Source organism: Hylobates moloch, unplaced genomic scaffold (genome assembly GCF_009828535.3).
Source record: "Hylobates moloch isolate HMO894 unplaced genomic scaffold, HMol_V3 SCAFFOLD_10, whole genome shotgun sequence".
Lineage (NCBI taxonomy): Eukaryota > Metazoa > Chordata > Mammalia > Primates > Hylobatidae > Hylobates > Hylobates moloch.
The window spans coordinates 17,377,677-17,441,352 of NW_026652285.1; the positions used below are offsets into that span (position 1 = coordinate 17,377,677).

Here is a 63,676-nt window from a genome sequence, read left to right on the forward strand (position 1 = left end):
TATGACATGTGGTTATCACAACAGACCGAATGCAAAAACATATGAGAACACAGCTGTATTCTGTTAGGGCAGACATTAAACCGTTGTACTAAAAAACAAAAAATGTCATTCTTACTTAATTTACTTATTTTGAGACAAAGTCTTGCTCTCTCACCCAGGATGAAGTGCAATGGCACGATCCTGGCTCGCTGCAACCTCCGCCTCCTGGGTTCAAGCAATTCTCTTGCCTCAGCCTCCCGAGTAGGTGGGACTACAGGCGCTCGCCACCACGTCGGGCTAATTTTTGTATTTTTAGTAGAGATGGGGTTTGGCCATATTGGCCAGGCTGGTCTCGAACTCCTGACCTCAAGTGATCCACCTGCCTTGGCCTCCCAAAGTGCTGGGACTATAGGCGTGAGCCACCACGCCTGGCCTATTCATTTATTTTTTAAGATGAAGTTTCACCATGTTAGCCAGGCTGGTTTCGAACTCCTGAGCTCAAGTGATCCACCTGCCTCGACCTCCCAAAGTTCTGGGATTACAGGAGTGAGCCACCACACCCAGTCCATTCTTACTAAAATGTTTTGTTTTAAAAACTATTATTATTTGGCTGGGTGCTGTGGCTCATGCCTGTAACCCCAGCACTTTGGAAGGCCGAGGCGGGCCGATCACCTGAGGTCAGGAGTTTGAGACCAGCCTGGCCAACATGGTGAAACTCTGCCTCTACTAAAAATGAAAAATTAGCTGGGTATGGTGGCAGGCGCCTGTAGTCCCAGCTATTCAGGAGGCTGAGGCAAGATAATTGCTTGAACCCGGAAGGCAGAGGTTGCAGTGAGCCAAGATGGTGCTACTGCACTCTAGCCTGGGCGACAGAATGAGACTCCGTCTCAAAACAAACAAACAAACAAAAAAACCCAAAAAAACTACTGTTATTCATAAAAAGTATTATTGTTTACTACTTTAAAATAAATCAATAAGGCCGGACGCGGTGGCTCACGCCTGTAATCCCAGCACTTTGGGAGGCCGAGGCAGGCGGATCACGAGGTCAGGAGATTGAGACCACCCTGGCTAACACAGTGAAACCCCGTCTCTACTAAAAATACAAAAAAAAAAAAAAAAAAAATAGCCGGGCGTGATGGCGGGCACCTGTAGTCCCAGCTACTCGGGAGGCTGAGGGAAGAGAATGGCATGAACCCCAGGGGGCGGACCCTGCAGTGAGCTGAGATCGCGCCACTGCACTCCAGCCTGGGCGACAGCGAGACTCCGTCTCAAAAAAAAAAAAAAAAAAAAAAATCAATAAATATTTTTAAATGTCTGAGTTTTAACTTCGAATCTGGTAAATATCAAAGGATATAACTCAATAAACAAAATGCCTTTGGAGTCCTAAATAAGTTTTAAGAGTATAAAGGGGTCCTGAGCCCAAAAAGCTGAGGAATGACTGTAAAGACCCTAAAGAGCTGTGGTACACTAAGTCTAGGGGTTAGCGTGATGCTCCCCCATGCCTGCAAGATCTCTATCCTTAAGGTCCTTTAGCTTGAGCACTGCCAAAAGTGAAAGTCTTAAACTTCTGCCAATTAAATCTGGAGCTCTAATTTTAATTTTGACATTGCTCCCCCTCAGCCCTGAACTGAACCATTAAAAATAGATTTGAGTACGGCAGCCCCCACACATAGCTTGTTTAATTAAGCTATCAGACCCACAAGTTCAATCTTTTAAGGCCTCAACATCTTCAAATTAAATGCCAGCTCCTGCAGACCAGATGCCCCTCAGCCTACTTAACAGAGAAATACACAGCCTACCTGATGAAAACAACAGCTATCTTCTGTCTCAAGGGCAGCTGGTGCTCCATGCTGCACACAGCTTGGAAAGACAGCTGTGTTCTCTTTCTTCCCATCGCCTAGGTTAGCAATAAAGCACACACTATGCTATAGCTGGGGAATGCCTCCAATCTAGCTCAATACCAAGACTTCCAGTTATAAGAGGTGTGCCAGAAGCAATTCTCACTTGCTGCAACTTGCAGGAGCTAGATGTGCAGACTGCAGTAGCACTGCAGTCTGAGACTGACAAGCGGGAACTACTCTAGAATAAAGACACTAATGTATTTATTTGTATATGATTATTATTAATATATGGTATCTATGATGAGCCTGATATGAGCCTGGATGTTGTATTTAGCACTTATGCTCTTAAAATTTTCTCCATACTCACACTGTAAGTTAAATTTGCAACTGGAATAGGTCTAGAAGGGCAGTGGGGAGATGGAGGGAGAGGTTTCTCTAGGCAGAAGCACAGCTGCAGAACAAGATGTGGCTCAAAGGGAGAGGCTGGTGGTTACCATGACATTCGCTGGAAGAGGAATGGAACTGGGATCAGATTGCCACAAGGGAGGCCCTCTGCAGTCCCTGCCTTTGAACAAGAAGTTGTAGGAGGCAATTAAGAGGAGACCAGAGTGAAAAGAGATCTAGTCTGTTAATTCCTTCCACTTTGCAGCTTCAATTAACATTTGCCAGGTTTTTTTTTTTAGAGTGAAGCTCTGTGCTGGGACTTAGGTATATAAAAACGAGTAAAATATGCTTCCGACCCTGGTAGAGTTCACAATCTATCTCAAAAAACTTGTTAATAACGTTATGACAAAGCACAATAGGGTTAAGTTTAAGTTATATAACTGGACTATGAGAGCAATGGGAAGGTTGGGGAATATCTGAGAAAAGGTGATGCCTGAATAAAAGAGGATTTAAGAAAACAGTCTGGAAGAAGGCAACATGAGCAAACATTTAGGCATGGTGTTCTGGAGAACAGCCCCAGAAGTCTAACATTCTATTTTTTTGTATCATATATTATATATTTTTTTTTTTTTTGAGTGAGTCTCGCCAGCAACCAGGTGAGTCATGCAAGCTCCGCCTCCTGGGTTCACGCCATTCTCCTGCCTCAGCCTCCCAAGTAGCTGGGACTACAGGCGCCCACCACCACACCGAGCTATTTTTTTTTTTTTTTGTATTTTTAGTAGAGACAGGGTTTCACCGTGTTAGCCAGGATGGTCTCAATCTCCTGACCTTGTGATCCGCCCGTCTCGGCCTCCCATAGTGCTGGGATTACACTTGTATCCTATATTTTATGGGCAAGGGACTAGGACTATTCCAAAGGTATCTATAAGTGAATATCCAATTTGGAATTTCAAAACCTAAAAGTTTAATAAATAAAAGTATTTAGAGTCTACTTAAGTCCTTTTAAATCTGGAATTCAGAACTCTTTGTAATTAAAAAAACCCTGAAAACCTAATTACATGAAGTCAAGATGTTAAAATACAGAAAAAGTTAATTTTGTTCATTTAAAAATATTATTTATTTGGCTGAGCGCAGTGGCTCATGCCTAGAATGCCAGCACTTTGGGAGGCTGAGGCAGGCTGATCACTTGAGGTCAGACGCTGGAGACCAGCCTGGCCAGCATGATGAAACCCTGTCTCCACTAAAAATACAAAAATTAGCTGGGCGTGGTGGTGCACGCCTGTAATCCCAGCTACTCAGGAGGCTGAGGCAGGAGAATCGCTTGAACCTGGGAGTCGGAGCTTGCAGTGAGCCGAGATCATGCCATTGCACTCCAGCCAAGGTGACAGTGCGAGACTCCATCCCCCCCAAAAAAAAAAAAAAGTATTCCTTTTCTTTCCACATTTCTTTAGAGAAACAGGGTAAGGGCTAAAGAGAAGAGCACAACTGAAATACGTAACCAGATTCAGAACCCCTGCAAAACAAAGAGAGATTAACAGTTACTGAACCTCGTGGTACACACATTGGGGAACGCATAGTTCCTGCTCTAGCACAGGGGTTGGCAAACCTTTCCTTTTCTCTATAGGGCCAGATCTGCCACTGTAGCACAGCATACATAACATGTAAATGAATGGGGGCGACCTTATTTGGCCTTAGTTTGTGACCCCTGATTTAGAGAACTGATGATAAGGATAGCATGGGATCCTGTAATAAGACACCCTAACCTGGTTTTGAGGAAGTGACTTTAAACAAAGACCTTAAGAGTAAGGAGGAATTAGTTCAGCAGAGGAGCTGGCTTCTTTGGAGACGGTTTGGGGAGTGATGTCGGAGATGTGTGCTTCTAGCACAACACGTGTACTGTGGCAGGTACAGAGAAGGCCCAGGAGAGGAAGAATGGTTCATAAGGGTTGGAGGAGAAGTCATAAGGATCTAGGCACTGGGAAGCCATTGCAGGGTTTTAAATGCAGAACTGAACTTAATTTACTTGCTAATCCAACAAAAACTTATTTATTATTTTCTGAGATGGGGTCCTGCTCTGTCACCCAGACTGCAGTGCAGTGGTGTGATTACATCTCACTGCAGCCTCCACCTCCTGGGCTCAAACCATAATCTCACCTCAGCCTCCCAGGTAGCTAGGACAAATACATATATACATATATATATATTTTTGAGACAGAGTCTCGCTCCATTGCCCAGGCTGGAGTGTAGTGGCACGATCTTGGCTCACTGCAACCTCCGCCTCCCGGGTTCAAGCAATTCTCCTGCCTCAGCCTCCCAAGTAGCTGGGATTACGGGCACCCACCACCACGTCCAGCTAATTTTTTCTTTGTATCTTTAACAGAAATGGGGTTTCACCATGTTGGCCAGCCTGGTCTCGAGCTCCTGACCTCAGGTGAGCCGCCCGCCTCAGCCTCCCAAAGTGTTGGGATTATAGGCGTGAACCACCATGCCTGGCATAAATATGTATTGAATGAGTGCCTACCACATGCCAGGCACACACAAGACTAGGTCCATGCCCCTAGGATGCCCGTATTCTGGTGCAGGAGACATATTGGCAACAAATAAAATAAACCTTGCTCTAAGAGTGAAGAAGGAAATGCATATTCTCATCTCACCCAAAGTGAGTTTACTTAGGCTGAGATGTCAAAAGGTAGGATATGACCTGTAGAATTAGGAGGAGAGGTTCCAGTAGAGAAAGTGGGCAAGAACATGGTATATAATAGGTGATGTCCTGAAGCTGATGGCACTAGAGCATGGTGAAGGCTGCAGTCTATGAGGGAGAGGTATGCTCAAGCAGGGTGTAAAGGCCACGGAAAGTCACTGGAGAGTTTTAAGTAGGGAAATGACATGATCTGCTCTGATCAAATTCTGTTACATGGAAAATGAACTGGAGGAAGATCTGAGTGGAAACCAGGGAAAACTGAAGATACTGTTGTGGTAGCCCAGGCAAAAGATGGTGGGGGTTTGGAATAAGGTGGTAGCAGTGAAGATGGAGAATAGAAGACAGATTACAAAAACATTCTGGAAGTGGAAGTTACAAGACTTACTCAAAGACTGGGGAAGAGGAGTAGTAAAGGAGAAGAACAAAGATGATTCTCAGAGGTCTATCTTTGGTAACCCTGCAGATAGGAGCACCACAGTGAAACAGGAGGATAAGGTTTGGAATGATGAGAAAACCAAAACTTTCTTTTGGTTATGTTAGCTTTGGGTGCCTAAGAAATATCCAAATGGAGATAATTAAACAGGCATTTTTGACGTGTGATTCTGCAACACAGAGGAGAGGGCTGGACTAGAGATGTAAACTTCGAAGTTGCCAACTTTCAGGTGGTAATTAAAGCCATGGGGCTGGGTTACCTAAAGGGAAGCATGTAGAGGGCTCAGGATTCCTGTGAGAATTCCAACATATGTAGATATACATATATTTTGAGATGGAGTTTTGTTCTGTTGCCCATGCTGGAGTGCAGTGGCACGATCTCTGCCCACTGCACCTCTGCCTCCTGGGTTCAAGTGATTCTCCTGCCTCAGCCTCCCAAGTAGCTGGGATTACAGGCGTGTCGCCACGCCCGGCTAGTTTTTGTATTTTTAGTAGAGACCTGAAGTAATCCGCCTACCTCGACCTCCCAAAGTGCTGGGATTATAGGCGTGAGCCACCGCGACCAGCCCCAACATTTAGACATTAGATAGAGGGCAAAAGTGGCTAGTAAATGAGACTCAGAAGGAACAGCCAGAGAAATGGACAAAATCCAAGAGTGAAATGTCAATAAAGCCAAGATGAAAGTTTGGAGACAGGAGTAACTATGTTGAATATTGCAGAGACAGAGGAAGACGAGAACAAAGTATCCATTGGATTTGGCAACACAGAAGTCACTGGTGACCTTAATAAGAGCAACTTCAATGGAGTGGGCAAAGTAGATGCGGTGGCACTTGATTACTAGAAGCTGCCTCAGGAGGACTGCTTGGGCTCAGGAGTTCCAGGTGGCAGTGAGCTACGATGGGGCCACTGCACTCCAACCTGGGCAACAGAGCAAGACCCTGTCTCCAAAAAAAAAAAAAAAAAAAAATGGAGCGGGCAGAAGAGAAGCCAGATTGGTATAAAATGAAGAGTGAATAAAAGGTGAGAAAGCTGAGTTGGTACAGGTAGAAAGCTATGAATGGAAATTTTAAAAACTGGCATGTAGTTGGAGAGGGATGTGAAGGATATCAGAACATAATTTGTATGCTGATGGGAACAGTTTCAGGGAGAGACAGGATTTGGTGACTGATTTTATTGGGAAATAGTGGACAGGAAGGAAGACAAGGATTACAGGCAGGACTGATGGTAGTGCCAGTTATTAAGGTCAAGAATATAGAAGCAGGGCAAACGTACTTGCCTACAAAGATCATATGTTTCCACCACACTAGGTAGGCTTTCAGAGGAAGAACTGTAAAATTTGACTAAGCCTCTCCAGACTGTACCACTTTCTGATGTAATTAATCTCCCGATGAAGTTAAAACCTCTTAGAGTCGCAAGGCTATGCTAATCCAATCTAGCAGCCACACAAGCCAAGTGAATAAAAATGTACTTGTACTGGTGAAAGGGACATTACTCGTGAAAAAGGGCTCTAAATTCACAGCTGATGGAAGAGCAGTCATGTTTTTGTAATCAAAACACCGACGACTTACAAACTGGTAACTTCCAGATAAACAGTGGAACCAGACATTTTTCCGAAGAAATTAATCAAATTCAATATTGTTTACACTCCCTAATGCTCATTAATGATGTAGCTTCATCCACCCTTGTTACTTTTGATATTACGGTGAATTTCCATGGAATTATTTTCAGAAATCTTAGGCCTCTGAAATAAGTATCAGCTCTTGCAACAACCCAGGAAAATTAACTTCACCAGCTGGTTCAAAGGAGTGCCTGAGGAGAAAGGTAGAAACCAGAAGATGGAGTTTTGACTTAATAACTAATTTTGACGTTCATGATAGGCCTCTGGCAAACGTTTGAGGAAATGAATCTATAGAGAATGGACAGGCTTTAGGGCTTCTCCAAGACCTTCGATCTTCAGAAAGGGATGAAGGATGCAACCATCTACAAAAAGTTCTATTTGTATTATTCAGCAATATGTAAAGAGCTGGAATTTGGCATCGCCCTCTAGCCTGATGGCCGAGCTGCTGAAAGCTCCATAGGATTCATATCCCCAGAACAAACAACTCGATCACCTGATCCCGGCTCAGAAGCCCCAGGTCCCTTCCATCCCCAATCCTTTCGCGTGGCCCAGTTTTAAAAACCTGCGGAGAGAAGGACGGGATGCCAGGAAGCCTGTTGATTCAACGTGCCACCCAATTCACGGGTTCCGGGTGTCACTGGGCTGGGAAAAGCTTTCAGACTCTGAGTAACTACAGCGCTTTCCTCCCCCTTCTCCCCATAGAACAGGGAAGGCCAGGCCCCCCCTTCTTCCCGCATACGGCTCCCCATTGCCTCTTCCCTTACGGGACCAGGCCCTAGGAGCCCGGTTCCCCACCTGACTCCTGCGAGAAACACGCTCTCCAGTCAGAACTTTACCTGTCTGAAGCCCGCCGCTCCTCCAGTGCGCTAAGCCCCCACCGAGGAAAATGGAGTCGTCGAACCGAGACTGGGAAAAGATAGTACGAACCCACCGCACGGCCCCTCCGCCGCCACCGCCGCCGCTGATGCGTCAACGTGCTACGTCATTTCCGGCTCCCTGTCACCGGGAGTGGGCGGGCCATTTCTTGTTCTCGCTCCTGCTCTCGGGAGCTTTTGTGCCGTGGGTGCGAAAGGTAACCGAAGCGACTCAGGAAGGCAGCTGTCACTGAGCCCCGGGAACAGAGCGAGAGTATCGTAAGTAAGCAGGCTCAGCCGGTTTCTCAGGCCTCTCTAGCCAAATAAACCATAAAGATCAGACTCGGGCTTCTTCACTTCCTTCTTTCCGTGGTTTCGCCATCAGCTTCCGGTTCCGGGGAGGGGCCGAGTTTTCTTCGAAGATTTGGGGCTCCGCGATACAGCTAGGATGGCTGTAGTACCTCTGCTGTTGTTGGGGGGTTTGTGGAGCTCTGTGGGAGCGTCCAGCCTGGCTGTCGTTACTTGCGGCTCCGTGGTGAAGCTACTCAATACGCGCCACAACGTCCGACTGCACTCACACGACGTGCGCTATGGGTCAGGTAATGCTGGGGACCGGGCTCGGGTGGGCTAGGGAGGCCTGGGAGGCTCTGGAGGGGCGGGGCCTATAGAAAATCTGAGGGTGTGGTCTGGGAAAGTTAGGGGTTCCCTGGGAAGGTTTCTCAGGTCTAGAGAGACGGAGAACTGAGTTCTAAGGCATCTTAATCGCAACACCACCAAATATTTGGTGAGCTACAGGCCAGGCACGTTACTTATGTACTTTTTCCGATTATTAACATTCTTGTAAGGTGATACTATTGTTATCCTCATTTCACAGATGAGGAAACAGACGCAGAGAAATTAAATCGTTTATTCAAAACCTTGCAGCTAGCAAATGACAAAGCCGGGGTTCTATCCAAATCTATCCAGGTTCAAAGCCTGCTTTAGAGACAAACAAGAAAATTACAGTAAGTGCTGTGTCTGAAATTTTAAAGTTACAGTAAGTACTGTATCTGAAACTTTAAACTCCAAGAGCTCACTCGTTGACTACAACCCTTTGTCTTCCAGCTCTTCTGCATCTTATACTTGCTCCTCAATTTCTATCTTTGGCCCCCTTCTACCCAAACCTTAACCTCCTTCTTGTAAGGAACTTGGAGCAGTGACAGGAATTGCAGAGAAAACTGCTTTTTTTTTAGCGTTTGAAATTAAAATGTTTAGTAATAAATTATTTGTGGATTCATTCATTCAGCATAGGTTCCTACATGGCTGGAATTGTACTACATACAGGAGATTCGGTGGTGATAATGAGTCAAGAAAATTACAATATAATAAAAACAGATCAAAAAAAGAAAGTCTTATCTGCCTGAAATAAGAAAAAAGAATGAAGGTCAGCTAGTGAGATGTGAGAGGCATCTAAGATAGCTGGTAGATTTCTGTCTTGGATAACTGATGATGCTGTTTGCTGAGGGAGGAAAGAATTCTGTCAGGTGGGCTAGTCTGGTTCGTGATTCCCAAAACCCATCTGATAAGTTAGACTAGGCAAGGACGTGAGTTATCATCACTGCGATGTCTTAATAATCCTAGCACCCATTCAGTGAACACCTACCATGTTGTCAGGCTTATTTTTTAGTTTGTTTTGGTTTCCTACTTTGGATCTACTGAATTAGAGTGGAGGTGGACAGAGGCTTGGCAGTAGCAATCTGTAGGTTTAAAAAGCTCTTCAGTTGGTTCTGATGGGCAGCCAGATTTGGGAACCAGGTTCAGTCTGGAGCTCAGAAAAGGGATCTGTGCTGAGCCTGAGATACAACATTAAATACAACATCTTGTACAGACTGTGGTTGAAGATGTCAGGGTTGTAGATGAAATTGCCCAGGATGAACTGTGGTTCTCTATCTGGGATCAATTTGAATGACTTGAGAAACTTGTTAAAAATACAAATGCTTTTGTCCTGACCCTCAACAATTGTTTAAGAACTACAAGTAGAAACAGATGAAGGCCAGGCATAGAACTTTGGATAATCCCAAGGTATGAGGATTTGGAGGAGGAAGTGAAAGGTTGAATAGAAAGCAGAAAATGTGACACAGCACGCTGCCACGCCGACGCAGACCCCTCTGCACGCCAGCCTGCCCGCACCCACCATGGCCACAGTTCAGCAGCTGGAAGGAAGATGGCACCTGGTGGACAGCAAAGGCTTTGATGAATACATGAAGGAGCTATGAGTGGGAATAGCTTTGCGAAAAATGGGCGCAATGGCCAAGCCAGATTGTATCATCACTTGTGATGGCAAAAACCTCACCATAAAAACTGAGAGCACTTTGAAAACAACACAGTTTTCTTGTACCCTGGGAGAGAAGTTTGAAGAAACAACAGCTGATGGCAGAAAAACTCAGGCTGTCTGCAACTTTACAGATGGTGTATTGGTTCAGCATCAGGAGTGGGATGGGAAGGAAAGCACAATAACAAGAAAATTGAAAGATGGGAAATTAGTGGTGGAGTGTGTCATGAACAATGTTGCCTGTACTCGGATCTATGAAAAAGTAGAATAAAAATTCCATCATCACTTTGGACAGGAGTTAACTAAGAGAATGACCAAGCTCAGTTCAATGAGCAAATCTCCATACTGTTTCTTTTTTTTTTCTTCATTAGTGTGTTCAATTATCTTTATCACAAACATTTTACATGCAGCTATTTCAAAGTGTGTTGGATTAATTAGGATCATCCCTTTGGTTAATAAATAAATGTGTTTGTGCTAATAAAAAAAAAAAAAAAAGAAAGCAGAAAATGTAGGAGACAAAATGTAGACCATGGTTTAGTGAAGCGTGGCTGTGAGGACCCAGAGAGCTGTGAGGCAGTAACCAGAAGTAGGAAGGGAGACTTGGTTTGCCTTTTCTGAAAAAAGATATAGTAAAGTTATGAGCTGAGTGGAAGGAGACAGTAGAAAGGAGCTGATAGTTGGCTACATTTACCCGTGTAACTGGCAGTGGACACAATTACGACTCATTGCAGCCTTGACCTCCTGGGCTCAAGCAGTCCTCACATCTCAGCCTCCTGAGTAGCTGGGACTACAAGTGCACCCCACCACACCTGATTAATTTTTTGCGTCTTTTGTAGAGATGGAGTTTTGTCAGTTGCCTAGGCTTGGTCTTGAATTCCTGGGCTCAAGCGATCTGCCCACCTTGACCTCCCAAAGTGCTGGGATTGACGGTGAGCCACTGTGTCCAGCCTCTTTTTTTCTTTTAAATATAAGAATTTTTTTTTAGGCTGGGTGTGGTGGCTCATGCCTGTAATGCTAGCACTTTGGGAGGCTGAGGCAGTTGGATTGCTTGAGCCCAGGAATTCGAGACCAGCCTGGGCAACATGGCAAAAACCCATCTCTACAAAAAATAGAAAAATTAGCCAGGTGTGGTGGCAGGCACCTGAAATCCCAGCTACTTGGGCGGCTGAGGTAGGAGGATCACCTGACCCTGGGAGGTCAAGGCTGTGGCGAGCTGTGATCGTGCCACTGCACTCCAGCCTGAGTGACAAGAGGGACCCTGTCTCAAAAAAAAAAAAAAAAACCATATATATATATATATATATATATATATATGTATGTTTAGAGACCGCATTTTGCTATGTTGCTGAGGCTGGTCTCAAACTCCTGGACTCAAGGGATCCTCCCACCTCACCTTCCCAAAGTGCTTGGATTACAGGCATGAGCCACTGTGCCAGACCTCCAAGGATACTTTTTTTTTTTTTTTTTGAGACAGAGTCTTGCCCTGCCACCCAGGCTGGAGTGCAGTGGTATGATCTCGGCTCACTGCAACCTCCGCCTCCCAGATGCAAGCAATTCTTCTGCCTCAGCCTCCCAAGTAGCTGGGATTACAGGCGCATGCGACCACGCCCAGCTAATTTTTATATTTTTAGTAGAGACAGGGTTTCACCATGTTGGCCAGGCTGGTCTCAAACTCCTGACCTCGTGTTCTGCCCGCCTCAGCCTCTCAAAGTGCTGGGATTACAGGCGTGAGCCACCGTGCCCTGCTCAAAGAATACGTTTATAATGACCACTCATGGGAGTTGGGAGCTGTAATGGCTGCTTAAAGTTGGCAACATAAAGTAGTCTCATTTTAATTGTGAAATACAAAAATTTTTATTGTAATAGTTAATGAACATGAGTAATATTACAAACATGTTAAAATTATATGATTAGACACATCAGGGGCTATCCAGGCTAGTGTGTATAGGTTAGCATTGCCTGTGCCTCAAAAAACTCACATAGATTTGTGCCTTGGATATCCTTTGATGCAAATTCTTAGAATTTTCTGATATGACATACCCTTAAGTATACTTTATCATATACTAACTAGTATTATGTGGACACAGTTTGTATTTTTTTTTTTTTTTTTGGGACGGAGTCTGGCTCTGTCATCCAGGCTGGAGGGCAGTGGCACGATCTCGGCTCTCTGCAACCTCCACCTCCTGGGTTCAAGCGATTCTCCTGCCTCAGCCTCCCAAATAGCTGGGATTACAGGCTGCCACCACCACGCCCAGCTAATTTTTGTATTTTTAGTAGAGATGGGTTTTTGCCATGTTGCCCAGGCTGGTCTTGAATTCCTGGGCTCAAGCAATCCAACTGCCTCAGCCTCCCAAAGTGCTAGGATTACAGGTGTGAGCCACCACACCCAGCCTAAGAAAATTTTTTTTTATTTAAAAGAAAAAAAGGCTGGGCACAGTGGCTCACCATCAATCCCAGCACTTTGGGAGGTCAAGTTTCACTCCCAAAGTGCTGGGATTACAAGCGTGAGCCACCACGCCCAGCACATTTTGTATTTTTTATAAATAATGTTGTAGAAGAAAAAATATTGCCAAACATAGCATTTTTCTCCCCACCCCTTCTTAACCTGTTTTATGACAGGGCACAATATTGGCCATAGGCAAGAAGGGTGAGGCTGAGCTCACTTGCCATTTTTTTTTTTTGGAGGAATGGGTACCAAATTTATTTGTTAATTTCTTGCATTTGAAGTACACAGTCACATCCTTGGCCTGAAATTCTTTGCCATAGCCCTTCACTGTGACACAACTGCAACCAACCACTTTACAAAGTTTTCCTTGTCTATCAGTTTTACAAAGCCTTAGCCATTTCTCTGGTTTCTTAAGGTCATCAACCTTAATTGGGTTGATTTGATGTTCAGCACAAAGGGCCACCCCTAGCTTGACATACATAGGCTCTTCACATTTGGATGCAAGCACACAAAGATGGGCTTGGCCCTTGTCTAAGGCTTTGGCAGCTTTGCAGGTTCCACCTGCTAGGCCATCATGGCTGAGGGCGGTCTTCAGCCTCTTGTAAAGCAGTATTAATATCCATTACACCTCCAGCAGCGTGTCTTCCTTGGTCATGGTGGTGGGTTACAGGAGAAGGTGAATCTTGAGTGCACTCAAGCTTCTGTCTCTGAGCATGTTGTCCATGGCAGAGAAAGAGAGTTGCCTTTCTTTTCTTAACTGCAGGTAGTGGGCAGCAGTCAGTGACAGGTGTAACCTCTGTGGATGACAGCAACAGTTACTGGAGGATACGGGGGAAGACCGCCACAGTGTGTGAGAGGGGAACCCCCATCAAGTGTGGCCAGCCCATCCGGCTGACACATGTCAACACTGGCCGAAATCTCCATAGTCACCACTTCACTTCACCTCTTTCTGGAAACCAGGTGAGGTGGCTTTTGATGGATCGTTGCTGCTCTGCATTACTCAGTGGGTGCTTGTTTGATCTCTTGGTTCTTAACTGTTTCTTTTCTAGGTGTAGATGTTCTCTTTTGTGCAGACCTGGGGAAATGGCTCTGTTTTTGTGTGGGTTTTTTTTTGTTTTTGAGACAAAGTCTCACTCTGTCACCCAGGCTGCAGTGCAGTGGCATGATCTTGGCTCACTGCAACCTCCGCTTCTGGATTCAAGCAAGTCTCCTGCCTCAGTCTCCCAACTAGCTGGGATTACAGGCGCACGTCACCATGCCCGGCTAATTTTTGTTTTTGTTTTTATTGTTATTTTTTTGAGATGGAGTCTCACTCTGTCACCCAGGCTGGAGTGCAATGGCATGGTCTCAGCTCACTGCAACCTCTGCCTCCCGGGTTCAAGTGGTTCTCCCACCTCAGCTCCCGAGTGGCTGGGACTACAGGTGTGTGCCACCATACCCGGCTAATTTTTTTTTTGTATTTTTAGTAGAGATGGGGTTTCACTATGTTGGCCAGGCTGGTCTTGAACTCCTGACCTGGTGATCTGCCCGCTTCGGCCTCCCAAAGTGCTGGGATTACAAGTGCGAGTCACCGCGCCTGGCCTGATTTTTGTATTTTTAGTAGAGATGGGTTTTCACCATATTGGTCAGGCTGGTCTTGAACTCCTGACCTCAGGTGATCCACCTGCCTCTGCCTCCCGGAAGTGTTGGGGTTATAGGCATGAGCCACTGCGCCCAGCTGGCTTTGTTTTATAAGTGTGAAGAAAATTGTTTCTGGTCAAAGTGGAGACAACAACTAAACCAAATCAAGAAATGGGAAGGACAGACAGACTGGGTGTACATTAGCATATCATAAGTTCTGATATCCTGCAATAAAGAAACCCAATGTTTTCCAACTTGTAGTGTTTTTTTTTTTTTAATGATGCTAACTAGTTACATTAGGAAAATAGATTTGCTTTTGTGTCACTATGCTTTTTGTTTTTAAACACGGTGTCGCTCTGTCACCCAGGTTGTAGTGCAGTGATGTGTGATCTTGCTCACTGCAGCCTCAGCCTCCTGGGCTCAAGCAGTTCTCACACCTCAGCCCCCACTACAGGCTCACGCCACCATGCCTGGCTAAGTTTTGTATTTTTTTTTTTTTTGTAGATAACGGGGGTTTGCCATGTTGCCCAGGCTGGTCTCAAACTCCTGAGCTCAAGCTGTCTGCCTGCCTCAGCCTCCCAAAGTGCTGGGATTACAAGCATAAGCCACTGCACCCGGCCTTGTGCCACTGTTTTAAGCCTTGAGTTGTCAGGGGATGTGGACCCTTCAATGACTTCTTCCCTATCCCCAGCCCCTGTATGCAATTTTCCCTATTAACATCTTAACCTTTGAAAGGTAAATTTGCTATATTTAATGAAGCAATATTGATACAGTTTTATTAACTAAAGACCATAGTTTTTTTCTGATTCCCTTTGTTTCTTTTTTTTTGTTTTGTTTTGTTTTGTTTTTTGAGACTGAGTCTCGCTCTGTCCCAGGCTGGAGTGCAATGGCGCGATCTCAGCTCACTGCAACCTCTGCCTCCCAAGCTGAAGCTATTCTCCTGCTACAGCCTCCTGAGTAGCTGGGATTACAGGCGCCTGCCACCATGCCCAGCTGATTTTTGTATTTTCAGTAGAGACAGGGTTTCACCATGTTGTCCAGGCTGGTGTCGAGCTCCTGACCTCGTGATCCACCCACCTTGGCCTCCCAAAGTGCTGGGATTACAGGCATGAGGCCTCCATGCCCGGTCCCTTAGTTTTTACCTAATGTTCTTTTTCCATTCCAAAATATCACATTACATATACTTGCCATGTCTCAGTAGGCTGTTCTTGGCTGTGACAGTTTTTCAGGCTTCCCTAGTTTTTGATGACCTTGACAACTTTGAGGAGTGCTGGTCAGGTGTACAGTAGATTGCCCCTCTGTTGGAATTTGTTTTTCTTGTGATTAGACTGGACTTATAAACGTTTGGGAGGAAGATCACGGAGGTAAAGTGCCATTTGTATCCCATCATATCGGGTACATACTATCTTTATGATATATGACTGTTGATGTTGACCTTGATTACCTGGCTGAAGTAGTGTTTGTTCGTTAGGTTTCTCCTGTAAAGTTATTCTTTTCATTTTCCCCCTTTCCATACACTTTTTGGAAGGAAGTCACTATGTGCATTTCACTCTTACAGACTGGAGAGTTATACTCTGTCTACCTTAGGGTGGAATATCTACATATTTTATTTGGGATTTTTCCATATTGGGGATTTGTCTCTTTTCCTCAAGTTATTTATTTATTCAGTTATTTACATTAGTATAAACTTATGGATAGTTTATACTTTGTTATAATCTAATGCTACTATACTTTGTTGCTCAAATTGTTCCAACTTTGGCCATTGGGAATTCTTTCAGCTGGCTTTGTGTCCATTGGCAGTATCCCATTGTGTTTTTGTGTTTACGTGTGTGCACTTTAAAGCACTTCTTTCCTTTCTGGCACCAAAAGATGCTCCAGGCTCATCTTGTTTATTTCTTGCTCCAGTACTAGAATCAGCTATTTCTCCAAGGAGCTCTGCTTCCTTTTATTGGAGAATGATATTAAAACCAAGTTCTAGGCCTTATGTAAGCTTGTTGCTACTGGAGTGTTTCTTTTAGGCCCTGTCACTTGACAGAATAAATAACTGTAGGCCAGGCGCAGTGGCCCACGCCAATAATCCCAGCACTTTGTGAGGCCAAGGCGGGCGGGTCACGAGGTCAGGAGTTCGATACCAGCCTGGCTAACGTGGTGAAACCCCGTATCTACTAAAGTACAAAAATTAGCTGGGCATGGTGGCGGGAGTCTGTAATCCCAGCTATTCGGGAGGCTGAGGTAGGAGAATCGTTTGAACCTGGGAGGCAGAGGTTACAGTGAGCCGAGATGGCACCATTGCACTCCAGCCTGGGTGACAGGGCGAGATTCCGTCTCAAAAAAAAAAAAAAAGAACTGTTACCTGTGTATGCTTACTCATGTATATATACATATCTATAAATTTTCATTTGCATAGCCATCTGTATCTATATATATTAAGTTAAATGAGGTTTCTTTTTCTTTTTCTTTTTTTTTTAAGATGGGTTCTTGCTATGTTATCCAGGCTGGAGTGCAGTGGCTACTTACAGGCGTGATCATAGTGCACTAGAGCCTCAAACTCCTTGGCTCAAGCAGTCCTCTTGCCTCAACCTTCCAAGTAGCTGGGAATATAGGCATGCCCCACTGTGCCTGGCTAGGGTTCTTATTGATGTCTTTAGCTGTAATCCATTACCACATAAATCGTCTTAGCCTCCTCCCTGTGCTAATTTGTAAATTCCCACTCCAGCAGTAAGATACCTTGTTCATACCATCTGCCATCCATGTATTGAACTTCAGTTCAGTTCCAGTATACAAATATAGCAGTATGAGAATTACATACTGGTACCCTCCTGGGAAACAATTTTATCAAGTAGAGTGTATACACACACACACACACACACACACACACACACACACACACTTCTGAAATAATCAGTAATTTTTCAATTGCCATTGTATAGAAACTGAATATTTGGCCTTAAGGAGGATGGGATTTAGATGAGGAGTAGAATATAGAGAACTTGCTCTCTCTCTCACTGCCTTATTAGAAAGAAAGAAAAGAATGTAGAGGACTTGCTATGTTTTGCTCAGTTAATATTTGCTATCTCATTTAATTCTCACAGTTGCTCTGTAAGGTGATATTGTGATCATTTTATAGAGGAGAAAACAAAGGCTCAAAGGATTTACAGAAGAAGGGATCAAGTTGAGATTCAAGGTCAGCCTGACTCCCAGAGTCCATTCCCTTTTGAACTTGTCATCAGGTCATTTAAAATCTAGTTAAGAGAATGAAGCAGTAATATTTAAAGTCAAATAACAAGAGATATAAAGTATTTTAAGGGCCGAATGTGGTAGCTCATGCCTGTACTCCTAGCACTTTAGTACACTGAGGTAGGTGGATCACTTGAGGCTGGGAGTTTGAGACCAGCCTGGTCAACATGGTGAAACCCCCATCTCTATTAAAAAATACCAAAATTAGCTGGGTGTGGTAGCACATGCCTGTAATCCCAGCTATTTTGGAGGCTGAGGCATGAGAATCGCTAGAACTCAAGAGGTGGAGGTTGCAGAGAGCCGAGATTGTGCCACTGCACTCCAGCCTGGGCGACAGAGCAAGATGCTATCTCAAAAAAGTAAAATATTTTAAAGCCAGCACGGTGGCTCACACCTGTAATCCCAGCACCCTGAAAGACCAAGTGGAGAATAACTTAAGACCAAGAGTTTGAGGCCAGCCAAGGCAACAGAGTTGCCTACAAAAAAACTTTTAATTACCTGGGTGTGGTGGTATATGCCTGTAGTCTTAGCTACTCAGGAGGTGAGGCCATAAGACCACTTGAGGCACTGCACTCCAGCCTGGGCAAAAAAGCAAGATCCTAACTGTTTTTTTTTGAGACAAAGTCTCACTCTTGTCACCCAGGCTGGAGTGCAGTGGTGCAATCTCGGCTCACTGCAACCTTCTGCTCATGGCAACCTCCGCCTCCCGGGTTCATGTGATTCTCCTGCTTCAGCCTCCCGAATAGCTGGGATTACAGGCGCCTGCCACCACACCTGGCTAATTTTTGTATTTTTAGTAGAGATGGGGTTTTACCATGTTGGCCAGGCTGGTCTTGAACTCCTGACCTCAGGCGATCTGCCTGCCTTGCCCTCCCAAATTGCTGGGATTACAGGCATGAGCTACCGTGCCTGGCCACGATCCCAACTCTTAAAAAAAAAAAAAAAAAAAAATTCTGTTTTAACACTGTAATAGAAAATATAAGGCAACTATAGTATTAATTGCAAAATAAGTGTTTGGACCATAATCTTTTTTTTTTTTTTCCTTTCTTTTTGATGCCATGACTCAGATAGGAACCGTGGACCATAATCTTACAGCAACGAATTTTTTTCCCCCTGCGTCCTTTGTGTCTTTCGTCTTTTTCCGTGGTTCATGGTTTATTTTAAACAACACTGGAATGGCCGGGCGCGGTAGCTAATGCCTGTAATCCCAGCACTTTGGGAGGCCGAGGCAGGCGGATCACCTGAGGTTGGGGATTCGAGACCAGCCTGACCAACACGGAGAAACTCTGTCTCTACTAAAAATACAAAATTAGCCGGGCATGGTGGCACATGCCTGTAATCCCAGCTACTAGGGAGGCTGAGGCAGGAAAATCACTTGAACCTGGGAGGCAGAGGTTGTGGTGAGCTGAGATCGCGCCATTGCACTCCAGCCTGGGCAACAAGAGTGATACTCTGTCTCAAAATAAATAAATAAAATAACAACATCGGAAAGCAGCTGAATTTTTTTTTTTTTTTTTTTTGAGATGGGGTCTTGCTCTGTTATCCAAGCTGGAGTGCAGTGGTATGATCACAGCTCATTGCAGCCTTGATCCCCTGGACTCAGGTGATAGCTGTAGTAGCTGGGTACCATAGGCATGTGCCACCATGCCCAGCTAATTTCTCTTTTTTTCTAGGGATAGGGTTTCACCATGTTGCCCAGGCTGGTCTCAAACTCCTGGGCTCAAGTGGTCTGCCCCGCTCAGCCTCCCAAAGTGCTAGGATTACAGGCATGAGCCTGGCCCCTCTGATTTTTTACTTCAAGGTGGCCTTCTTTTTCTTCCCATTGCCTCCCACTCCTTTTCAAGCCCTTGTCAGCCATGCTAATGTTACTACCTTCTGTATTTTCTAGGAAGTGAGTGCTTTTGGTGAGGAAGGTGAAGGTGATTATCTGGATGACTGGACAGTACTCTGTAATGGACCCTACTGGGTGAGAGATGGTGAGGTGCGGTTCAAACACTCTTCCACTGAGGTATTGCTGTCTGTCACAGGAGAACAATATGGTCGACCTATCAGTGGGCAAAAAGAGGTGCATGGCATGGCCCAGCCAAGTCAGAACAACTACTGGAAAGCCATGGAAGGCATCTTCATGAAGCCTAGTGAGTTGTTGAAGGCAGAAGCCCACCATGCAGAGCTATGAATCTAGAGGCTCTGAGCCACGGTTAACGCACAATGTTCACAGACGTCTGTTGCTGCCTCACCTTGGGATCCCTGCTACAAGTTCCTTGGGCAGTGGCCATGTCACCATTGAGATGAAGATATACAACAGAAAATAGTGGCTGTGTTTGGAAGCTTCAGCCCTGCACACTTGAACTAGTCACTCTCCCAGACTTGCGTGGGTCAGTTCTTTCTGAGTAGAGGACTTGCTGGTAAAGGGGCAGATGCTTTTTATTCGTACTGATAAAACAAACTGAGGGGAACATCCCTCTTAGCTGGGAAACTTTTACTCTTCAGGAGCTTGGCATCATGGACTGTTAATGTATGTGATTTTTCCCCTATTTTCTCTCTCCAAAATGATAAAAATAATAATTTTATTATGTGTCACTGTGTTGTTATTTATTAGGTGTGCTATTAGCTGCTTCATCCCTGAGTCCTAAGGCTCTTTGGAGATGCTATGAAGCTCCAATGTGGGCCCTTTTAAGAGCTTTACTTGCATAGAAACCTTTTCTCTCTCTACTTTGACCTCTCCAGGCATCTCATCTTTAATAGATCTTTGACTAATTATAGCTAAAAACTCTCAGAGAATACAGCATAATAAATAGCCAGTGAAATGTTTGCTTTGTATCTGTTACTGCAAATGAGAAAAAGGGGTAGGGGTAGAAAGAACGAACCAGTATTTATTCACTGCTAAATCCTAGGTACCATATTATAGATCTTTTTATTTATTTATTTTTTTTGAGACAGAGTCTCGGTCTGTCACCCAGGCTGGAGTGCAGTGGCGTGATCTCGGCTCACTGCAAGCTCCACCTCCTGGGTTCACACCATTCTCCTGCCTCAGCCTCCCAAGTAGCCGGTACTACAGGCACCCGCCACCATGCCCGGCTAATTTTTTTGTATTTTTAGTAGAGACAGGGTTTCACTGTATTAACCAGGATGGTCTCAATCTCCTGACCTCATGATCTGCCCGCCTTGGCCTCCCAAAGTGCTGAGATTACAGGGGTGAGCCACCACGCCCGGCCTATAGATCTTACCTCATTTAATCTTCAGAGAATTCATATAGGGTAATACTGCATTTTTATCAGTGCAGCAGAAAAGCTGAGTAACTGCCTGAATTCTTTTTTTTTTTTATTTATTTGAGACAAGGTCTTTGCTCTGTCACCCAGGCGGGAGGGGCACAATCATGGCTTATTACAGCCTTGACCTCCCAGGCTCAAGTGATCCTCCTGTGTGAGTTTTTGATTTATCGTAGAGATGAGGTCTCACTATGTTACCCAGGCTGGTCTGGAACTCCTGGGCTCAAGGGATCCTTATGCTGTGGCTTGCTAAAGTGCTGGGGATTACAGGGGTGAGCCACCATGCCTGGCCTACTGCCTGAATTATTATTATTTTTTTTAAGATGGAGTCTCACTCTGTCACCCAGACTGGAGTGCAGTGGCGCAATCTCGGCTCACTGCAACCTCCGCCTCCCAGGTTCCAGTGATTCCCCTGCCTCAGCCTCCTGAGTAGCTGGGACTACAGGCGCCCGCCACCACACCTGACTAATTTTTGTATTTTTAGTAGAGATGGGGTTTCACCATATTGGCCAGGCTGGTCTTGAACTCCTGACCTCGTGTGATCCGCCCACCTTGGCCTCCCAAAGTGCTGGGATAACAGGTGTGAGCCACCGCGCCTGGCCTGAATTCTTAAAACTAATAAATCATTTTGGAATAGGAATCCAGCTGTTTCTGACTTTTTTTAAGTGCACTACGATTGTGTTTAGCTTTTGGAAAATAAATCCTGTTTTTTGGACAAACGTAGATATATCTCTCTCTAAAAAGGTGGATAGAAAATACTTTTGTCCTCTGCCTACCTGATTTCCTCCGTTCCTGTGTCAATTGCAGAAAATTTGTTCCTGTAGCTTTCAATCATGGTATTGGTGAACGGAGATGGCTGCCATCTGCTGGAATTTCAGTGACTAGCAGGCTTTTTTATTTTTAGAAACTTCCGGGTTTTGTTCTTTTTTTTTCTATTTGTTTTCTTAATGTTGAACATTTAGAGACACCATTTCTGTGCCAAACATGGCCCGTGACGTTAAAAGACTTGGTCTCTTTTACAAGGATTTGTGGTCTCAATAAATGGAGACCATGAATTAGTTGAGCTCCACTGTTGCCTCAACCACCCCCCACCCCCGACTCCCTGCCTTTATTCCACTTCACTTGTGTTGATCCCTTAAGATCTCTCCAGAAAGAAATAGACAAATGATAAAATCAACATTTTAGGCTATGAGATAGCTGGGAGTAGGGCTGGTAACAGTCAAGGGAGAAGGAAGGAAGTGATAGGAATCTTGGCTCAATAAACAGATTGGATAAGATGAACCAGAGTAGGGATATGTGTTGCACGGCACCCCTCCTTGCCTTGGACAGAGGTTTTCAGTGAATTGGGCCTTCCCAGAGCATTCTGAGGACATACCCTGGGGGAAGGCTGCAGATGACGAGGAAGATGACGCAAATACAGTGCTGGAGAGGTAAGTATGACCTTGAAACAGCGTTGGAGCTCTTGGGGAGATGTGAAATCACTGAAGAGAGGAATAGATAAGGGAGGAAACAATCAGAGGAGTGAAAGCAACTTCGGGCAACACACAGGTGAAAGATGAAATGGTGTTTTATCTGAGGGAGCCAAAAAGAGAGGCTCTGAGTAAAATCTTGGAGGATATATATGGAGATTAGGACGTGGGAGCAAAGGGGTATGAAAAAAGACATGACCCACTCCATAATACTTATTTTGAAACCCTCAGGATTTCCTTAGCTTGTGCTGTATCAGTAGATCATCATTCAGATACTGATCCTTAGCAGCACAGTAACGCTGAGGGACCTTTGTCCTGTTCTCTCATTTTACAGAGAAGGAAGCAGGCAAAACTATGTATTGTCTATTTTATGTAATTATGTTTGCTTCCCAGATAAACTATTTTACAGAGAAGCAGGCAAAACTAGGTATTGTCTATTTTACGTAATTATGTTTGTTTCCCAGATAAACTACAGAGAAGGAAGCAGGCAAAACTGACTATGTATTGTCCATTTTATGTAATTATGTTTGCTTCCCAGATAAACTATTTTTTGCTAAAGGGCAAGAACAATATTCACTACTTCTGCAGTATCTCCCCTTCTCCTCCATCAGGGCCCAGTTCGTGCCATAAGTAGATTGACCAGAACAGTGTTCAAACAGTAAATGAAGTAAAAACTCATTGGCCAGGAACCGTGACAGGCGTCTTTAGTCCAAGCTACTCAGGAGGCTGAGGCAGGAGGATCCCTTGAGCCTGCAGGAGTTCGAGACCAGACTGGGCAATGTAGCGAGTCCTTGTCTCAAAGAAAAAAAAAAAAAACCTCATTAGTTTCCTCTGTAGATGGAATGAGCGGGATTTTTGAGGCCTTTTAATTACCTCCTAGTTTCTGCCTCAGTAATTTTCAAACAGGATCTTGAATAAGATGGGAGTGCTACCACGTCTTACCAGGGGTATAACTTCCGCAGAACCCTGAGTCCAGGCCTAAGTGGCTAGGCGGACCCCAACTTCCCTCAAAGTGAGCTCCCCGGACCGAAATGAGTCAACCAGGTCCACCGCCAGCCAGGGAGTGGGCCCGGACTCCGACCCCCGCGGGTCCCCGAGCCCCGCGGTTCCGGGTACTGTGGGGTGCGCCTGGGGCGTGTCTCAGCTCTCGGTCCGCTCCCCCACGCCCTCCTCCCGGAACCACGCCCGCTCCTCGCGCACGCAGCCCGTCGGCCCTGCCGGGTCGTGGGACAGGGCGGGACTGGGGTGGGAGGCCGTTGGTTGGCTGACGGGCTGCGGAAGGCGGGGCTCGCGTGCGCACCAACGCGTCCTCGCTCAGCGTTGCTCCTGCGCGCGCGGCTGGTCGGCCCGCGGCGGCGCTGCGCGGATCCGGCGTCGGGGCCCGGCATGGCGGGGGCCGGGGCCAAGCCGGGCCGGACCCGGACCTAAATGCCTCTGTTCTTCTCCGCGCTGTTGGTCTTGCTGCTAGTTGCGCTTAGCGCCCTCTTTCTAGGCCGGTGAGGGTTTCCGGCCGCGGCGGCGGCGGCGGGAGGGAGGGAGGGAGGGAGGGAGGAGGCGGAGAGGAGGAAGAAAGACTGAGGAGGGGGCGCACGCCTTACTGAGGCGCGTGAGGCAGAGTGGGTAGGGTGGAGGGAGGGGGCGCGCGGCGAGGGGAGGGATCGTGAGGAGGCGCGCGGCCCGAGCTGCCGGGGATGGGCTGCGAGTCGGGGAGACTAGGGAAGCGGGCGGGGTCTGAGGAAATGCTGAGGCCAGGAACTGAATAGGAGTGTGAGGAAGGGGCCTGGTTCAGTGGCCTCCCTTTCCCCCTCCACCCGCCCCTGCCTGTCTCCTTCGCCAAGCGCGAAGGGCACCTGCAGCATCGGTCTGGGGAGAACAGCATTCGAGCTGCCGGGTCTGACCTCAAAGTGCCTTCTCGTGGATACCTGTCTGGAGGGTGGGGGCAGGAGACAGAGAGACCCTCTGGGGAGTGTGATGGCATATCTGACAGAGCCGCCTCCGCTTTGACTCTTGCTGGGGCCTTCTCTCTCTGCCTCTGGGATTCCTAACAATTTGAGGGATTTTTTTTTTTTTTTTTGTCTCCAACTTAGAGGGTGGAGTTTCTGGTTTCATCTGGGTGGAGGGATCAGTCGGGAGCTAGGATCTTGATCAGCGTGGCTGAATGTATATGACAGAGTGGTGCTTTGGGAGAAAGGAGAGTTGCTCAGATCCAGTTTCAGGACATGACCTTTTGCAAGGCTTTGTAAGACCAGCAAGGGGTGAGGGAAACCGTCATTGGAAAAAGGTCCTACGAATTAACAGGAATTTTTCTGCAGGTGGCTTGTGGTCCGGTTGGCCACCAAGTGGTGTCAGCGGAAGCTGCAGGCGGAGCTAAAGATTGGCTCCTTCCGCTTTTTTTGGATCCAGAATGTCAGTCTTAAGTTTCAGCAACACCAGCAAACAGTGGTGAGTTCTGGGAAACTCTGGATATGTGTGTAGGGTTGATCCAATTGAATTTAAACTCTTAATTTCCTTTTTTTAAAAAAAGAAATCCTGGTGGCTTTTCTAGTTAATCCCAGCCTTGCCATTTCTTTGCCAAGATGATCTTAGAGCTAGTTGGAGAAAGCTGCAAGTTGTTCAGTTAAAAATGTTTGTAGGACACAGAGTGTCCAGGGTACATAACAGATACAGAAGAAAGATAACAGGAAATCGAAGATTTTACTGTTCTAATTTAAGAGGGGATTCAAGGCAACATGCCTATGAAAGAGAAATTCTAATAATCCAGAACTTTTCCTGGCTTGTCAAGCTGCTCGTGGCTTATTTAGCAGCTAGCACACACAGCTTTCTCCCTCACTGTTTTAGGAAATTGATAACCTGTGGATTTCCAGCAAACTCCTTAGCCATGATCTTCCGTGAGTACCCTATATTCTCACTTCTCCCCTAGAGGAGTACTTTGGAGTTGGTGTTTGCAGAGTGACCCTCTTCTACAGAGGCATCACAATCCAAGGAGGAAGGGAGGTTGTTGCTGAAGTCTTCTTGTTAGCCTGGGTGCCATTATCTTGTGAGACAGATACTGATAACTGCTATGAAACTAATCTCTGTGATTTGAGCTATATTTCTAGGAAGGATGAGAAAGTGAATGTGAGGGTGGGGAATAGACTGCTATGGGAGGGATGGACCTGGTGGCAGTGAGATTTCTCTTCTGGGCAGACGCTATGTGGCATTGTGCTTTGGAGAAGTGCGTATCAGAACGGACCTACAGAAAGTTTCTGGCCTGTCTGCCCCATTCTCCCAGAGCGCTGGGGTGGATCAAAAGGAACTGTCCTTCAGCCCATCCTTATTGAAGATCTTCTGCCAAGTGAGACAACTTCTCCCGCTATCCTAGACTGTACTTTGGCATGGTTGGCTTTGGAGTTATGGGTAGATATTTCTCCTATTTTTAGGGCATAATGCTAAGAGCTGCCCCTCTTTTTCATCTGGAAAAGAAGGGCAATTCCTTAACATTAATTATTGTTCATCCTTGCTTCTTCCTTCCAGCTATTCTCCGTTCATGTAGATGCTATAAACATCATGGTTCTCAAGGTGGATACCTCTGAGTCCTTATGGCATATTCAGATCAGTAGAAGCAGATTTCTTGTGGATAGTGATGGGAAAAGGTAAGCACTGGGGAGCAGAGGATCTAGCCGTCCTATTCTTGCCTCACAGTTGCTTCAGGGCCTCCTTATGAAGGTGTTAAGTTCTCATTCTGTGCAGTTGGAGGAGATGCTAAGATTAGACATTTCCACTTGCCTTGTCCCTTCTAGCTAACAGAGCTTGACTGGAGGTAAATGGTGAGGAAAGGGGCCAAGTGCTCTTTTTTTTTTTTTTTTTTTTTTGAGACAGAGTCTCGCTCTGTCACCCAGGCTGGAGTGCAGTGGCGCGATCTTGGCTCACTGCAAGCTCCACCTCCTGGGTTCACACCATTCTCCTGCCTCAGCCTCCTGAGTAGCTGGGACTACAGGTGCCTGCCACCGCGCCCGGCTAATTTTTTGTATTCTTAGTAGAGACGAGGTTTCACCGTGTCAGTCAAGATGGTCTTGATCTCCTGACCTCGTGATCCTCTCGCCTCGGTTTCCCAAAGTGCTGGGATTATAGGCGTGAGCCACCGCGCCCAGCAAGGCCAAGTGCTCTTAATTTTTCTCCTTTCCCAGGCTAATCTGTGAGGTGAGCTTATGTAAGATCAACAGCAAAGTTCTAAAGAGTGGTCAGCTGGTAAGTATGCCATGATCATTCAGATGCCTCATTTCCTCCTGGGCATAAAGTGTGAAGGAGCTTAGGGCCTACATCCTAGGTTCTGTGACCTTGGGGATTCCCTCAAGTCAGTACCCAGTGTTCCATATCACCACATTTTGACCGAAAACTTCCAAACTTTCTTACATACACCTTAGAGGCTTATCATCCCCACAGGAGGACACCTGCCTGGTGGAGCTCTCACTGGCCCTGGACCTGTGTCTAAAGGTGGGCATTAGCAGTCGGCATCTCACGGCTATCACTGTGGATGTGTGGACACTCCATGCTGAACTGCATGAGGGCCTCTTCCAGAGCCAACTGCTGTGCCAGGGCCCAAGCCTAGCATCTAAGCCTGTCCCCTGTTCAGGTAAAGCCCCAATGATTGAGCTTCTTGGCTGCCTTGTTCTCAGGGATTGTTTTGGAAGTAGAAAAAATAGTAGTCTCACTGCTTATTTAGATGTGATTCACTAGTCACCATGGACTTTGACTCTAAGGATAGTTAGGGGAAATAGGGCATTTGCTTGTGCTGAGTGGCAAAACTAACATTGAGTGGGCACCTGTCATGAGTTAGACCTGTACTATGGGTTTTTTTTTTTCCTTTTTTTTTTTTTTTTTAAAAGACGGAGTCTTGCTCTGTCACCCAGGCTGGAGTGCAATGGCGTGATCTTGGCTTACTGCTACCTCTACCTTCTGGGTTCAAGCGATTCTCCTGCCTCAGCCTCCTGAGTAGCTGGGATTACAGGCATCCGCCACCACGCCTGGCTAATTTTTGTATTTTTTAGTAGAGACGAGATTTCACCATGTTAGCCAGGATGGTCTCGATCTCCTGACCTCGTGATCCACCAGCCTTGGCCTCCCAAAGTGCTGGGATTACAGGCGTGAGCCACCGTGCCTGGCCTTGTACTATGTGTTTTATATACAGTTGACCATTGAACAACACAGGTTTGAGCTGTGCGGATCCACTTGTATGTGGATTTTTTTCAATAAATACAGTTGGCTCTCCGTATCTGTGTGTTCCACATCCACAACCAAATGTGGATGGAAAATGCAATATTTGCAGGATATGAAACTCACCAAAATGGAGGGCTGACTTTTTGTATACATGAGTTCCCACAGGGACAACTGCTGGACTTGAGTATGTGCGGACTTTGGTATCTGCAGGGGGTCCTGGAACCCAAAGCTCCAAGGATACCAAGGGATGACTGTATATTCTCTCACTAAATCCTCAGCATTTCACAAATAAGGAAACTGAAGCCTAGGAAGGTTAGCTAGGTAACTTGACTGAAATCATACAGGCAGTCAGTAGTAAAAATGAGGTTTAAATTATTTGGCCCTAAGGTCCACATTCTTTTCATTTACCAACCTGGTTCTTGTACTCTTTAGGTTTTTAGAGACTGGAGAAAGAAGTACTGCAGGTGCCTGGATCTCTGGGGCATTCGCCTTGTGGTCCATCCAGCTTAGGCATGTGCTTAGCCTACTTTATGTGGGAGGATTTGACCATAGAGGCCAGGGCATTTTGGGAGAATTGGGAGTGTTAAGAATTGATGGTTCTTATGTTATTCATTCATATTTTCAGAGGTGACAGAAAACTTGGTTGAGCCAACTCTGCCTGGCCTGTTCCTCCTCCAGCACCTGCCAGACCAGGTCAAGGTTAAGATGGAGAACACAAGCGTGGTATTGTCCATGAATAGTCAAAAGAGGTGAGGTTTCTCCTGACACACAAGATGGGAGAGTGATAGTGGGAGCTGTATGTTGGTATCTCTGTAACCAGCCTAGTAGTTGCTGAGCTTGTCTATGCAGAGAAAGGAAGTAGAAATGGTTGCATCCATGTAGTGTGGGAAGAATTTAAAAAAAATTATTATTATTTTTGAGACGGAGTCTCACTCTGTTGCCCAGGCTGGAGTGCAGTGGTGCAAACTTGGCTCGCCACAACCTCCGCCTCCCAGGTTCAAGCGATTCTCCTGCCTCAGCCTCCCGAATAGCTGGGACTATAGGCACGTGCCACCACGCCCAGCTAATTTTTTGTATTTTAGTAGAGGTGGGGTTTCACTGTGTTGGCCAGGATGGTCTCGGTCTCCTGACCTCGTGATCCCCCTGCCTCGGCCTCCCAAAGTGCCGGGATTACAAGCGTGAGCCACTGCGCCTGGCCAAAAAATAATTACTTTTAAAAAATAAAAGTAAAAGAAGTAGGAATGGCATTCCACATCTTCCTGAGCCAGAATCTATCTCGGTCCAGGCACTTGACATGGACTCTGAAGCTGCTGCAGTTCCTGTACCACCGTGATGAGGATCAGCTGCCCCTTCGAAGCTTCACAGCAAACTCTGATATGGCACAGATGAGCACTGAACTCTTGCTGGAAGGTTCATGGGTCGGGGTACTGGTACTGAGCGAGAATGGGAGGACTAGATATTCTCTTTGCTCATGCCCCATATGGTCTCCTTAATCTAATCTCAGTGTAACTGGGGAGCGGAAGGAGGGAACATACTGAGAAAATAGCCCCAGCTCACAAGTTTTGATGACAGTCTGTTTATCCCTTTGCTGGCTTCTGACCCTCTCCCAGTTTTACCTCTTGCCCTTCCAGTGCTCTCCTCTGATCTGTCCTCTGGCCTCTTACAGACGGGTTGTTGTTGTCCCAGAGTCGCCAACGCATTGTCTGCCTCAACTCCCTCAAGGCTAGTGTGCAGGTGTGATGATTGTGGTACCAAGAATTGTTCCTTTCTCTATTCTCCCGCTACATTATTTCATTTTGAGTTTGTGAAATAAAACCCAAGCCCACAGTTCTGGTCTTCTTATTTCAGGTGACCACCATTGACCTCTCAGCCTCCCTAGTTCTGAACACTTGCATCATTCACTACCGGCACCAGGAATTCTCTCACTGGCTGCACCTGCTAGCACTGGAAACTCAAGGGTCTACTTCACCTGTTCTGAAGCAAAGGAAAAAAAGGTCATTCTGCTATTTTTCAGCCACCTTCTTGTCAGTTGGATTCTTTGGGATTCTTTTGGTCCAAATTGGCATCCTGTGTTAAATATGTATTTGGTTGTTTGACCTCCTCAAATCTGAGTCTCAACAGCAATCCTATTTTATATATCTTTCCCATTAGACTAGACTCCTTGATAGCAGAATGCTGTCCTCTTTGTTTTTATGTCCTCGGTGCTCAGTGTAGTGTTTTATACAAAATAAATGTTTGTTGAACTGAACTTAAATGATAAGGAATGTCTTTGTCTTGCCTGCCTTAGATTGTAAGGTGGCAGTCATGTCTTTGTGTAGTGCTTCTATTGTGCTGCACAGAGAACTTAAGGTTATGGTTTAGAAGTGATGCTTCTTGGTTATTTTAGGTTCAAGCGTATAGTATTGCTGGTGTTCATTGCATTTGGCCTATGAAAATGACGATTTTATATGAGTCAATCTAATATCTTTCTGGGATTCCTGCAGATTACCGTTAAGAGTAGCAATAAACTGATGAGTTCAGCCTTTTATCTTCTAGGTGTATCTCATCCTAAGAATCACAATAAAACTAAATTCTCACTCTGATTGTGAGAGCTTTAGAAACTGTTCCATGATAGGAAGCTGCAGTTCTTTTCTTACCAAACAATGATGTCTTGTTCTATGCAGAACCTTCCCCCAAATCCTGGCTCCCATCATCTTTAGCACCTCCATCTCCAATGTCAACATTTCCATTCAACTTGGAGATACACCGCCTTTTGCCTTGGGATTCAATTCTATCTCTCTGGGTAAGGCTCTCAGATGGAAAAGGAACAAGAATCTGTCCATTAGTGGGCTAGGCCCAATTGATGGCCACAGTGGCTTCATGCAATCCCTCTTTCTCACCTTTGTTCAGATTACCAGCACCTCAGGCCACAAAGCATCCATCAGCGGGGCGTCCTAACTGTGGACCACCTCTGTTGGCGTGTGGGCAGTGACTCCCACATTCAGCGGGCGCCACACCCACCCAATATGCATGTTTGGGGTGAGGCACTTGTTCTGGACTCCTTCACACTACAGGTAGGTGAGGGCTTTGGTGAATAGGGGCCTGCACAGCTTTCCTCATCCTGTCATGCATCAGAGCACTGAGTATCCTGTGGGCAGCAGGAAGTGCATTAGGGCATTATAAAACCGTGCACCTGCATACTTCTAATGGGATCCGTCTGCTTCTTCTCTAGGGTAGCTATAACCAGCCTCTGGGCCTGTCCAGCACCCAGTCAGATACCCTCTTTCTTGATTGTACCATTCGAGGACTTCAGGTGGAAGCATCAGATACCTGTGCCCAATGTCTGTCTCGTATCTTATCCCTGATGGGTCCACAATCTGGGAAGTCAGCTGTCTCTAGGCACTCTTCATTTGGGGAATCTGTGTCATTACTGTGGAAGGTGGACTTGAAGGTCGAAGACATGAACTTGTTTACCCTTTCTGCCTTGGTTGGTAAGTGGGACAAGGAGTCTGTACTGAAGTGTGCTACTTGGGAGACTGAGGCAGGAGAATCACTTCAACCCTAGAGGCAGAGTTTGCAATGAGCTGAGATGGTGCCACTGCACTCCAGCCTGGGCAAAAGAGCGAGACTCTGTCTCCAAAAAATAAAATAAAGTAAGTAAATAAACATACTGAAGTGTGTAGTGTGTAAACTAAGCAGATTATGTTGGTTTAGTCTGCTCCTCATTTAATGAAGCTGAATATCTGGAATTTTTCTAAATTAGAGGCACGAGATGCTTGAAAGTCTTGCATAAACATTAGGCTTCTTGATATTTCTTAAGGGCTTATGAAAGGCAAGTACTAAGCAAGGCATATAAGGAAAAGCCTTGATCTAGTCAAGAGAGATCCACATAGCTTTTTATTTCCTTGTGTGTTTAGTTCTAGAGAGTAAATGGTATGTCTCTGTGCAATTTGTAGGAGTTAAGGAACAACTCTGGCTCTGTCGAATCTAGTTAGGTTAAGATGGGAAAGGGAAAGTTTCCTTAAAACCTAAGGAATGAACTTAGGGAGGCATGAGGAATAAAGATAATTAAGGGAATAAGTGAGAAAGGCGAGTGAGGACTATTGTTGCCCTTTGAGAGCCGGGAACCAAAGCTGACATGGTTTCTGGTTGTTAGGTGCTTCAGAGGTACGACTGGACACCCTCACTATCCTGGGCAGTGCAGAGACCTCCACTGTGGGGATTCAAGGACTTGTGTTAGCGCTGGTGAAATCAGTCACGGAGAAGATGCAACCCTGTTGCAAGGCCCCTGACATCCCTACCCCAGTGCTCAGCCTTTCCATGATCTCCGTCACCTATCACAGCAGCATCCGCTCTCTGGAGGTAATGTTCCTGTGGAGAGGTGGGGCCAGGCTGGTTTTTTCCTCAGCTTAGAGCCTTTCTCTGTCTTTTTTTTTTTCTTGTCTTTTCCCAAAACAGAGTGTCACATGTTGCCCAGACTGGTCTTAAACTACTGGGCTCAAGCAGTCCTCCTATCTTGGCCTCCCAAAGTGCTGGGATTACAGGTGTGAGCCACCACGCCCAGCCTCTCTTTTTAACTCATTTTGTGAAACTGGTTTCATGAGAAATATGACACCTGATCTTCTTTATTTTTTCTAGCTTGTATGTTTTAACTTTTTGTGGAATTTAAAATACATACAAAACTAGAGAGAATATATAAGCTTTTGTATACCAAGATTCAGTAATTACCAATTCATGGCCAACTTCTTTTAGTTATACTCTCACCAATTTCCCCTGCCTCAGGCTCTGGGATTATTTTGAAGTAGGTAAGTACGTATCAGACATATATAATTTCAACTATAAATATTTCACAATGAATCTCTGAAAAATAAGGGGCTTTTTAAAAATAATGATCTGGTGTTATTTTGCTGAAGCCCTCGGCCCATTAAAAGACTGGAAGGAGTCAGAAGACAGAGGCACTGGCAGGTTTTGAGAGGCTTTCCAGTATCTTTATCCTCAGGGTAACAGATGGACATGGGACCCTCTTAGGAGGAGGGTGGGGAGTTAGTTCCTCTTTGTCAGACTTCACCTTCCTTTGGAAACTGAAGAGTTTCCTTTTTAGAGACTAGAACTTGAGAATTTTCTGTCCTGGAATTTTACTTTTCTCTGTCCACTTAGCTATTCAGAAGCTGACAAAGACACTACTCTCTCCTTGAGGCATACTTTTATGTAAGTCAGCTGCCGTATTGACTTGTGTGCTCAGTACTTCATTATGCTATATTTTGAGAATTAAATTGATGCAATCAATTCGTGAAACATTTTCAAGTTGACTGTTGCAGTGGTTACTAGACTGTAGTTGCTGATAGAAAGGTAACTCATAAGCAGAAACATGAAGCCAGATGATTTATTGAGTACCTGCTGTCTATACTGAGTATACCATGGTAGATACCAAAGAATTAAGACACATGGCCCCTATTTTCAGACAATTTAGAATCCAGTTGAGGAGAACTTAAAAAGTGTAAGTGCTCTTAAATGTCAGACACTATCAACTGTCAGCTCAGCACATTAGTGCTAACAGGAACAAAGCAAGGCAGTAATTAATGTGATTACTCAGGAACAACTTCTGGGTGGAGACAGTTCTTGAGCCAAGTATGCATGTATCATAATCCTTGCCATCTCTACTGTTTTGCGACATGGTAATTGACAGATCCTTTTCTTCTGCTCCCTAAAGGTTCAGTGTGGTGCAGGGTTGACCTTACTTTGGAGCCCCCCAGATCACATGTACCTGTACCAGCATGTCCTGGCCACTCTACAGTGCCGAGACCTACTAAGAGCCACTGTGTTTCCTGAGACTGTACCATCCCTTGCACTAGAGACTTCAGGAACTACTTCTGAACTAGAAGGCCGTGCCCCTGAGCCATTACCCCCAAAGCGGCTGCTAAACCTAACCCTGGAGGTGAGCACAGCCAAGCTCACGGCTTTTGTAGCTGAGGACAAGTTCATTACCCTGGCTGCAGAGAGTGTGTCACTGAGCCGGCATGGAGGTTCCCTGCAGGCATACTGTCCAGAGCTGGCTGCTGGCTTTGATGGCAATAGTATCTTCAACTTCAAGGAGGTGGAAGTGCAGCTGCTACCTGAGCTGGAAGAGATGATCCTCCACCGGAACCCCTTCCCTGCGCTGCAGACCCTCCGGAACCGTGTTTGGCTCCTCTCCTTCGGCTCAGTCTCGGTGGAGTTTCCTTATCAGTATGACTTTTCTCGAACTCTAGATGAGGCTGTGGGAGTTCAGAAGTGGCTGAAGGGACTGCATCGAGGGTCTCGTGCTTGGGCCTCTCCAAGCCCTGTCCCGCTCCCACCTGATCTACTCTTAAAGGTTCAGCACTTCTCATGGGTTTTCTTGGATGATATTTTTGAGGTGAAACTTCATGATAACTATGAGCTGATGAAGGATGAAAGTAAGGAGAGTGCCAAAAGACTACAGCTACTGGATGCCAAAGTGGCCGCCCTTCGGAAGCAGCATGGGGAGTTATTGCCTGCCCGCAAAATTGAGGAGCTCTATGCCTCTTTGGAACGCAAAAACATTGAAATCTACATCCAGCGTTCCCGTCGTCTCTATGGCAACACACCCATGCGCCGGGCACTGCTCACTTGGAGCTTAGCAGGGCTAGAACTGGTAGCTCTGGCAGATGCCTCCTTCCATGGTCCTGAGCATGTGATAGAACAGGTTCAAGAGCTTGATCCAGGCAGCCCTTTTCCCCCTGAGGGATTAGATCTTGTCATTCAATGGTGTCGAATGCTCAAGTGCAATGTCAAGACCTTTCTGGGTAAGTAGTGCTTCCTTTATTTGCAGACCCTGTGTGTGCCCTCTGAGCTCTAGGGAGCTCTCTGAGTGATTTCAGAGGAACTAGGTTATACTGGGAACTGTGCCATTTTGGTTGGGTGGAGTGGAATGGGTGGGCTTCCCTTCGCTTTCTTTGTTCCTGAATTTCACCCTGAAATTGCTTGGCTAACATAAAGGGAAAGCTAACACAGTCATCTTTAAGATTATTGTGTCTCTTGGATCTCAGTGCTATGCCCTTAACCTTCTGCTCCAGGGTCACTGTATTTTTCAGCTTGCTGTCAACTGCCTGCCCTTGTTCTCTCAATTGACTTTGTAAATATAGATGGGTAAAATAGTGGTGAGGAAAAAGACAGGCCCGAGAGTGCTCAGACTGCCCCTGAGTAGCCAGTGTGTACCCTTCCTCTGGTAACAGTTCGGATTAGAGACTATCCACGGTACCTCTTTGAGATCCGTGACTGGCGGCTAATGGGTCGACTTGTGAGCACCGAGCAGAGTGGTCAGCCTTGCTCCCGTCGGCGTCAGGACTTGCACTTGGGGCTTCCGTGGGGTAACGTGGCAGTGGAGAGGAACATGCCCCCACTCAAATTCTACCATGACTTCCACTGTGAGTAGAGATGGGGCAGTTGGTTTGGCTGAGGGACATTTGTGATGGGTGAAATGGGAGGTGAGCTGAGACCCTTCTGGAGTGAAGAAGGAAGAGAGGGGTAATGTTGTGAACAAGTTATGGCCTTTGTTCCTCTACCCCAGCGGAAATATTCCAGTACACAGTGGTATGGGGCCCATGCTGGGATCCAGCCTGGACACTGATTGGCCAGTGTGTGGACCTCTTGACCAAGCCCTCAGCTGACCCCAGCCCACCTTTGCCCTGGTGGGACAAGAGCCGTCTTCTGTTCCATGGAGACTGGCACATGGACATTGAACAGGCGAACCTGCACCAGCTGGCCACTGAGGTGAGGGGTGTCTTGATACTTTTATCCTATCAGGATGGTATGGTTGAGGTCTGTATAGCACATGTGGGAAGAGAGAAAGGTGCTGATTTGGGAGATGAGGATGGTTTTCTTACCTGTATCTCACCAAGTTCTCGGGGTGGTCATAGGATCCATACAACACAACTGAAAATATGCACTGGGAGTGGAGCCACCTGTCTTTTCATTGGAAACCTGGTCAGTTTGTATTCAAGGGTGACTTGGATATCAACGTGAGAACAGCCTCTAAGTGAGTGGAGTGAAGGGAGGGTCCTCCATGGGGTGAGGGGCTCAGGTTGGAGGGAGGGGGAAGAGCCAAGGGGAAGTGAGTGACCAGGGCACTGAGGGCTGGGGCTCCATTGTGAGGCAGGTATGACGACTGCTGCTTCCTTCACCTGCCTGACCTCTGCATGACACTGGACCTGCAGTGGCTGTGCCATGGGAACCCCCATGATCACCATAGTGTCACTCTTCGGGCCCCAGAGTTCCTGCCTGAGGTGCCGTTGGGCCAGCTTCATGACTCCTACCGGGCCTTTCGCTCGGAGAACCTCAATCTCTCCATCAAGATGGATCTGACTCGGCACAGTGGAAGTGAGGCTTGGGCCTGGGGCAGTGGGGAGGAAGGGCTGGGAGGACGGGCATGGATGCTGGGGACTTTAGCTTGACCCTCTGGGGAGGGGAGGGGAGAAGGGCAAGGGAGAATCTAGGTTAAGACCTTTTTTTTTTTGGCGGGGAAAAGGGTTGGTGTCTTAGTCCTTTTTGGCTGCTATAACAATAATACCACAAGTTTGGTAGCTTATAAACAACAAACATTTATCTCTCACAGTTCTGGAGGCTTGAAAGTCGAAGATCAAAGAGCTGATAGATTCAGTGTCAGTGAGGGCCCATTCCTCATAGATGGTGTCTTTGTGCTATGTCCTAATATGGTGGAAGGAGTCAGTGAGCTCCCTTGGACCACTTTTGAAAGGGCACTAATCCTATTCACGAAGGGTCCACCCTCATGATCCATTGACCTCCCAGAGACCCACCTCTTAGCATCATTACCTTAGGGGTTAGTATTTCAGCATGAATTTTGGGGAGATGCAAACATTTAGACCACAGCAGTAGGGGAAAGCAGAGAGCTTAGATCCTTGAAAGAAGAGGGAGTTGGGGATGCTGAATGTGAGGATAGGTGCTGTTTGGATTTTGGATTTTTAAACCTCTACAACCTGCAGCAAGGGAAGGATTTAGCTTTACCTCTGTGTTTCATCCATAACTAGGAAATGTCTGTCCTTCTCTTTGCAGCAATATCCCAGCCCCGAATTCTGCTATATAGTAGTACCCTGCGCTGGATGCAAAACTTCTGGGCAACTTGGACAAGTGTCACAAGGCCTATCTGCAGGGGAAAGCTCTTCAATAACCTGAAACCCAGCAAGAAGAAACTTGGTCAGCACTACAAGCAACTTTCCTATACAGCCCTCTTTCCCCAGCTGCAGGTAAGGCACTGATGTCCCTGCTGACATTTTCACTTTATTCTGCTTCTAGTTTTCTTGTTTCTCATAATGAGTCCCTTAATCATCCCTCTCATGCCATCCTTTGTTAATGTTATGCTGTCTTGTTGCCAGGTACATTATTGGGCCTCATTTGCCCAGCAACGGGGCATCCAGATTGAGTGCAGTCAGGGCCATGTCTTCACTCGGGGGACTCAGCGGCTTATACCTCAAGGTAAAATGAAAGACTCCTTTCATTTCTCCTATCCTGTTCCTTGTTTTTCCCTTCTCAGTTCCATTCCCCTCCTCCATCTCTGTCTTACACTGTCCTCTGAACTGGTCAGCATGGTCTCTGTGTGCCTCTTTTTCTCAGCAGGCACAGTGATGCGGCGCCTTATCTCTGATTGGAGTGTTACCCAGATGGTGAGTGACTTAAGTCAGGTGACCGTTCACCTGATGGCCTCACCCACTGAAGAGAATGCTGATCACTGTCTTGATCCCTTGGTAACAAAGACCCACCTGCTGAGCTTGTCCTCCCTCACCTACCAAAGGCATAGCAATCGCACGGCTGAGGAGGTACTCCCTGACACACTTTCTTTATTACCTTGTTTATATTAGTAGGTATCTCAGCCTACTTGGGCTGCCATAACAAAATACCAGAGACTAGGAGGCTTACACAACAAAAATTTATGTATCAGTTTTGGATACTGGGAAGTCCAAGATCAGGGTGCCCGCCTGGTTGGGTTCTGGTGAGGGCTGTCTTCCTGGCTTGCAGATGGCTGCCTTGTCTCTGTCCTCACATGGCAGAGAGGGAGAGAGAGCACGAGTGTGCATGAGTGCTCTGGTTTCGCTTATTGTAAAAGCACTAATTCTGTCATGAGTGCCCCACCCTTGTGACCTCATGTCATTACCTCCCAAAGGCCCATCTCCACATACCATTACATTGGGGGTTAGGACTTCAACATATGAATTTGGGGGGAACACAAAAGTCCATAGGAGTAGGTTGCAGGTTAAGTCCCTGGTAAGGTTTCTCGTATATTCCAAGCATGTATGTCATTACTTTATGACAAACTCACTTGGTTTAGCTGTATCAGCATCCTTCTTTTTGAAAATACTTTTTCTTTCTCTCCTAAAAATAGTATCTTATTCTTTAAGAAATAGAGTAAAATTTTTTCCTAACACTGAAAAAAAAAATTGGTACTGACTTTTCCCCCAATTAGGGAAGGATTTCAAGTTGAAATTCTCAAGTCATTTAAAATAAACTGGGGGAGGGCTGGGTGCGGTGGCTCATGCCTGTAATCCCAGCACTTTGGGAGGCCAAGGCGGATGGATCATTTGAAGTCAGGAGTTCGAGACCAGCCTGACCAACATGGTGAAACCCCGTCTCTACTAAAAATACAAAAGAATTAGTTGGGAATGCTGGCACATGCCCGTAGCCCCAGCTACTTGGGAGGCTGAGGCAGGAGAATCTCTTGAACCTGGGAGGTGGAGGTTGCAGAGAGCCGAGGTCGCACCACTGCACTCCAAGCTGGGTGACAGAGCAAGATGCTGTCTCCAAAAAAAAAAAAAAAAAAAAAAAAAAAAGGCCGGGCGCGGTGGCTCACGCTTGTAATCCCATGTAATCCCAGCACTTTGGGAGGCCGAGGCGGGCAGATCACGAGGTCAGGAGATCGAGACCATGGTGAAACCCCGTCTCTACTAAAAATACAAAAAATTAGCCGGGCGTGGTGGCGGGCGCCTGTAGTCCCAGCTACTCGGAGAGGCTGAGGCAGGAAAATGGCATGAACCCGGGAGGTGGAGCTCGCAGTGAGCCGAGACTGCGCCACTGCACTCCAGCCTGGGCGACAGTGAGACTCCGTCTCAAAAAAAAAAAAAAAAAAAAAAATACAGTTGGGGGCTGGGCTCAGGTGGCTCATGCCTGTAATCCCAACACTTTGGGAGGCTGAAGCAGGTGGATTGCTTGAGCTCAGGAGTTTGAGACCAGCCTGGGCAGCATGAGGAAACCCTGTCTCTACCAAAAATACAAAAAGTTATCTGGGTGTGGTGGCATGTGCCTGTGGTCCCAGTTACTCGGGAGGCTGGGGAAGATGGCTGGAGTCTGGGAAATTGAGCCTGCAGTGAGCCATGAACACGCCACTGCTCTCCAGCCTGGGTGACAGAGTGAAACCCCATCTCACAAATAAATAGGCAAAGTGTGATGGCTCATGCCTGTAATCCCAGCACTCTGGGAGGCCAGGGTGGGTGGATCCCTTGAGCTCAAGAGTTCCAGACCAGCCTGGGCAACATGGTGAAACCCGGTTTCTACAAAAAATACAAAAAAATTAACCAGGCATGGTGGCATGCACCTGTAGTCCTAGCTATTCAGGAGGCTGAGGTAGGAGGATGGCTTGAGCCCAAGAGGCAGAGGTTGTAGTGAGCCAGGATTGCACCATTGAGGCTGGGTGCAGTGGCTCACACCTGTGATCCCTACACTTTGGGAGGCTGAGGCAGATGGATCACTTGAGGTCAGGAGTTTGAGACCAGACTGGCCAACATGGTGAAACCCTGTCTCTACTAAAAATACAAAAATTAGGCCAGGTGCAGTGGCTCACGCCTGTAATCCCAGCACTTTGGGATGCCAAGGTGGGCAGATCATTTGAGGTCAGGAGTTTGAGACCAGCCTGGCCAATATGGTGAAACTCCGTCTCTACTAAAAAATACAAAAATTTGCTGGGCGTGGTGGCAGGTGCCTGTAATCCCAGCTACTCGGGAGGCTGAGGCAGGAGAATCACTTGAACCTGGGAAGTGGAGGTTGCAGCCAGCTGAGATCGCACCACTGCACTTCAGCCTGGGTGACAAGTGAGACTGTTTCCAAAAAATAAATAAATAATAAATAAATAAATAATAGATAAATTAGCCAGGTGTGGTAGCACATACCTGTAATCCCAGGTACTTGGAGACTGAAGCATGAGAATCACTTGAGCCTGGGAGGCGGAGGTTGCACTTAGCCAAGATCATGCCACTGCACTCCAGCGTGGGTGATGGAGTGAGACTCTCTCAAAAAAAAAAAAAAAATCACACCACTGCACTTCAGCTTGAGAGACAGAGCCAGATTCTGTCTCAAATAAATAAATAAAAATAAATAAATATATTTAAAAAACAAAGTGGGGCCAGGCACAGTGGCTTGTGCCTGTAGTTCCAGCTACTTGGGAGACTAAGGCAGGAAGATTGCTTGAAGCCAGGAGTTCAAGACCAGTCTGGGCAAAATAGACTGCATTTCTTAAAAAAAAAAAAGTTTAGAGGAACTCTAAACACATTTGATAACGAATAAAATACGGTAGGTATTGTTCGAATGTAATATAAAAGCCAAGACCACTTAGTTTTTCTTTCTCCAGGGTCTGTCTCCCCACCGCGCCCAGCGAATTTCTTTATTTTATTTATTTTTTTTGAGACTGTGTCTCTTGCTGTCTCCCGGGCTGGAGTGCAGTGGTGTGATCTTGGCTCACTGCAACCTCCGCCTCCCAGGTTCAAGCGATTCTCCTGCCTCAGCCTCCTGAGTAGCTGGGATTACCAGTACCAGCCACCACACCCAGCTAATTTTTTGTATTTTTAGTAGAGATGGGGTTTCACCAGGTTGGCCAGGCTGGTCCCAAACTCCTGATCTCGTGATTTGCCTGCTTCGGCCTCCTAAAGTGCTGGAATTATGGGCATGAGCCATGGCATCTGGCCAACAGGTTTCTTATTCAACAAACTTTTCTCTTATCACTGCGTTTGTGGCATTGGGGGCAATTTCCATGCTACCCTGAAGTCCTTTTCCTGTTTCTTAGGAGCTCTCTACTCGTGATGGGGATCCTACCTTTCATACACATCAGCTGCACTTAGTAGATTTACGGATTTCCTGGACAACTACCAATCGAGACATTGCCTTTGGGTTATATGATGGCTACAAAAAGGCAGCTGTACTCAAACGTAATCTCTCTACTGAGGCCCTGAAGGGGTTAAAGATTGATCCACAGATGCCAGCCAAAAAGCCAAAGCGGGGTGTCCCAACTAGTGCCTCAGCCCCACCTCGTGTTAACACTCCCAGCTTCAGTGGACGGCCTGATAAGGGGTCATCAGGAGGTAAGCTCGGGGAGATGAGACTTTATGGGTTTGGGTTTAGAACATGGATATGGGCTTGGACAGGAGTTTGAAAAGGACTGAATCATGGTGCTTCTATCTAGGTAAAGAAGTGAAACTATTATTTTTCCTTCTTAGCCCACCTAAGTCTTACATATTAAGTAATAGTGATGTTGGGGCATTAAATGGTCTGGTCCTATGGCCAGAAGAGGATCAGAAGGGGAGTGCTGGAGCCAAAACAAGATGAGTAAGGGAAAGAAGCAAAGTGGTAAATACCATAAGACAGAAATAAAAGAAAATGGGAGTTGGATGGGCGCAGTGGCTCACTCCTGTAATTCCAACACTTTGGGAGGCTGAGGTGGGTGGTTAACTTGAGGTCAGGAGTTCAAGACCAGCCTGGCCAACATGGCAAAACCCCATCTCTACTAAAAATAATACAAAAAAAATTAGCCAGGCATGGTGGCACGTACCTGTAATCCCAGCTACTTGGGAGGCTAAGGCACAAGAATTGCTTGAACCCAGGAGGTGGAGGTGATAGAGCAGGACTCCATCTCAAAAAAAAAAAGAATATGGGGCTGGGCACGGTGGCTCACGCCTGTAATCCCAGCACTTTGGGAGGCTGAGGTGGGCGGGTCACGAGGTCAGGAGATCGAGACTATCCTGGCTAACATGGTGAAACCCCGTCTCTACTAAAAATATAAAAAAATTAGCCGGGCATGGTGGTGGGTGCCTGTAGTCCCAGCTACTTGGGAGGCTGAGGCGGGAGAATGGCGTGAACCCGGGAGGCAGAACTTGCAGTGGGCCGAGATCGCACCACTGCACTCCATCCTGGGCGACAGAGCAAGACTCTGTCTCAAAAAAAAAAAAAAAAAGAGTTATTGCGGACAGGAGTGAAGGGGGGAATACCATCAGGGGAGGGTTTATTGAGGAAGTAGCATTTGAGCCAGGCCTTGAAAACCTAATATGGTTTGAACATGTAGAAATGGGGTAGAAGGGCAATCAATGCAGAGGGAATAATCTGAGTAGGAGTGGAGTTTGAAAGCTTAGTGTGTTCAAAGGAGAGTCTTGAGTGGAAAAACCCAAACTCGAAAGTGTTTTTTCTATTCCCTCACTCGAAAACAATTGACACAGAAGACTTCTGTGACCAAATGTGTGGGAATTTTTCCCAACCAATAAGCAAGCAATTAATTCTGCAGTGGACACCAGTTGGGTGTCCTCTAATTCAGTTCAATTCTCACACTATCTACCCGGGGACAGCATCAGATTCCAAAGGTTGACGACTCAGTCTCTAAGCCCGCCCCTCTCCTTCATATGCCAGTCACAGGCTCCAGGTTACTTTATCTGTGCTTCTCACCAACTGGCTATAAACGGGTTCCCACAACCCCCTCCTTAGGTTCAATTAATTTGCTAGAGCAGCTCACAGGACCAAAGGAAACATGTTTACTGGTTTACTCTAAAGGGTATTACAAAGGATACGGATGAAGAGATGCATAGTGCGAGGTATGGGAAGTGGTGGGAAGCTTCTATGCCCTCCCCAGGCAGGCATGCTACGCCCCAGGAACCTCTATGTGTTCAGCTATCCAGAAGCTCTCCAAACCCTGTCCTTTTGGGTTTTTAATGGAGACTTCATTATGTAGGCATGATTGATTAAACCATTGGCCATTGGTGATTAACTTAGCCTTCAGCCCCTCTTTTCCCAGGAAGTGTGTGTGGGTGGGGAGGAGGGGTGGGGGGCGGCTGAAAGTTATAACCCTCTAATCCTGCCTGGGTCTTTCCAGTGACCAGCTACCATCCGGAAGCTACTTAGGGGCTGCCAGCAACTAGTCAACTCAGCACACAAAAAGACATCACTTAGGAGGCACTAATGATTTTAGATTTTATATGCCAGGAAGCAGGGAAGACCAAATATATATTTCACAGTATCACAGAGAGTAAACAGTCTCTCTTAGTTGGCAGAGAGAGTAACTAAAGGAGAGGAGTGAGAGAAAAGACGGGAAAGGAAAGCTGGAGTAGATCATCAAAGACCTTTCATGTAGGGCTAAGGAGTTTTTGGTCCTTGTACAGTAGGCAGTGGTGAACTACTGAATGTTTTTGAATATGGGTGTGTCATTGTTTTACTTTTATGAAGACAGATCTGGCAGTAGCGTGTAGGAGGATTGGAGAGGAAGAAACTGGAGGTGGGGAGACAAATTAGGAAACTATTATGGTGTCTCAGTAAGAAGCATTGAGGGCTGGGGCCAGGCACAGTGGCTCACGCCTGTAATACCAGCACTTTCGGAGGCTGAGGCGGATGGGTCACGAGGTCAGGAGCTTGAGACCAGCCTGGCCACCATGGTGAAACCCTGTCTCTACTAAAAATACAAAAATTAGCCGGGTGTGGTGATGCGTGCCTGTAATCCCAGCTACTCGGGAGGCTGAGACGGTAGAATTGCTTGAACCCGGGGGCGGAGGTTGCAGTGAGCCGAGACTGTGCCATTGCACTGCAGCCTGGGCAACAAGAGTGAAACTCCATCTCAAGGAAAAAAAAAAAAGCATTGAGGGCTAGAACTAGGTAGAGGCAGTAGGAATGGAGATAAGATGGATGGAAACATTATTGTGCGTATGGGAGAACTGACCACTGGTTGGAAGGAGGAGTTAAAGGGAGAAAATTATAACGACTAGATTTTGAGCCCCATGACTGGCATGATGGTAACAGTAATATCAGAAATAGAGCCTGGGACTAAACAGGTTTGGGAGGTGTAGGGTTGTTGAGTTCACATTTGGGCATGCTGAATTTGTGTCACTAGTAGGCTATCAATATAATGTCTAACAAACAGCTGGAAATTAGGGTCTAAAAGCTTAGGGCTAAAGATAGATATTTGGGAATTTCAGCATAGAGCTAAGAGAGTATTTTTATGTATTATTCCATAAAATTTTCTTCTCTTTTTTTTTTTTTTTAGACGGAGTCTTGCTCTGTCACCAGGCTGGAGTGCAGTGGCGCGATCTCAGCTCACTGCAACCTCCGTCTCCTGGATTCAAGCTATTCTTCTACCTCAGCCTCCCAAGTAGCCGGGATTACAGGTGCATGCCACCACACCTGGCTAATTTTTGTATTTTTAGTAGAGATGGAGTATCACCATGTTGGCCAGGATGGTCTCAATATCCGGACCTCGTGATCTGCCCACCTCAGCCTCCCAAAGTGCTGGGATTACGGGCGTGAGCCACTGCGCCTGGCCCCATTAAACTTTCATAGCAATCTCATGAGAGTTACTCTTTTTTTTTTTTGAGACAGAGTCTTGCTCTGTCGCCCAGGCTGGAGTGCAGTGGCGTGATCTCAGCTCACTGCAAGCTCCGCCTCCTGGGTTCACGCCATTCTCCTGCCTCAGCCTCTCCGAGTAGCTGGGACTACGGGCGCCCGCCACCACGCCTGGCTAATTTTTTGTATTTTTAGTAGAGACGGGGTTTCACTGTGGTCTCGATCTCCTGACCTCGTGATCCGCCCGCCTCAGCCTCCCAAAGTGCTGGGATTACAAGCCTGAGCCACCGTGCCCAGCCTGGAAATCTGTTACTTTTATTAAAATTGAAGGGAAAATGAAATAACCCTTGTTTTGCCTTCATGGGTCAAGGGATGGGCTGGGCTAAAGTTCTAGGTTTGGGAGGATGTATTCTAAGCCCTTACCTAGCCAGATAAATTGAGGGAAGATCAGTTTGGCTCTGGAAAGGGAAAAGTCTTTCCCTTTGAGACTGTGACCTTTCCCTGCTTCCTATTTCTCTGCCAGGTGCTTACATGTTGCAGAAGCTAATTGAAGAGACAGACAGGTTTGTAGTGTTCACAGAAGAGGAGTCAGGCATGAGTGACCAGTTGTGTGGCATTGCTGCCTGCCAGACGGATGACATATACAACCGAAACTGCCTTATTGAACTGGTCAACTGTCAGGTACCTTCTCTTTACAAGTTACCTCAACATCAGGCTAGATCATGATCATATTGTTCCCCTTCTCCCACCTCTAAATATGAATGGGTGAATAGAGCTCCAAAAAATTTGTCCTTCTCATAGGTATCATAGATAATCACTTCTATGTCTAAAAGCCAGTAAAATTTACTCGGTAAGCCAGAATTAGACCTAGCTGCAGTGATTGATACAATAACCTCATCTTCCTTGGTAGCTTAACTCTGCTTCTATCTCTGGCATAGATGGTTCTTCGTGGAGCAGAGACAGAAGGCTGTGTCATTGTGTCAGCTGCCAAAGCCCAACTGCTTCAGTGCCAGCACCATCCAGCCTGGTATGGTGATACATTGAAGCAAAAGACATCCTGGACTTGCCTCTTGGATGGCATGCAGTACTTTGCCACCACTGAAAGCAGCCCCACAGAGCAGGATGGCCGACAGCTCTGGTTAGAGGTTAGTCAGTGGGTTTGTGAAGGCCCATTATATTCCTGGTTTTCCATAGACTTTCTAATGGCTGGAAGATTCTTGACAGTAACCTGCTGTTACTAGCTTAGCAGAATAATGAGGCTAATAACACCTTGAATGTGGGCAGTCTCTGGTCTGGAAGCATGTAATGCTTTTTTTTTTCTCCTCATGGTGTTCTATTTCATTGCAAAAGAAACTCATTTCTCAGAACTAGCATAAAATGGACTGGAACTGTTTTACTCTTTAAGATTGCTGATCCCTATTAATGTTCGCACTAATCAGCAGGCAGCCAAGAAAACAGGCAGTGACTCTGAGAATTTTCAGTAAGTTCACTATCTGCCCTTTCTCTGTCCTCTCATGAAAATGACTGATTGGTTATTTCAGCAAGGCAGTGAGGTTGAATGAAAGACTGCCTAGGAGTCAGGTTATGTGAGTTCTATTGATAGCTTTCCCATTATAGTAGCCATGAGCTCTTGGACAAGTCACCTTTAATTGTGAAATGGAATTGATACTTCACCCTCACAAGATTGTTGAAAGGATCACATGATAAGGTGCTTTGAAAATATAAAGCTTTATTCAGGTGGAAAATACTCATTTTTTTTTTTTTTTAAGTCAGTATGTCTGGGGAGGTCTAAGTGTGTGGCAAGATAATGTGGTTTTGTTTGTTTTTGTTTGTTTGTTTTTTGAGACGGAGTCTTGCTCTGTAGCTCAGGCTGGAGTGCAGTGGTGCGAACTCAGCTCACTGCAACCTCTGCCTCCTGGGTTCAAGCCATTCTCCTGCCTCAGCCTCCTGAGTAGCTGGGATTACAGGCGTACCCCACCATGCCCAGCTAATTTTTGTATTTTTAGTAGAGACAAGGTTTCACCATGTTGGCCAGGCTGGTCTCGCGCTCCTGACCTCATGATCGCCTGCCTCAGCCTCCCAAAGTGCTGGGATTACAGGCGTGAGCCACCCCACCTAGCCAAGATAATGTTTTTGTTAGATGGTGAGATTGTGAGCAGTTGGCAGAAACAAGGGAAGGAGCCTGTCTTTGCATTGCATGGTTGTTAATTTTCTTTTCAGCTTCTTGGTAAAACTGAACCAGGTTATATTTTACCTTGTAACTTCTAAGATATAATACCATCAGAATTATTGGAGAGTCTATTGATTATGAGATATGCCTAGTCAGTATTGTGCATTATTACTTATTTAACAGGTGTTAAGTGCCCACATTGTACCGGGCATGGTACACTCCCCATATGAATTACAGGATCTAGCTGTATCTGGTAAGGACCACAGTGATAAATCCATTTGCAGTTCTACTTAGTGGGGATAAAACTGATCCCTCTTTGCACTTCCCTGGCTGATGCTTCTTATATCAAGGACCTTAGGGCTTAATCCAGGCAACCTCAAGTTGTAATAAGAGGTAATGAGCATTTAGATCAGATGTCAAGCCGTGTCAGGGACTGGTTGTTGGTAATATAAGAAGTCATGCGGATATATAAGAGCTGTGGTTCATTCAGGCAAGCAGTGCTCTTTATCAGTAGTCTTAGGAGGTAAGCACAGGTGTTAACTACCCATGCAGAAGTAGAATGGATGAGCTGTCAGGATCTTTCTGGCATTTTTTGCGCCTCTGCTGCTTTTAGGCATGCCTTCTTTTGTGGGTGAACTCTTTCCCCCCGCCCCCCTCAGGCTGCGATACTAGCATTAGAGTGGAACGTCTTTGGCTTAGGTACAAGGGACTTTGATCTGGCCTTTCCTATATTTTTTTGAGACTTGTCAGATCCACCATCTGCTGTGGTCTTCCCATCTCACTCAATGTTATTCACTCTGACTTCAGCTTGGTAGAGTGAATAAAAATAATTCAGTTCCCTTCCCCTATGGCAACATTGTCAGAGTGGTTATCTATCTGAAGATAGAAAACAGCAAGAACACAAATGGAACAAATACCAAAATGGGTGGGAACGTCATTTTTTTTTTAATGAGATATTTTGCCCATGACATGATTAGATTTGAACCTTGCTCATTGTTTCTCTGGCTCGAGACCTGCGGGCCTGGCAAAGTGTGCATGTAACTCAGTTGGGTTGGAGAATTTGGGTAGACTGGGGCAAGAGAATGAGATAAGTATGTCCTCTATCCTGGGAGATACGGTTCAAGCTATTCCATGCAGTGGAAGTCCAGATAGTAAGTGTAACTACTTGAAACATGGAGATCTGTCATCCAGTTGTCCAGGACAAGCCACTCTTTTCCCAGGAGCTAAAGTTGCCTGCATCTCTGTCTTTAGGTGAAGAATATCGAGGAGCACCGGCAGCGTAGTCTGGACTCTGTGCAGGAGCTGATGGAGAGTGGGCAGGCAGTGGGCGGCATGGTTACCACAACCACAGGTCAGCCCTCCCCCTCCTCTGCATCAAATGATTAGGAGCAGATGTGCATCCCAAAGGGACCTCATTTCCCTACCTATTCTTAACGTCAACATATGCTGGAGTAGGACCATTTTGTGCTAGGCTAGGTTGAAAGCAGTGTTTCTGGAGTTTCCAAGACATAGCTGGGAGGCTCTCATATTACCTTTATTGAGAATGTCTTTTTCTTATCTCTTTCCCACCTCTTCCCAGATTGGAACCAGCCAGCTGAGGCACAGCAAGCCCAGCAAGTCCAGCGGATCATTTCGCGTTGCAACTGCCGAATGTACTATATTAGTTACAGCCATGACATTGATCCTGAACTAGCAACTCAGATTAAGCCACCTGAAGTTCTTGAGAACCAGGAAAAGGAAGATCTCCTAAAGAAGCAGGAAGGTATTCAGGGCTTGAAAGGCTTTTAGGAGGGGACTAGAGAAATTGTGAAAGTAGTTATTTCCTTGGTGGTTTTTTTTTTTTTTTTTTTTGAGACGGAGTCTCGCTCTGTCGCCCAGGCTGTAGTGCAGTGGCGCAATCTTGGCTCACTGCAAGCTCCGCCTCCCGGGTTCACGCCATTCTCCTGCCTCAGCCTCTCCAAGTAGCTGGGACTGCAGGCGCCCGCCACCACGCCTGGCTAATTTTTTTTTGTATTTTTAGTAGAGACGGGGTTTCACCGTGGTCTCCATCTCCTGACCTCGTGATCCGCCCGCCTCGGCCTCCCTAAGTACTGGGATTAAAAGCGTGAGCCACCGTGCCCGGCCTCCTTGGTGGTTTTGAGACAGTAGAGTTATTAAAAATCCACTGTGCACTGGCATTAACATTTCACTTTGCTCTACTTTTTGTAAGTTCTGCTATGAGAAAATAACCTCTATTCTTGGAGGGAGCTGGGATGAATGGGCATTGTTTATGATTCTGAAATAAACATGTTTCTGCCCATGAGCACCTCTCACCCTTTCTGTGGGGTTGACTAGTGGGGTGGTTCCAAATGTGGGTTAAGAGATGGAGTAGATATTTAGGTAGAAACTTGAGCCTTTTATTTAGCTGCCAACAATTATCTAGGGGCTGTGGATACCTTCACCCTTATCCACCATGAGCTGGAAATTTCCACCAACCCAGCTCAGTATGCCATGATCCTGGACATTGTCAACAACCTGCTGCTCCACGTAGAACCTAAGCGGAAGGTGAGCATGGGCCCTTGTAGAATGCTGGTTAGCCTCACAGGAACACCCAGACTTTGTGCTTTATTTGGGCTTCTGTAAGAAAAGCCATGCTTCACACTGAAAAAGGGCCTTGTGGTTGATACATTCTCTTAGTGGACAGTGACAACTGAAATTCCACTTACTTAGGAAAGGCCTGAATATCTCTCAGACCGTAGGGCTTGTGCTTGTTTTCTCCTAGTCATTTCTCTACTCAGTCACCTAGACACCTCTAAAAACATTTACTATTCCCTGCTTCCACCTCCATCCCATCCTGTTGGGCCTGACCTATTGTGAAATCCACATTGCCAAATTTTCTGCATTGACCTACTACTGTTGCTATTACCAGTGACAGATAAAGGTTAGCTTTCTAGAAGAGATCCCCCCCATTTCTTTCTCCTTTCTCTATTTCACTTTACCACAAGACTTGTCTACTTAAAAATAGTATTCATTTCCCTTTCCATTCCTTTAGGAACATAGTGAGAAGAAGCAACGGGTCAGGTTCCAGCTTGAGATCTCTAGCAATCCAGAGGAGCAACGCAGCAGCATACTGCATTTGCAGGAGGCTGTGCGGCAGCATGTGGCCCAAATACGACAGCTGGAGAAGCAGATGTATTCTATCATGAAGGTAGTCACTGCAGATAGATAGTTTGAGAACCAGGAAGTCTCCTAGAACGAGGGTGGTCTCTCAGATTCTATCCTGGTTCCCTAGTCTTTGCAGGATGACAGCAAGAATGAGAATCTGCTTGACCTGAACCAGAAGCTTCAGTTGCAGCTAAACCAGGAGAAGGCCAACCTGCAGCTGGAAAGTGAAGAACTGAATATCCTCATCAGGTGCCCCAGTATTCTTTCCTTGCCCTGTTCCAGTGCCCCAGTTAGAGGCAGTTCTCTTTCTTGCCCGTGTTTTGACTATCTTTAGGTCTAGTGTGCATTATCAAAGGCTGATGTAGGAGTAGGTTCAGACATCTCTTCCTGAATAAGAAAATGGGTAGTTGGGAAGGATCACTTTTTTTTTTTTTTTTTAAGAGACAAAGTGGTCTCACTATGTTGACCAGGCTGGTCTGGAACTCCTGGGCTCAAGCAATCCTCCTGCCTTGGCCTCCCAAAGTGCTGTGAGCTGGGATTACCACACCCAGCTGAAAGATCACTTTGGTGGCCTTGATACTATGCATCTTGAACTGAAAATATCTTTTTTTTTTAAATGAACCTGACATAAACATATGAAAATGTCTTGAAGTTGATCAGTATACAATTGCAGATAAAATTGTAGGAATTATTAGTGGGAAGACACTACTTTATCAAGAAGCTATAGAGCTGAAAGATGGGATTTGTGCTCCTATGACCTAGAATGTCAGGAGCAGTAAATTCAGTGAAAAAAATGTAGGGACTGGCTAACCCAGAATAGATTAATTTCTGGGTTTACCTCCTGCATCATTCTAGAGCATTCTATCCCACCCCCAACCCATGTGCTGTTTCCCTTACTGGCTTTGGCTCCCCTGTCCACTTACAGGTGTTTTAAGGATTTCCAACTGCAGCGGGCTAACAAGATGGAGCTGCGAAAGCAGCAAGAAGATGTGAGTGTGGTCCGTCGCACTGAGTTTTACTTTGCTCAGGCACGGTGGCGCCTGACAGAGGAGGATGGACAGCTGGGAATTGCTGAATTAGAACTGCAGAGGTTCCTCTACAGCAAGGTATCTGTGGTATATGGTCACACAAAGGCAGCTGTATTGAAACATTGACCTAGCTTAGGAGTCTAACTCATAAAAGAGAAATAAAAAGGGGCTAATTATTGTATGATTATTAATAATAGTATGATTGGAAACATGAGCAGAGCTTCCTTAGACACATCTGTTTATAATGAATGATACACATACAGCTCTGATGCCATAGGGGGAGAGTAAGAATGAACAAAGAAATAAAATAATTTTTAAAAAATGATACAGGCCACGTGTAGTGGTTCATGCCTGTAATCCCATAACTTTGGGAGGCTGAGGTGGGAGGATTGCTTAAAGTCGAGTTCAACAAAAATTTTAAAAATTAGCTGGGCATCGTGGTGCATACCTGTGGTCCCAGCTACTTGGGAGGCTGAGGCAGGAGGATTGCTTGAGCCCTGGAGTTCAAGCCTGCAGTGAGCTGTGATCACACCACTGCACTTCAGCCTGGGCAACAGAGTGAAACCCTGTCTCTAAAAAAGAAAATAAATAATTAAAAACATATATGATAGGCCAGGCACGGTGGCTCACACCTATAATCCCAGCACTCTGGAAAGCTGAGGCAGGTGCATCACCTGAGGTCAGGAGCTGAAGACCAGCCCGGCCAACATGGTGAAACCCCATCTCTACTAAGAATACAAAAATTAGCCAGGCGTGGTGGCACGTGCCTGTGGTCCCAGTTACTCCAGAGGCTGAGGCAAGAGAATCGTTTGAACCTGGGAGGTGGAGGTTGCAGTGAGCTGAGATCGTGCCACTGCACTGCAGCCTGGTGACAGAGCGAGACTCCATCTCAAAAAAAAAAAAAAAAAAAAAAAAGTAAGTTAATTGGGTGTGGTGGTGTGTGCCTGTAAGCCCAGCTACTCAGGAGGCTGAAGCAGGAGAATCGCTTGAACGCAGGAGATGGATGTTGTAGTGAGCCAAGGTTGTGTCACTGCACTTCAGCCTGGGCAACAGAGTGAGACCCTGTCTCAAAAAAATAAAAATAAGATACAGATACAGATGAGTTTGATCAGATGCTTCTCTTGTTGAGTAAGAAGATGATCCCTAGAAGTATGGCCCAGAGGCAAATAATCTGTCATGTCTAGTTTGGAATAGAATATTCTAATACTGACATTCAGCTTTTCTGCCATTGACGTAAAGAAGGCAGTATTATTACTTTCTCCTATAAGGAGCGTTTGGAAATGAATTAGAACATTTTTTAATGTCACAAGGGCTAGATAGTACTACCAGCATTTAGTGTCCTGGACAATAGTGCCCATGAGACACACTGGATTAAAGAGTGTTGATTGTATGAGTTTGAAGGAGATCTCAAGGTTGGGATTAGGCATATGTAGAGCCTGAAAAGAAACTGGATACATAACAATTGTCTAGTAGACTTCTGAGAAAGGTTTATTATAGTAGATGGGACAAAATCTGTCTTTATAGGTGAATAAGTCTGATGACACAGCAGAACATCTTCTGGAGTTGGGCTGGTTTACCATGAACAACCTCCTCCCCAATGCTGTCTATAAGGCAAGTCTTTTTTCCCCATTCCTAGTCCATTTGCATGTTTTTATCACGGGGCATTTATAACGGCCCTTCAATATAAATCCACTATGGAAAACAATGTGGTGATCTGACAGGGTGAAAGCTTGCCCAGCTTAGCAGTACCATTGCTTCTCCTCTCATTCTGCAGAGGATTTGTGGGTTGCTTTATGGCAGGAAGGACATTGGGTTGGGCTCTTGTTTACTCTCTATCCTCCAGGTAGTACTGCGGCCCCAGAGCTCCTGCCAGTCTGGGCGACAGCTAGCTCTCCGCCTCTTCAGCAAAGTTCGGCCCCCTGTTGGGGGTATCTCTGTTAAGGAGCATTTTGAGGTTAGTAAGCAGTCCCTTAGGGACCTCGGAACAAAGGACATTCAAAAGCCAGCTGTGTGTTACACGATATTAGGAGTAGGTAAACTGATGATGGTGTCTGAGCTTAATTGTTTCTTGAATCTTTTTCCTTTTTAGGTAAATGTGGTGCCTCTCACCATCCAGCTGACACACCAGTTCTTCCATAGAATGATGGGCTTTTTCTTTCCTGGCCGAAGTGTGGAAGATGATGAAGTTGGTGATGAAGAGGATAAGTCCAAACTGGTGACTACGGGTGAGAACTTTTATGGTGGAGCCCCAGAAGAATAGGGTAGCAGCCCCAAAGGCAGCTGAGACTTCAGAATGAGGATGGATGACAGCTGGTGCACTTGCTTTTTCATAGGAATACCAGTGGTGAAGCCTCGGCAGCTGATTGCAACAGATGATGCAGTACCACTGGGCCCTGGGAAGGGTGTGGCACAGGGTTTGACTCGGAGTTCTGGGGTCAGAAGGTCATTTCGCAAATCACCAGAGGTACCAAACATGCGCCTGATGATAGAAAAATGGGAGAGTCTTGAGGTCCTGTTTGGTGTGGCTTGGGATTTCTTCGGTTTCCTCTGAGTCCATTCTAGGGATAAAAGAAGAGGGAGATGTTTGGGGTCCTGAGTTTCTTCTGATGGATTCAGGGCCCACACGCCTTGCCTGCCTTTCTTAGCACCCTGTGGATGACATTGACAAGATGAAAGAGCGAGCTGCCATGAACAACTCCTTCATCTACATAAAGATTCCACAGGTTCCACTGTGTGTCAGCTACAAGGTCTGCACCTCTCAAGCACTTTGTAGAACAGGGTGGGAAGGGAACCAGATAAGATCAGAGATTCTATACAGGGAGACAGCCAGGTTGTTTGTGACGCTGAGCTGTGGGTGATAAATCTGCTGTTCCCTCTGCTCCCCTCAAGAGTCAGCACCATTACGAGGCTGAGGTAAGGGGAAATCGGTATCCGTAGGTTACTATTGTAGGACTTGCACTCAAGTGACTGGCTGGGACTCAAAATGGCAGCTGATGTATTCCCCACCCCTCTTTCTTTCTTTTCTCTCCCCCTCCTCTTACAGGGTGAGAAGAACAGTGTGGACTGGGGTGACCTTAACCTGGTGCTGCCCTGTCTGGAGTACCACAACAACACATGGACATGGCTAGACTTTGCCATGGCTGTCAAAAGGGACAGCCGCAAAGCCCTGGTTGCCCAGGTATCCTGCCAGGGCTCATGGCTGTTTGGCTAATGGGGCTGGCAGGCAGATCCTCTTTTCAGGAGCCTTTTGTTTTAGAATCCATGAATAAATATCCTTGGGAAGGGGCAGGTGCATGAAGTGAGTGGCTTCTATGCCTACCCTCTCCATGACCTCACTCAGATTATTAAATTCAGTGTTTACTGAGTGTTTCATATATCACCATTGATTTTAGGGAACTGAGAGCTAACAACCTAAAGTTTAGAAGGGGTTATAATTAGACTGTAAGCTTCTTGAAAGCAGAGACCATTGTACGTGAATTGCCCCATTGTGCCTTGGATGTGTTTAATAAATCTTTATTGTCTTGGTTCATTTTGATTTATTCTGCCTGCCCACTAATATTTACATTTTCTTATACTCCTCTCCAATCTGCCAGGTAATCAAAGAGAAGCTAAGGCTGAAGCCTGCAACAGGCTCTGAGGTCCGGGGAAAGCTAGAAACTAAATCGGACCTGAACATGCAACAGCAGGAAGAGGAGGAGAAAGCCCGGCTCCTCATTGGTTTAAGTGTGGGCGACAAGAACCCTGGCAAGAAGTCCATCTTTGGCAGGCGCAAATGATTTGGCGATTCGAGTGGCTGCAGTACAGGATCTGACTCTGGCTCAGGCTCCAGGGACTTGTGGGGTGGGAGGGGCTTCCCTTTATCCACCAGGATTGTGGGTGTCAAGAGCCCATAGGCATCACCCTTCAGCTCCTGGCCTGTTCACTGCAGGGCATGGTGGACAATAATGCTGAGTTCCGTCTCACGCTGATCAGGCTCAGGGCCAGAGAGGCAACAAGAGAGCAAGACCCAGGGAATGGGCCCAGGGCAGGACCCTATTCCCTTGGGGTCAAGTGAAAGGGTAGGGGGATAGTCCTGATCAAGTGTGATAAATTTTTATAGACATATATAAATATATTATATCTATATTTCTAAGTGTAACTGTCCTCCCTGTGTGCCAGGAAACGGGAGGGGGCTGATCCTCTGATCCTCACTCCACTGCCATGTATGAAAGAGGTATTGGTGTTCTGGAGTGGGGGTCAACCCCTCCCCAGTCTCTGTGCTAAGTTCACTTGGGAGGATTGGCAGTAGGAGCCAGGGCTGGCCATGGGTCCCCTACCTTTCCCCGTAGGATATACCCTGGAGAATGGCAAAATGATTTAAAGAGAAAAAAAAAGATATTTTAAATTTGATGCTCATTTTTTTGTGTGTATGTTGAGTGCATGCATTCAATCTGTGAATTCCTCCCTCATCAACCCAGAACATCCTGCAGCTGCCACTCTGAGGGTGGCCCCTTCCTTCCTCTGCCCTGAAGCTTATCACAGAAATTTCTAGTCCTAGTGTGACTCTGGCCCCATGCTGATGGGTTTCTGCAGACTGGAAGAGGCGGGGCTTGTGTCGTGCAGCATCAGGGAGAGGAATTGCTTATATAACTGGGACAGCAGATTTAGCAGAGAGAGGAGGCAGAGGCTGGGGATGGGAGCAGTAAGCTGTCGGCAGGGGCAGCACACCCAGCAGGGGGAACACACCCGGGTGGCTGTCCCTCACAAGGTAGGCTGTGGGGCTCTGGCGGCCTACTGAGGGGAGGAGAGGGAGACATGGGCTTGAGGCCTGGGAAGTTCCTGGTTAGGAGCATGGCAGTGATTACCCAGTGTGGGGGTGGGGCAGGGAGGCTGTACTGTGAAAGCATCACAGCCCAATACTGAGGTGCAGGCTGTACTCTTAATGCATCATGGTGAAAATGTCCAACAATTACTTTCCTAGAGGATTTGAATTGTGTCCAGGAAATCCGGGGCTTAGCACAAAGCAAGGGTAATGGGAATTTTGCCTCATGCTCAGAAATGTACCTCTAGGGGTTGAGACTTAAGTGGAGGGAGTGCCTAGTAAGATGGGTGGAAACTGCTATGCCTCAGGAGCAGAAAGTTTAGAGTGGCTCCCTTGGTTCTCAGCAGGGTGGCAACATCCGGGGCCCCTGGGCCCGAGGCTGGAAGAGCCTCTGGTCAGGTGTGGGAACCATCAGGTCAGATCTGGAAGAACTCTGGGAACTACGGGGGCATCACTCTCTGCACCGGGAGTCCCTAAAGCCAGCCCCACTACTGGTAGAGAAGCCTCTGCCAGAGTGGCCAGTGCCTCAGTTCATCAACCTCTTTCTACCAGAGTTTCCCATTAGGCCCATTAGGGGACAGCCACAGCTGAAGGTAAGTCAGTGGAATCTCTGAGTGGCGTCTCAGTCCTTGGGAGAAGTTAGAAATGACCAGTCTCAACTGGCCTGTTCTCTATTTCTCTGTACAGATTTTAGGCCTTGTGGCTAAAGGCTCCTTTGGAACTGTCCTCAAGGTGCTAGATTGCACCCAGAAAGCTGTATTTGCAGTGAAGGTAGGGGCGTAGGTACCACATTAGTCTCTGTTTCCAATCTTGATTCCAGAGAAGTTGGGAGGAATAAACAATTCAATAGCACTATCCTCTATGAGTCATCGCTACTCTCCTTTTATAGGTGGTGCCCAAGGTAAAGGTCCTACAGAGGGACACCGTGAGGCAGTGCAAAGAGGAGGTTAGCATCCAGGTATGCACAGAGTGCTGGAAAGGATTGTGGGAAGAGCTAGGCCACAGGTAGGGAAAGTACCTTTCTTGCCCACCTTCTTTTCCTGGTTCTGCCTCCTCCATCTGCTTCAGCCTAGTTTAACACTAAAGTAGATCCTGGGAAAAGTATCAGCTCTCAACACAGTTTTCCCATGTCCTACCAGGGAAATCTCTTAAGCATGACCCAGTGTATTCCTTAGTATTTGCTGGTTCTAGGATTACCAGATAGTCAGTTCCAAATATTGAGTTCCTCTGAGTTCCCCCTCTGCACATCTGGGTAAAACCTGATTTCTCAGCTGCCTTTATTCTCAATGACCCTGTTCCTCCCTAACTTCCTGTTTTATTTGTCCCTAGCGACAGATCAACCATCCCTTTGTACACAGCTTGGGGGACAGCTGGCAGGGAAAACGGCACCTTTTCATTAGTGAGTGACTGGACTGTCTCCTCATCCCCCAGGGTCTTTGTACCATATTCCCCACCTGAGATTACCTCTTTGGCTTGTTCTGCCTTTGCTCTGTCCCCCTTCTCATGGCACCTCTCTGTCCCAAAGGGAGGGGAACAGCAGGTGGTATCAGTTTGGGCAGGAGGCCTACAATGCCTTGAGCCCAGGCATTGCAGCTCCCAAACATTGCCTAGACTTCTGGCAATGTATGTAGCTCCACACTGGCTTTGCAGTGTGTAGCTACTGCAGCACAGATCTGTACTCCCTTTGGTCGGCTGTTGGCTGCTTTCCTGAGGCTTCCATCCGTCTCTTTGCTGCCGAATTGGTCCTGGTACTGTGTAAGTGAAACAGTGGTAAAGGAAATGGGGAGGGAAGATTTAAGTTGGGAACAAGGAGAGTAAAGAATAAATATTAATAATGGAGGTCAAAGAATAGGATAGGGATGGGATGAGGGCTACTAGGGAAACTGGAAAGGACAGAAAAGCTGCAGCATGCCCCATACTTGTTATCCACAGGCTATCTCCATGACTTGGGCATCATGCATCGAGACGTGAAGGTAGAGTTAAGTGCTTTTTCCCTTTGTCTGAGAAAGAGTCTCAATAAGAAGTCCCAACAAGTCCAAGAAGTTAGGGAGCTGAGAACTGTAGACATTGGGGCCCCCATGGGTGCCAAGGATTTGGGCAAGGGCTCTCTGAGTTTAGATTTGAGTGCTGAGTAGGGCATCACCTTCAGCTGGGGTGTATACATGATGAAAGAGAGTTGAAAGGAAGAGGAAGAATTACTTCTCACCTGTGATCTTTCAGATGGAGAATATTCTTCTAGATGAACGAGGTAAGTCTTTTTCCTTCCTTAGCCCCAGGATGAGAGGTACTTTGGTTTGGGAATAAATCATGGCTGATGAGGGGTGAAACAGTGGTGCAGTTGTCTTACCTTCTTTCATAGGCCATCTGAAACTGACAGACTTTGGTCTGTCCCGCCACGTGCCCCAGGGAGCTCGAGCCTACACTATCTGTGGCACTCTTCAGTACATGGGTGAGAGAGGTTAAAGCTGATGGGTAAGCATTGGGCAGGAGGATAGCTAAAGGATGTCAGTGACGAGTATCTTTGAAATCTGTAGCCCCAGAGGTCCTAAGTGGAGGACCTTACAACCATGCTGCTGATTGGTGGTCCCTGGGTGTCTTGCTTTTCTCTCTGGCGACTGGAAAGGTGAGAGAATAGTAGTAGTTTTGGGCAGAGAAGAGCTTTGCCTTGTGGTGGGAAGAAGGAAGACCTTAGGAAATCTTGCTGTATTCCTACTAAGGAATGAACCCCTGCCCCCACCTCCACTCCCTATCTCTTAACTCAGTTTCCAGTGGCTGCAGAGAGAGATCATGTGGCCATGTTGGCAAGTGTGACCCACAGTGACTCTGAGATCCCAGCTTCTCTTAACCAGGGCCTCTCACTCCTGCTCCATGAGGTAAGGATGAGCACTGCTTTCCTTCTTTGCTACCAAACCATTCATGCTCTCCTGCCTTCATTAAAGTGATTTTTCCCCATTCCTCTCATCAATTTTTTTGGGGGGGGCTCCAACTTAACTACCTAACTACTTGCCGTCTAAGCTGTACTGAGTCACATTCCTAAGTTCCTGGTCCCCCAAATCTCCTCCCCATCTAGAACAGAGAGGTCCCTTCTGAGAGAGTGGAACACTGTACACTCATCTGAAAACTCACAAGCACAGCTCCTTATTCCCACCTTTGCCCCAAATTAGCCTCTATTTCTCCCTCTTTTACAAATCATCTACTCTTCAGGGTTCTTATTCCTACCCTCCACAGCTCCATGAACTTCTTCTTTTCCATCCTTTCTGTTCAGGCCTTTCCTGTCCTAGTCACTCATCCTTCATGCTCTATTTTCCTTCAGCTCTTATGCCAGAACCCCCTCCATCGTCTACGTTATTTGCATCACTTCCAGGTCCACCCTTTCTTTCGGGGTGTGGCCTTTGACCCAGAGCTCCTACAGAAGCAGCCAGTGAACTTTGTCACGGAGACACAAGCTACCCAGCCCAGTTCAGCGGAGACCATGCCCTTCGACGACTTTGACTGTGATCTGGAGTCCTTCTTGCTCTACCCTATCCCTGCTTGAGCCTCTCTACTGTAAATTGGGACCCAGCTGGGAGTCTGAAGATCTCCATCCCTGCCCACTCAGTATGACCACCTTGATAATCTAGTTTGTTTTTTTGTAGCCTCTTAACGTTCTGTTCTCCTAGGCTTTAGACCAGAGTTCCAACCTTGGACATTCTGCTACTGGCAGCCACAGCTGCTATACCTTCCCTATCATACAACCTACCTCTCAATTCAACATGTCAGATCAGGGTGGTGACCTTTTCCTTTTCTTTACTTCTCCAGTGCTCTTACCCTCAGGCTGTCAGCCAGAGCTGCTTCTGCTTGTTTCTCTGCCATGTTTCCTTTCCTGAGCAATAATAATACTTCATGGGTTCCCAGGCTGCTATTGATGTGTTTAATAGGCTTGTCAGAAGCAATATGAATTTTTTTTTTTTTTGAAACAGAGTCTTACTCTGTTGCCCAGGCTGGAGTGCAGTGGCGCGATCTCAGCTCACGGCAACCTCCTTCTCCTGGGTTCAAGTGATTTTCATGCCTCAGCCTCCCGAGTAGCTGAGATTACAGATGCACACTATTATGCCCAGCTAATTTTTGTATTTTTTAGTAGAGACAGGGTTTCACCATGTTGGCCAGGCTGGGCTCAAACTCCTGACCCCAAGTGATCGGCCTGCCTCGGCCTCCCAAAGTGCTGGAATTACAGGTGTGAGCCACTGCACCAGGCCCTTTTTTTTGTTTTTGAGATAGGGTCTCACTCTTGTCACCCAGGTTGGAGTGCAGTGGCATGATCTCAGCTCACTGCAACCTTCACAGGCGTGAGCCTCCACACCCAGCCTGTGAATTTTTCAAAAGTCTCAAAAGCTGGCATTTCAATCCCTAAATAATGCAGCTTAAAAATACAGTCTGGGAGCTTGAGGCCAGTCTGCAATAAATCTAATTTTTAAAAATTGAAAAGTGAATAAAATAATCTAGTGAGGAAGAAAATAGAAACTGAAACATGGGTGGGTTAAATGTCTTCTCTAGGTCTATAATTGGAACAGTTATCCAAAATAAAACCTCTTTGAAAAGCATAGGATTTTTAAGCTGATAATTTCTCCTAGTCAGCCCATGATTCAGTTTCTGATGGGCAAACCAAGAGATTAAGAGGCATGCATCAACCTTAAGATTTAAGGTTATTTGGGAGGCCAAGGTGGGCAGATCAGTTGAGGTCAAGAGTTCGAGACCAGCGTGACCAACATGGTGAAACCTTGTCTCTACTAAAAAATACAAAAATTAGCTGGGCATGGTGTTGCGCACCTGTAGTCCCAGCTACTCGGAAGGCTGAAGCAGGAGAACTGCCTGAACCCTGGAGGCCAAGGTTGCAGTGAGCCGAGATTGCGCCATTGCACTCCTGGGTGACAGAGGTACACTCTGTCTCAAAAAAAAAAAAAAAAAAAAAAAAAAGATTTAAGGTTAGAGACATATCTCAATAACCTTTTCCTTTAGTAAGGAAAGTCATCTGGACCTTAAATCTGTATACAGTTTTGGCCTTTATGACTTCTTTTCACTTTTCTTAAACTAACTTCTCACAATTTTCATTTTTGTCCTGAGACTTGAAGGGAAAGTTTTTAATCTAGACCATATTATTCAGTTACATCTAATCTCTCTAGACAAAAGACAGTCTGGAGAGTACTCTGTAGTTCTATTTATTAATTCTGTCTCTAGATTAAGCCAGATTTCCCCATGCATAGCTGGCATTTTATTGGCCTCTGCAGAATTGCTTTTTCTGAATTGGATTTTGGTAATCCATATGAAAATCTCTATGAAATTTAATTGCTCGCCGGGTGTGGTGGCTCACACTTGTAATCCCAGCACTTTGGGAGGCTGAGGTGGGCGGATCACCTGAGGTCAGGAGTTCGAGACCAGCTTGGCCAACATGGTGAAACCCCGTCTCTCCCAAAAAAAATACAAAAATTAGCCGGTCATGATGGCGCACACTGTAGTCCCAGCTACTCAGGAGGCTGAGGGGGAAGAATTGCTTGAACCCAGGAGATGGAGGTTGCAATGAGTGAAGATCGTGCCACTGCATCCAGCCTGAGCAACAGAGTGAGATCCTGTCTCAGGAAAAAAATAAAATAAATTTAATTGCTGTGGATACTGTAAAGGGTGTTTATCATAACAGTTCATAATGTTCTATTTAAGAATGCATGGGAGAAATTTTCTCTGGACTCAGTTATGCTTTTCCTGAATTGCTGTTTGGTTTTTACCTTAAGGACACTAAATATTCAACTGATTGTATTTTTCTGTTTGTACTGATACTAGACCATTTAGAGCCCAATTTGTGGTCTACCTTCAGCAAGTGTTTATGTATTTTGTATGCTAGTCATGTTCTTGGTTCTGTCTTCCTTTTCTACTTTTATTTTCCTTATTCTCATTTTTCTAAGTTTTAATCCTTTTATATTACTATAATATCTGCATCTTGTAAGGCTTTTTTTTTTTTTGAGATGGAGTCTCGCTCTGTCGCCCAGGCTGGAGTGCAATGGCGCGATCTCGGCTCACTGCAAGCTCCGCCTCCCGGGTTCACGCCATTCTCCTGCCTCAGCCTCTCCGAGTAGCTGGGACTACAGGCGCCCGCCACCACGCCCGGCTAATTTTCTGTATTTTTAGTAGAGACGGGGTTTCACCGTGGTCTCGATCTCCTGACCTCGTGATCCGCCCGCCTCGGCCTCCCAAAGTGCTGGGATTACAAGCGTGAGCCACCGCGCCCGGCCTTGTAATAAGGTTGGGATATAAATAAATAAGGCAATGTATCCTTTATCCTTTTATCTCATTTGTTTCTCTTTAGACACTTTTATTACTTTTTTAAAATTGTGATGACCAGAACTGCACACTGGATGAAAACTGTGAATACTGAAAATAGGAATTAATGGTTTCCAAAATAGTAGTTAAGAGCATTCGATTGGACTTTAGGAGATCTGATGCCTAGATCCACCAATAACTATCTCATCGTCTTTTTTTTTTCTTTTTGGTGGGGATGGAGTCTTGCTCTGTTGCCCAGGTTGGAGTGCAGTGGCACAATCTCGGCTCACTGTAGCCTCTGCCTCCCAGGTTCCAGCAATTCTCCTGCCTCAGCCTCCTGGGTAGCTGGGATTACAGGTGCATGCCACCACGCCCAGCTAATTTTTGTATTTTGAGTAGAGACGGAGTTTCGCCATGTTGGCCAGGCTGGTGTGGAACTCCTGACCTCAGATGATCCACCAGCCTTGGCCTCCCAAAGTGCTGAGATTACAGGAGTGAGCCACCACGCCCAGGCTCTCATCATCTTTAATAAGTCATTTTAACCTCTCTGGATCTTAGTTTCCTGGTGTATAAAATGAGGGTAAAATAACCACTGGTTCTTAATTGTGGGGTATGGGTTCAGATGTCTGTGATGCTGAAATTTATTTATTTATCTATATAAATAAGGCAACTTATTCATATCCTTTCTTTTCTTTTCTTTCCCCCTCCCCTTTCCTTTTCTTTAAGAGATGGCATTTTGCCATGTAGTCCAGGCTGATCTTGAACTCCTGGGCTCTAGTGATCCGCCTGCTTTGGCCTCTCAAAGTACTAGGATTATAGGCGTGAGCCACCATGCCTGGCCTGTGATGCTTTTCTTTCTTTCTTTTTTTTTTTTTTTTGAGACCGAGTTTTGCTCTTGTCACCCAGACTGGAGTAAAATTTGTCACCCAGACTGGAGTACAATGGTACGATCTCAGCTCACTGTAACCTCCACCTCCCAGGTTCAAACGATTCTCCTGTCTCAGCCTCCCAAGTAGCTGGGATTACAGGCGCCCGCCACCACGCCCAGCTAATTTTTGTATTTTTAGTAGACATGGGGTGTCACCATGTTGACCAGACCAGTCTCAAACTCCTGACCTCAGGTAATTCACTCATCTTGGCCTTCCAAAGTGCTGGGATTACAGGCGTGAGCCACTGCTCCCAGCCCTGTGATGCTTTTTCAAAGTGCAGATGCAGAGGATTTTATAATACTGTGTTAATATTCAGGTCACCCAACATTATATGGCTTTTGTGGTCACAGCAGCACAATGGGCTGAGGTCCTTAAGAAATGGTTAACATAATGTCACTAGGGTTTAAGGTCCTTAAGAAATGGTTAACATAATGTTACTAGGGTCTCTTTCCTAGGTCATATTAGTTTCGAGATCATAATCACGTGAATGTAGTTTGAATTACTTCTTACCAAATGAGAACATTTTCAACATACTGTCTTCAGTAGTCTACTACAGCAGTGATTCTCAGGGTGCAGTGGAGGGGGTGACAGAAAAATCAAGGTTTTGGCTGGTCATGGTGGCTCACACCTGTAATCCCAGCACTTTGGGAGGCCGAGGTGGGAGGATCACTTCAGTCCAGGACTTCCAGGACAGCTTCGGCAACACAGTGAGACCTCGTCTGAATACAAATATTAAAAAATTAGTCAGGTGTGGTGGTCCTGTACCACCCAGCTACTCAGGAGGCCGAGGTGGGAGGATTGCTCGAGCTCAGAAGCTCCAGGTTATGATCATAACCTGAAGCTATGATTTGGCCACTGCACTCCAGTCTGGGTGACTAAGAGAGAGAAAAGAAGAGGGCCAGGCGCAGTGGTTCACCGCTGTAAGCCCAGCACTTTGGGAGGCCAAGGTGGGTGGATCACAAGGTCAAGAGATTGAGACCACCCTGGCCAACATGGTGAAACCCCATCTCTACTAAAAATACAAAAAATTAGCCAGGCATGGTGGTGGGCACCTGGAGTCCCAGCTACTTGGGAGGCTGAGGCAGGAGAATCACTTGAACCTGGGAGGCGGAGGTTGCAGTGAGCTGAGCTTGCGCCACTGCACTCCAGCCTGGCGACAGACGGAGACTCCGTCTCAAAAAAAAAAAAAAAAAAGGCCATGCGCGGTGGCTCACACCTATAATCCCAGCACTTTGGGGGGCCAAGGCGGGTGGATCACGAGGTCAAGAGATCGAGACCATCCTGACGAACATGGAGAAACCCTTTCTTTACTAAAAATACAAAATTAGCTGGGCGTGATGGCTCATGCCTGTAATCCCAGCTACTCGGGAAGCTGAGGCAGCAGAACTGCTTA

General features: G+C 46.3%; 4 protein-coding genes, 2 long non-coding RNA genes and 1 pseudogene across 10 annotated transcripts in view; 4 read left to right on the top strand and 3 right to left on the bottom strand.

The window, feature by feature from the left end:
- SUPT6H (SPT6 homolog, histone chaperone and transcription elongation factor) overlaps positions 1 to 7,930 on the bottom strand; it is a 41,916-nt gene extending 33,986 nt beyond the window's left edge. Inside the window, exon 1 of one of the 2 annotated variants that reach the window (XM_032163189.2) lies at positions 7,792 to 7,930. The gene's annotated coding sequence lies outside the window, so the exon portion shown is untranslated. The remainder of the gene's footprint in view (positions 1 to 7,791) is intronic. The other variant, XM_032163191.2, reaches the window with a different exon arrangement.
- Positions 7,931 to 7,977: 47 nt separating this feature from the next.
- Positions 7,978 to 20,234, top strand: SDF2 (stromal cell derived factor 2). Of its 2 annotated transcripts, XM_058445760.1 has the most exons (4): positions 8,269 to 8,408; positions 8,684 to 8,813; positions 13,330 to 13,526; positions 19,312 to 19,994. In XM_058445760.1, exons 2-4 carry the CDS (start codon positions 8,741 to 8,743, stop codon positions 19,597 to 19,599), a joined length of 558 nt encoding a protein of 185 aa, XP_058301743.1. In that variant the 5' UTR covers positions 8,269 to 8,408; positions 8,684 to 8,740; the 3' UTR covers positions 19,600 to 19,994. The 2 variants fall into 2 exon arrangements, with proteins under 2 accessions (XP_032019084.1, XP_058301743.1); XM_032163193.2 differs by lacking the exon at positions 8,684 to 8,813 and having other exon boundaries at positions 7,978 to 8,408; positions 19,312 to 20,234.
- LOC116474607 (fatty acid-binding protein 5-like) lies at positions 9,051 to 10,911 on the top strand (annotated as a pseudogene).
- A 2,429-nt stretch (positions 20,235 to 22,663) lies between the features above and the next one.
- Positions 22,664 to 23,326, bottom strand: LOC131384512 (uncharacterized). Its single transcript, XR_009215422.1, has 2 exons — positions 23,104 to 23,326; positions 22,664 to 22,956 (listed from the first exon to the last, which is right to left on the bottom strand). It is a non-coding gene; the product is annotated as an uncharacterized LOC131384512 (long non-coding RNA).
- Positions 23,327 to 23,486: 160 nt separating this feature from the next.
- On the top strand, positions 23,487 to 54,049 carry BLTP2 (bridge-like lipid transfer protein family member 2). 2 transcript variants are annotated; one of them, XM_058446089.1, is made up of 39 exons: positions 23,487 to 23,657; positions 24,474 to 24,603; positions 25,000 to 25,049; positions 25,348 to 25,495; positions 25,675 to 25,793; positions 26,328 to 26,388; positions 26,584 to 26,773; positions 27,983 to 28,106; positions 28,643 to 28,767; positions 29,024 to 29,091; positions 29,206 to 29,351; positions 30,021 to 30,139; positions 30,247 to 30,410; positions 30,569 to 30,827; positions 31,493 to 31,698; positions 33,047 to 34,139; positions 34,569 to 34,760; positions 34,904 to 35,106; positions 35,253 to 35,371; positions 35,492 to 35,712; positions 36,406 to 36,596; positions 36,726 to 36,825; positions 36,964 to 37,166; positions 40,397 to 40,691; positions 44,447 to 44,604; positions 44,862 to 45,068; positions 47,345 to 47,444; positions 47,673 to 47,855; positions 48,516 to 48,637; positions 49,125 to 49,280; positions 49,365 to 49,486; positions 50,163 to 50,343; positions 51,790 to 51,880; positions 52,113 to 52,219; positions 52,355 to 52,490; positions 52,599 to 52,729; positions 52,911 to 53,012; positions 53,309 to 53,443; positions 53,859 to 54,049. In XM_058446089.1, the coding sequence occupies exons 1-39, from the start codon at positions 23,590 to 23,592 to the stop codon at positions 54,039 to 54,041; spliced, it is 6,708 nt and encodes a 2,235-aa protein (XP_058302072.1). In that variant the 5' UTR covers positions 23,487 to 23,589; the 3' UTR covers positions 54,042 to 54,049. The 2 variants fall into 2 exon arrangements, with proteins under 2 accessions (XP_058302072.1, XP_058302073.1); XM_058446090.1 differs by lacking the exons at positions 31,493 to 31,698; positions 34,569 to 34,760; positions 34,904 to 35,106; ... (19 more) ...; positions 53,309 to 53,443; positions 53,859 to 54,049 and having other exon boundaries at positions 33,047 to 33,165.
- Positions 32,704 to 35,362, bottom strand: LOC131384511 (uncharacterized). Of its 2 annotated transcripts, XR_009215421.1 has the most exons (4): positions 35,220 to 35,359; positions 35,015 to 35,132; positions 34,595 to 34,836; positions 32,704 to 33,590 (listed from the first exon to the last, which is right to left on the bottom strand). It is a non-coding gene; the product is annotated as an uncharacterized LOC131384511 (long non-coding RNA). The 2 variants fall into 2 exon arrangements; XR_009215420.1 differs by lacking the exon at positions 35,015 to 35,132 and having other exon boundaries at positions 35,220 to 35,362.
- A 768-nt stretch (positions 54,050 to 54,817) lies between the features above and the next one.
- Positions 54,818 to 60,221, top strand: RSKR (ribosomal protein S6 kinase related). Its single transcript, XM_032163205.2, has 12 exons — positions 54,818 to 55,012; positions 55,411 to 55,659; positions 55,754 to 55,837; positions 55,956 to 56,024; positions 56,396 to 56,465; positions 56,717 to 56,821; positions 56,999 to 57,039; positions 57,287 to 57,314; positions 57,426 to 57,515; positions 57,601 to 57,689; positions 57,829 to 57,939; positions 58,380 to 60,221. The coding sequence occupies exons 1-12, from the start codon at positions 54,818 to 54,820 to the stop codon at positions 58,599 to 58,601; spliced, it is 1,353 nt and encodes a 450-aa protein (XP_032019096.2). The 3' UTR covers positions 58,602 to 60,221.
- The last annotated feature ends 3,455 nt before the right edge of the window (positions 60,222 to 63,676 follow it).

What these genes read in the sequence shown, in the direction of transcription:
- RSKR (XM_032163205.2), top strand. Translation starts at nt 54,818, where the DNA reads ATGCTGATGGGTTTCTGCAGACTGGAAGAGGCGGGGCTTGTGTCGTGC. An exon ending in TCATGCATCGAGACGTGAAG is followed by an intron (nt 57,040 to 57,286) that starts GTAGAGTTAAGT and finishes GTGATCTTTCAG; the next exon opens with ATGGAGAATATTCTTCTAGA. An exon ending in TATTCTTCTAGATGAACGAG is followed by an intron (nt 57,315 to 57,425) that starts GTAAGTCTTTTT and finishes CTTCTTTCATAG; the next exon opens with GCCATCTGAAACTGACAGAC.
- SDF2 (XM_032163193.2), top strand. Translation starts at nt 8,258, where the DNA reads ATGGCTGTAGTACCTCTGCTGTTGTTGGGGGGTTTGTGGAGCTCTGTG. An exon ending in CGACGTGCGCTATGGGTCAG is followed by an intron (nt 8,409 to 13,329) that starts GTAATGCTGGGG and finishes TCTTAACTGCAG; the next exon opens with GTAGTGGGCAGCAGTCAGTG. An exon ending in CACCTCTTTCTGGAAACCAG is followed by an intron (nt 13,527 to 19,311) that starts GTGAGGTGGCTT and finishes TGTATTTTCTAG; the next exon opens with GAAGTGAGTGCTTTTGGTGA.
- BLTP2 (XM_058446089.1), top strand. Translation starts at nt 23,590, where the DNA reads ATGCCTCTGTTCTTCTCCGCGCTGTTGGTCTTGCTGCTAGTTGCGCTT. An exon ending in TGGACTCCTTCACACTACAG is followed by an intron (nt 30,411 to 30,568) that starts GTAGGTGAGGGC and finishes CTTCTTCTCTAG; the next exon opens with GGTAGCTATAACCAGCCTCT. An exon ending in GCAGCATCCGCTCTCTGGAG is followed by an intron (nt 31,699 to 33,046) that starts GTAATGTTCCTG and finishes TGCTCCCTAAAG; the next exon opens with GTTCAGTGTGGTGCAGGGTT.